At 41.2% G+C, this 68786-nt stretch overlaps 1 protein-coding gene across 1 annotated transcript; it reads left to right on the forward strand.

Annotated features, from left to right (window-relative positions):
• The first annotated feature begins 19442 nt into the window (after positions 1-19442).
• On the forward strand, positions 19443-59456 carry pcdh7a (protocadherin 7a). The gene is made up of 6 exons (XM_084931240.1): positions 19443-19860; positions 20019-21964; positions 23952-25128; positions 30083-30862; positions 53725-53926; positions 55462-59456. The coding sequence occupies exons 2-6, from the start codon at positions 20541-20543 to the stop codon at positions 55998-56000; spliced, it is 4122 nt and encodes a 1373-aa protein (XP_084787366.1). The 5' UTR covers positions 19443-19860; positions 20019-20540; the 3' UTR covers positions 56001-59456.
• The last annotated feature ends 9330 nt before the right edge of the window (positions 59457-68786 follow it).

Below are 68786 nucleotides of genomic sequence, written 5' to 3' on the forward strand. Positions count from 1 at the left end.
TTCTACAACAAAATTCCTACTTCAAGCTCTTATGTGCTGTGCTGAAACTTAACTGGGAACAAAAGAAAAAATCCTGTCATCTGATATCTGATTAAATGGCTATTTTCATCCCAGAAGAAAAGGAATCTAACACTTTTGCTTATGAAGGTATGACACATGTACGACAGAAGAAAGTACTATCAAAACAACTATACTGTGTATGTCTGTCATCTTTAATTTATACACATTACAGTATATTTGAGATATGTCTACCTCTATCTCTTTGTCAACCAAACAATGAAAGATTTTTACCAAATTTACACGTGCTAGTTCGGTTTAAATAGCATACTTACCCAGAAATACTGCAGTACCAGGGTAAATGTTTAAGCACCACTCTCTATGACATCTATGATGTTTTTTTTTTTTCTCTCTCTCACTTTTGAGTGAGATGAGATACTGAAACAGTCTATCTCAGCATTTTAGCCCAGAACTCTGTCTGGCAGAGGCACAAGCTTAGAGTGGGAACATGATCTATAATTTATATCTACTCATGAGGAGACTGTCTGTCAGGATGTGTTGTGTGTCTTTGTGGTGAAATCAGGTGCATGTCCATGTTAAGGATTTTACCATAAACAGTCTAAAAGTGAAATTTTAAATCACTATCATTACGCTCTGTCCTCAAAAAATCTTGAACAAGGTTCTTTTTTTTTCTTTCTTTTTTTTTTGTGTTTTTTTCTTAACTTTACTTTTCCAATATGTAATCTGTTGCCAGTAGTTTTAAGGTGGTCATGGCAACATTGTTACCATGGCTTTTGTAGACGAAGGAAGACAGAACTGAAACTGAAGATATGAGCCATATTCCTCTGGAACAGTGCTTTTCAGTGAAATATTGTTTAGTGTTCAGAGGATTGTCCCTAGGATTGACTTTCTTATTATAAGATCTAGGTGTGTTTGCTCTTGCAAAAGCATAGGAATTAAAGACAGACAAAGTTTTGCTCATAAAGTTCCCAAGACATAAAAACCCAGGTAAAAGTTTCTAACACCAATATTACTGTTCTTCAGAAAGTATAAAAAGAGTACTGTGACTTTAAACTCTGTCTACTCTGTCCTTTCATATACATTTGGTTTTATGATTAATGAACAAATGAGTAATCAAACTTGAACAAGAAGACATCCTTGAAAGACTGATAAACCTAATTTGAATCAAGTAAGGTTTTGGGGTTTCGTGAGCACAGTCCGAGACAACTTTTTTTTTAAATTTATTTATTTATTTTTGTGCTGTCCTTGGCCTGTTTCTTTTTTTAATTTACATAAAAACCTTGCAAGGTTTGAAAAATGGTCTTTTTCCAAGTTTATCGTGAAGCCCACCCCTTCTTGGAGCACAGCAGCATTTCCAGAGTTAGTCTACTTTCGACAGAGCGCTGCAAGATCAGCAGCAAAATGAGAAGCTGTGTATGGGCTGTATTTTTTGCACCGAGGATTTTCAGCTGTCAATGTTGACCTTCACTTGTAGAGAACTTGTAGACAAAATAGATTATAAGAGTGCAAAGAATGCTGCCTATAGACAAAGATCCTTATAGAGCACTCAGAGCACTTTTTACACTGAAGGCCAAGCTCTTTATCTGTTACTGAGACACTGGGGAAAATTTGAATTCAAGAAAATTTGGGATTCAGTATATTGTCTAAGTGGACATTAACATGCAGACTGGAATAGCCAGGGATCAAACAACTCACCCTCTGATTAGTGGTTGACCCGCTTTTGAGGCAGGCCTGTTTTTGAATGCATCTTGTGCGCATTTACTTGATCTCTGTGCTATAAGTAGCAGAGACAGATGAGTGAGAAAGAGGAAAAACCTCTTTAAAATATAAGAATTCACAAGCTATTGATTATCATTTGTAGATTAACATGTCCAGAGGGTCCAAAGAATGAGTCTTGATAAGGCTGCACTCCACACGCTGTGATAAACAAGCCCACACAACTGAAAATAATTTTAACATGTTTTAATGAATAATTTATTCATTTGTTTATAATATTAGGAGTTGAATAAAAAGCAGGAATAGATACAATCACAAAATATTTAAGGTTTGTCGGATTTTTTGTAACACTGATTTTTCAGTCTTTTGCTGAAAAATGTTTTCTCTATATTTTATTTGACTAGGTCACAATCTTTATGACACACACAGCCATGCATTCATGCATGCAGACATACACACATGAATACAAAAACATTAAAACACAGGTAGAAATCCATGTGTACACCCCACCCATCGCACACACACACACACACACACACACAAAATCACAAGTGTCCACAAGAAATAGCATGCACTTGCCACCAATAGCTATCAAACCTAATCTAACACACACACACACATGCCCACCCACATACAGAGTTAATGCTCTGCCACCCACACTTAGGTTGTTGTGGCCAGGAGATTCTGTCATAACTCAAAGGCTGACCTTTCATAAGCCACTGCTCCAGACAGATGAATAGCCCTATAGCACTGTGTCTATGTGTTGTTGCTTGTATTTGTGTACTGTGTATGTTTGATAAATGTGCCCCTGTGTGTGTGTGTGTGTGTGTGTGTGTGTGTGTGTGTGTGTGTGTGTGTGTGTGTGTGTTTGAGAAAGAGAGAGAGAGAGAGAAAAGGGGCAGACCTATAATGAGTGTATGGCTCTGTCACAGGGCAGGAAAGGTGAAGAAGGAAGAAAATGAGCACCGTGCTGGAGAAGTGGGTCTACAGAAACTGTTTACCTCAAACTGCATGATAGAAAGGGACAGCTTAAAAGAAAGACAAATAGAGTAGAGGGCTAAGGAATTTAATATGAGACAGAGAGAGGCAGCTTATGAGGGGCAAAGCTGTGGTAAATTGGAAGAAGAGAGATGGACAGAGGTCAGTAGGGTGAGAGAAAGCCAGATGATAGCCAGGAGAGAGGAGAGACTGGACCGGGGAATGGGGCTAAATGAGTGATTATGAATTATCTAGTGTGTGTAAATACATGTATTTCAATCTGTGTGAGTGCTGATGCAAATCCATGCATGTAAGTGTGTGTGTGTGTGTGTGTGTGTGTGTGTGTCTTGGCAGCAGTGAAGGGGCAGATGCTGCCTGCGCTCCAGGCCCACTGCTTTACGGCCTTCTGCGGAAATGTCGCCGTGCCAACCTTAGCTCTCATCCACAGCCAATCACACGCCTGGGCCCACGGTGAAGCAGTTAATGCATACACCCAGACACACACATATACATACAGTGCAACAGCATAAACACACACACATCCACGGGTGAGCATGCATGGAAATTCGATAATGAGAGACGAGCGTAATAAATGGAAAATGTGTGTGTCAGTGGTAATTCTGTTCATTACGGTGCAGAGTGTGTGTGCCTATAACCAGCAGGAGGCTTTTGGTGCACACAAACAAGCCCTCTCTCTCTCTCTTACACACACACACACACACACACACACACAAACTTGAAGGGCTGCCTAAAGACACATTTGAGAATACTTTATGGCAAGCAAAAGAAATTCATTCCCACCTCTGAACTTTTCTGAGTTGTAGCAGTATTGTGCATATAACACTGATCATCAGAAAAATAAATAACCAACACCAAATAAATAAATAAATAAATAATTGTCCCCTTTCTTTTGCTGAAGAGGTCACACCATATCCTCCAACACCACCATCATCCTTGTTCAGTATGAGGTTTCTGCTTGGCTGCTGCAACTGCTTCTTAAAAACAGTTCAAGGCCTTTTTCATTCATTCATCATCGTTTCTCAACTACTTCCAACTTGTTTTCACAAACTCAAGTAAAAACCGCCATTCAAAAAAAAGAAGAAAATCAAGGAAGTATTTTAGAAAAAAAAAATAGCTGAAAGGTGAAAATAACCAGAGCCAGGCAGATTGAACGTAATGCAAGATAAAAATTAAAAAAAAATTGGGGTCGTAGTAGCTCAGAGGGAGGGATGAAAAGGATGTTAAGATAGGCAACAAGATGCTGCAGGAGAAAAAAAATAGAAATGCAATGGAGAAGAAAAGACCCAGAGAGCAACAGAGGAATGTAGAATGAAAGAGAAACAACTCTGAAGAAGGCGAGAAAGAGAGTGAAACAGAAGGAGAGGTTGAAGGTTGAGAGGTAGACAGACAGATCACAACCAGGCCGAGACTGGCCGACAGCTGTGAGAGCAGAATTTGATACTGCAGTACAAACACACAAACACGCACGTATGCAGGCGTAGACACACACACACACGTGTGTACGTACACGCACGCGCACCACCACGGGCTCAAAGGGGCACATACACATGCTCACACTATCCAAAAGAGCCACATTACACATGAAATATTAATGGTGCAAAGCAATCGGCAAAAATGGAGATGGGTAGACAGAAGGAAGACGCAAGGGGAAGACAGTGGGGGTAAAATAAGAAAGAGAGATGGATGAAAGCAATATGTCTTTATTGCCAGTGCTAGTGTGACATTTGGACTATCAGCAAAAGGATATACATGGAATCATCACTTTTAGCATGAGCATGTTCAGCCTGTACAAACTACTTATTTCCTTCACTGGTGTTTTATTTATTCCATCGAGATACAAAGGAAGGTCATCCAGAGTGCTAAAATGCCCTAATGCAGATTGAAAGTGGCACAATAAATATTTAAAAAATGCATATATATATATATATGTGTGTGTGTGAGTGTGCATGTGTTTATCTGTACTTAATGCTGTGTTAGAAATGCAAAGCTTAATTCAGCTTCTCGAGCATGGGTGGCTTGTGTGAGTCTCAATAAATCATTAATGAATAATTTTCACAGGTGAAAGAGTGTGTGCAAAACAAAACAAAAAATAAAGCTGAAAACAAATTTTGGTGAGAGCATACTTGCAAACGTCTTCACGTCGAAGATGTGTGTATCACTGCGTGTATCTGACTGTGCTGTGCATATCTGAGTGTTAATTTCTTATGATAAAGCACAATAGTCAGATGTGTTTGTTCTCTTAAGCACCTCTCTGCCCCTTAAAAGTTTCAGGTAATAACACCATCCATCACCGGCGTGTGTGAACATGCGCGCATGTGATGTGCGAGCGTGCGCGCAGGTTCGACAGAAAGGTCAAAAACAGGAGGAGTTTTCAGAGACAACAGGAGGTATCGCTTCACAGCAGGAGTTTAATCAGAGGGGGGAAAAAAATGAAAATATGCCAGCATGTCCACACACATATGCAGACACTGAGCTACACACACGCACACACACAAACAGACACAAACACCCAGGACATGAACATCAGCCGAGTACATGCATTAGCGCGCAGCAGTAGCTCCTCACTAATGAAGAGGGGAAACATTGTGGAACGGCGTGTCTAGGCAGGTGTGGGGAGAAATAAACAAATAATGAGATCAACACTGCCCAGATTACAGCACATTCATTACATTACTTAATCTGTTCCCTTCAACCACCGACACTTCTCTTTACCTCTTTATCAGACGAGCTTTCTTTTTTCTTTTTCTAACACGTGACTCCCCGTCATGTTCCATCTTTAATTTCCTACAGTGTAAATCTGATGTTTGTTATTGTGCCTCTGAATGCAATGTCACACGTTATTCCTTTCGTTTTCCTGCCTGGGAAAAAAAAAAGCGGAAAAAAGGAGTCACTCACACTGGTTTATAGAATCTGACACCAAAGCCTACTTACTCAACAGCTACACTGAATTTCACTTACTGGTTGACAACCGTGCAGTTATTTATTTATTTTTTTTTTTTACAAGTACTTGTCAGAATGAAATCAAATCAAAAGCATTTTCAACCATCTCAAGGGCAAGTGTATGAACCGCTGCCATAAAAGAGAGCATGATTTTTCTCCATGATCTGCATTCTTAGACAACTCTGTTACTCCGTCGGCTTCTTCTTCTTCTTTGTGGAAACATTGTCCATGATTCATGTAGGCCGCTTGACAATCACACTCAGTTTAAGCTCCATGCGTGGCTGCACCCATGACACACACTTTGGTGTACAGAATGTCAAAATATAAGAGGGTAAACTGCAAGGATGTTTCATGACAGTGTATCATTGGGGTTTTTTTTGCTGCAAATGACATCTGCTATAAAAGACCTTGTGCCTTATGATTGTTCACTGATACATATCGACTTCTTTTATTTGCCTCACTTTACCGGTCACTCTGCAGCCATGCTCAATGGTCTGACTCAACAACATTCATGTGAGATTTTGCAAATCACACCATGACATCCACAGAGGAGAAAAACCTGTTATGACAAATAAAGGTGAAGTGTGGAGAGTAAAAATTTGTTCTGTTTCTGTCTTTTATTTGCCTACGCTCTGTAACTTTTTGACAGCTGGTGCTGTAGCAGTAAATTTCCAGTGGGGTAAGCCTATGCTGTCTGTGCCAGCATGCTTGTTATTCTGACGATGGAGGGAAAGGAGGAAAAGCTTCCTGATCTTCATTAAGAATGACTCAGCTGCTTTTTTGGCTTGTCAGCATTTCCAAAGCTGATGACGTTCCAGGGGTGCTGCCGGGAGAGCTATTCAACACAGGAATTGAGAGTTTAAGACTAAGGCTGCCACGGCTTGAATTAAATTATAATTGTCAAATTTGTGAGATAGTATACATGATGTGTGTGTGTGTGCATTAAGAAAGTCAAGGCAAAGTTAGAAACTTAATACTCATCACAAGCTCTTTATATTACTGTAACCTGATTAAAAAAGAAGAGTTGAGACGTGTGTAATCTCCTACAGCTTATTAAAATGTCAGTTTAATTATTCCTCGCACTGTAAGTCAAAAAGAGAAGCTACTGATTTTAATTTGCTTATTCATTTTTTTTAAAGTTAAACACATTTTGAAACAGCAAACTCAAAGTGTACACTTATGAGGCAATGTACGGGTGGAAATCAATTTAAAATGTGTTTTTTTAATTAAAAAAAACATAGAAAACTTTTGTGTGCTGATTGATTTTATTGTGCTTTAAACTTTATCTAAAATTTTAACTTTATTTGATTTTTTAATAATTGTTAATGGAGATTCTTTGTAGCTTTTCTTACTTTCAAAACCACATCCAAGTTGTAAAACTGATAATGTGCACAAGACACTAGCATAGCCTACTTTTTATGGGAATGCTGAGGAATGTTTTTCCCTCTGCATTATGTATGCCTCTTTTTGCTTTCCACTGCAACATAGCGAATTGCAATGCATTAACAATGCAAATGACCACTGAAGCAGATCAGCGAGGATTTGTTTTATACTTTTTTTTTTCAATGAGACACAAGGGTGTTAATGCTCGTAGTAGCAATTTATCTGCACTTATACCTTTCTTCTACACCTGACAGGTGGGGAGTAAAAAGCAGTAAGTGTGCATTAATATGCGCATGCATTTGTACATGTGAATGTTTGCATGTTCAGCTTAAGTTAACAAAGTGAAAGAAAGTGATAGCAAATAAGAATGTGAGCATGTGTGCAATTATGAGTGTCGTATCCCTCTTTAAAAGTACGTTTTCTTTTTGTGCATGACTCTGTGTGTGTAGGTGGGGGTGTGCGCGTATAAGCGCGCGCAGAGGTGAGAACGGCTTAGACTTTTCAGTTTAAGGTCACGTCTCTGATTTATTCTCTGCAATGTGACAGTCTGTGTCACAGGTTGAGTAAGCGGCATCAGAATGCCAATACACCTAAGCTGCAGTGAGTTAGAATCATAATATAGTTCTATAGCAATGAATATGCCTGATGTTTTTTTGTTTTGTTGGGGTTTTTTGGTATGTTTCTCAGAAGCCACGAGCCTCAAAGTAAAATTGTGAAGAAGGATATTTCTAAAGGATTACTTTCTGAAGAATTAAGGATTGAAAAGCAGAAAATTATTTCTCAGCAAACACAGAGGCAACGAGAAATTATTCAGCCCTTTGAAAACTAAATAAATATGATAAAGTTGTGTAGAACTGCAAATGAAAGCTGAGTAAAGTTGTTATTGTTTCTTAAATATTAAGATTTTTATTCTAATATTTTCCGACATTCTTTTCTACCTGTAATGGATCCAGTTTTTTATTCTAAAGGCATGCCTTTTTATATGCAAATAAATTAATGCAGAAGTTGCCACAATAATAGACAGGTTTACTGGAAGGAAGAGACATTTTTCTCACTTGACATTTGCATTATTTTTTTAAAATCACTGTTTAAACATTTTGTGGATGTTTGTAGTGGATAGCAGAGGGCTAATACAAAATCAAGGACTGCAAATGTGAATAAGAAGACCAAGTCCAACAGAAGTCCCCAGTTAAAAACAAACTAGACACACAGAACTTTTTGTTTGGCACCTCCGATTTTTTTTTTTCTTAATTAAAGTGAAATAAATATGTTCACATAATCAACATGTTTGACTCCTCCTATAAACAAGGTCTCAAACCGTGACTCTGCAGTCCCATCAGCTCTGCAGAGCTTCATAGCGGATTTCAGGTCACTGTTTGCGACTTGACTGTTCCAGTTTTCTCTAATAGCTTTATTTAAGCTGCAGCAAACAGCTGCCTACAACAGAAAAGCACTGAAAGCCCACTATACACTGCCTACACAGCATCAAACATCATGCAGACTGCTGGCAGTGTTGGGAAGGTTACTTTTAAAATGTATTCCATTACAGATTACAAAATACATGCCCCAAAATGTATTCTGTAACGTATTCCGTTACGTTACACGATGAGAGTAACGTATTCTGAATACTTTGGATTACTTAATATGTTATCATGCTTTTTACAACTACTTGAATGTACTATTGCTGTGATTTATTACTGTTACTGAAGGTCTGCGGCTCCGAACCCGTAGTAAAGGGACCTCTGACTAATACGCCGGGTTCCATGTCGGGCTCGTAGCCGAAAAATAGCTTTACTTTGTTGTGTGGGTCAACTTTGCTTGCGAGAGACAAAGAGAGGCGTTGAAAGGCTCCTCCAACGGAACACAGCGTACAGTCGAGTCTTAATAGCGTACTTACAACTGGGCTCGTCAGGCACTCTTCTTGGCTGCAGTGGTTATTATTATATTTACATGCTTCCAGCTCCCGTTTCTGCTCGATGACTGCTGGTACTTTTCCACTCGCCTTTTTCTCCCTCCTCGCGCTCGCAGACACATAACGAGTATGGCAGTCCATTCTCCCTGCAGCACGGACTACACTGCCCATGAGGCTACATTCTTTAGAGCTATGCCTGTAGCATTCTGCCTATTAGCTTAGCACAACAACAACAACAAAAAGGCGCTCTCTCACCCAGGAAACACGCAGAGAGAGCGAGCGTCACCCTGTAACCATGGCAACCCTAAAGCTGCCGCCTGGAACAGCAGAACACAGCTGTCAAACAAAACCCAAACAGTCCTGACCCGCCACAATATGAAACAGGAAAGTACCGCCGTGTAATCCATTTATTTCAACAAAGTAACTGTATTCTAAATACCACCTTTTTAAACGGTAACTGTAACGGAATACAGTTACTCATATTTTGTATTTTAAATACGTAATGGCGGTACATGTATTCCGTTACTCCCCAACACTGACTGCTGGTACCAGTTAGCTGACAGATATGAGTGTTGGAGGCAAACTTAAAGGAGAGTGAATATTGAACTTACATGCACCCAAGGATATGACTTCAAAAGTATGAAATGACTGCAGAGTGATAGACAGTTCAATAAGTGTTTATTGACAAGCACTTGGAGTATCTTGCAGAATGCATTGGGGAAATCTGAAGTAACCCCATTTTTCGATATGTGGAGAAGCACAAAGCTCTAACCAGTAAAATAATGGCTGCTAAGCTTCTAGTTGGGCATATACAGTCCATTATGATGTGTTTACACAAATAGTTTTAATGCATCTATCATGTTTCCTGAAACTAGTTTATCTACACAAAAACAAAGCAAACAATGGTTTGGGTCTGCTGATTGGTTTTGTGACAGTATCTAATCACTACATGCTCCATTTTAAGTGCTTCTATGTGCAAATAGTGCAAAAACTAAATATCATAGACTCTGCTAAAGTACTGGATACACAAAAGCAATTATAACCTAATTCCTAACCCATCACTAATCTTCATTTGTAAATATAGGATGTGTAAATAAGCTGCGGTTTGCTAACAGAGGTTATTGTATGATCTGAAAGCAGTCTAATGTTTCAAGATCTTACTGCTCTGGAATGCGCTACAGTGGTTAAAGCCTTATTTTTTGCAGCCACAACCGAATGTTTCTATTGTTAACAAGAAACCGTCTTTCATAAAGATTAAAACAGCAGCTTCACAGAAAAATTCTTCAATTAACAGTACACCTAACTGCAATTAAACTTTCACCTTTAATTAAGGTACAAACACAACATCCTTGTTTTTTTCAAAGAGCAGTGTCAGACATCAATCATGTAAATGATAAAAATAATTACCTCGCCTCTCCTGCTTAGCAGTGGTATAAAGATACACACTGTTTGGTCAAAACAAGGTGTTAAACAACAGACTGCACTGCCGAGTGTAAATGTCAGCGATGCTCATAACATCTCAGGCATTATAAATAAATGTTGCTGAAAAGCTGCAATGCCTTTAATAAAGAACTTCCCGATGGGTCTCATCTCAGCCCTATTCATTTATTACAGAGCATCTTCGATATCAATTACAAGCTGAGGCTTATAAAAGGCTTCCTAATGCTGAGTGAATATGTATCTGACACACTAGTTTAACAGCTGTACCCTTCTAGATCTGACAGGCATATTTTTTACAAGCTTCTTAACCAGATTACTAGAGGTCTGTGTATTTAATTAATAATATGAAATGGTTCAATTGTTGACATGCTTGTATCTACATTTATTTGTACATGAGTGTCATGGTCCTGTATGTATTTGGACTTTTTGATTCTGGCTTATTTAATATTGTAACGTTTAGTTTATTTTCAGGGTTTGTGTAGTAGTTGTATATTCTGGTCTTAGTTTTGTCATCTAGTCTTTAGGTCTTTCTTTCCATGCCTCCCCTGTTTTCCATCTTCCATGTTTAGTCACCCTTGTCTTCATGTTTGCTTATCTCTTGTCCTGGTGTTTTATGTTCCCTTCTGTCTCCCCGGACTGTTGTTTTCCCCTTGTCGGGTTATTTCCAGTTCTAGTGTCAAGTTCACATGTCTTAGTATGGGCCTCGGTGTTAGTTCCTGTTTTACATTGATAGTTCCTGTCTTGTGTGTATTAAGTTCAGGTTTGCTTCATCTGTCTCATCAATCTGATTAGTGTCAGCTGTGTTCCCACCTGTGTCCTGTTCCCTTGTTATCCTCTCTGTGTATATATTGGTCGTGTCTAAATTCATGGGCTGCATCCTCCTGAGGACCCGGCCTTCGCGGTCTACGTGGGCCGGGTCCTCAGAAGGTCGGGTAGGCCGGAAGTAAACAGCTGGGGAAATTGGACGGTCTAGCCTTCTGATTAGCGTCACCGCTGTCTCGGTGGAGTTTAATAAACTCAGCCGTCTGCTCCTTGCTATCTAAAATATAACAGGACACTGACGTAAATTCTCGACCGTCTCATACTTCTGTTTAATCAGTTTTCTGTTTGACGTTTAGTCAGCTGTGTAAAAACCAAGGAGGAACCCACCCGGGGGATTAATGAAGTTTTATTTTATCTAATCTAATCTAATAACTTTAATCTCAGCCAAACCGATTGACTCACGAACAAACAAAACACTGAAAAAAGCCCAACAATAACATTTTTAGGTTGTCTAAGTGACTTATATATTACGTTTAACCCGAGTAACGAAAGTCCGCGATGATCTGAAAATGATGTGCCAGGAGTTGTGCTGTTCTCGGCGGCTTCAGTGACCCTCGAGCTCCCGGCTAGCTATCGAGCTGGTGGGTAGCAGACGCCTCCGAAAACATCGAAGCACTTTTGCAAATATGCGATATCTTGATAAACCGAGCAGATATTTGATGTTTACACAGCTACTTTCTCACCTGAAAATATTTTAAAGGTTTATTTTGTGACCCAGAAAGATTAGTATGAGTAATTTTAAAATTTAGTAGCGGCCGCCATTGTTGGAAACTGGAGTTTAGCTCGGCCGCGCTATGAATTCTGGGATATGGTGGGCCACGAAGGACACACCCGACCCATCCTTCAAATTCGGGGAAAAGGAGGATGCATTTGTCGGCTGCATTCGGAGGAGTCTACGAATTTGGACAGCCTTCGGCGTGCCGCTGTGACGTAATCGGTCTACAAATGCGGCCTCAGGAGGATGCAGCCCATGAATTTGGACATGATCATTGTCTGCGTTCCCGTCTGTACTCTGTCGTGTTTTGCTTCATTGTAGGTAGTGGTTCTGTCTGTCTGTTTTCCTTCCTGTCAGTGAGTCAGTTTATTTTATGTTTTGTGACTCTTTAGTTGGCCCTTTTCCTCGTGTTTTTTGTTGCCTTTTCCAGCATTAAAGCTATGAATTTTAGTTCAGTTCTACGTTTTTGGGTCTGCCTGCCACACACCTACGCGTGCAGTTATGATACATGAGTGTTACAGATTGATGCTTCCTTTGCTGAATAGGTACTCCAGAACAAAACCACTGACATGTAAGCTTGATTTTGACCTGCCATTGGGTTATTGTAGAATTAGTGTAACCTTCCACCAGTTCCATTTTGTCATTTTGTGACAATCAGCAGGGCTTTGCTCTCTGAATGTTATGTACACTGATCTTTTCTAATCATAAAAAAAAGAAATAACACTAAGCGGCTTAGCGAATTTTGCCATCCCGGGTGTCAGAACAGTCACTCACCGCAGAACAGTCACTCACCGACGTGCAACTAGTTTTTCATTTACACACTGTAATTTCCACTGTCACATGCAGTCAAACGCTTGTAGTGTAGAGTCCACATGTCATTAAAAAGAGCAATATAGCAACCCAAGAGATGGACAGTACATATTTCAACAAAGAGATGTTTTTTTTTGTCTGCTCTGTAGTAGCTGGATTCTACTTTAAATATTTGAAACTGTTAAATGTCTCAAATCCCAGTTGTATCATGAGTCTATCCCAGCTGCCAACTGGCAAGAGGCGAGGTACACCCTGTTCGCCAGTCTGTCACAGGGCTAAGACAGAGAGGCGGACAACCTATTGTAGTTGTGTGCATGCCTGTTGCCACTATTGTTACTACTATTTGCCATTTAAAGATTGCCCTCATGCACTCATTCAGTTTTATGAAATCAACCTTTCCCAACATTTTAGTAGTCACAGATTGCTTTGTTTCTTTTTCAGTAATTTCGGTATTTATTTTCAAATCTTTGTTCAAATACACAATTTATGTCATAACTTAAGCTATAACAAACGCAACAGACTGAATCCTTGTGAGCTACGCAAAGCATTTATAATCATTTTGTTAAAAATAATACGCTAACACAGTTAAAATTGGAGCAAAGGGGTCGCACAACATCATGGCAGAATACATATATTATTCTGTTGGTAAACATAAAAAATAAATGCAGAAATGTTGCTTAATATTTAATGGTTTTAATATGTTTATCATTTTTGTATTTTATTTTTAGTAACCCGGGTTGGAAATCAGTCCTAACATTAGTGTTTTCTCAGAAAAGAAGATGCTAGAAGTAGAATGTAATGAACTGTGAAAGTCAAGGATAAATGTAGATGTTAAAATAAAGGAAATATTGCATTGGTTAGAGTCACACTCTAAATCTAATCAGAAAATATTAGAACAATATGGAGGACTGACCTTTGATCTACCCATGGTGTAAGTACACGACTCGATCGTGTCACTTCTTCTTTGTGTCATCTCACTGTGATCCTGATTCTGGTAAATGGACTTATATAGCACTTTTCTATTCTACTTGAGCTCTCAAAGCGTTTTGTGCTACATGCCTCGTTCACTCATTCACACAAGCACATTTTCTACATCTAAGTGCTTTCCATCTAACATTCACATGCTGATGAATGCATCAGTAGCAGCTTCAATATCTTGCCCAAGGATACTTTGGTATGCAGGCTGGAAGAGCCAGGGATTGAACCACTAACTGTCCAATCAGTAGAGTACCTGATCTACCTCCAGAACCACAAATTATGAGGGACATACCTAAAAAGGTAGATTTTTATATATATTTTATTGAATATGTTTTTATATTATATGGCATTTGCTAGTAGACAAGAAAACCAGATCACTCCCTATTAGTAATGCCAACTTCTGACTGTCTTTTACAGGTGATTAAGGTTGGTTCCTTCAGAATCAGTTCCTTCTCTGAGAGTTCATAGCAATTTCATTGAATTTGCTGACTCAGGTTTAGCACTGCATCTAGCAAGTCCAACTCTATGAAGAAGCTAATTTAGCACTGGCACCTTAGCTGGGAAGCCTTAAAACATTAAAATTAAAATTGTGGCAAATGCTTCTCACAGTCACAACTCCTAAACCTTTCTTTCCAATATTGTTTGAGTGCTTTTTATCATCCTAGTGGAGAAGACCAGCTACCCCAAACACACCACCACGTCTCTCTCTGTTTTCCTATTCACACTCAGCACAGAACTTAAAGCAGACTACATGCTGCATTTAATGTCTGCAATAAATTATATGCACTAGGTGTAAACAGCTGTTCAAAAACATCTATGACTACCAACTATAAAAATGGAAAATAAAGAAAGTACCCTGGGGATAATAAAAACAACCCAGGGGAATTTGAACTTTGGAGCCAAGTATGCCTGTGTACACAGCACTAGCAGGGGCATAGGAATAATAACAGAGATACAGCTGCATATAAGGAGAAGCCCAGAGATGCTGAGCTACCTAGAGGTCAGTACCATCAAAGCTGAATCAGATGTGAAAATTCAATTGATTCATATATTAGAAATAATGTTGAATAAAACATGATATCGTAGTGCAGATAGTGGTCAAAATATGATGTGATTCAGTACAAAAGCTGACATTATCCAGAAGCTAGCTCTTAAATGCTGATGTAAAAGAAAAAAAACAATGCAGTATAGATCACTGGGATTCTATTCTTAAGTGGTTTTCAACCTTTCAATGAGAAAGAGTCACTTTTCAGGTGACACACAAGTTCACTGTAAATTAGACATGAAATTACTGCATGTTTTTAGTTTGATCACAAGTTTCTCACATAACACTGACTGAGACAGAGAGCAAAGGACGAACAGACAGCGGCAGGGGTTTTATTTCTAGGAGCTTTATTAGTTTATTAGAACATTAGTAGTTCCCAGCATGTAGAACATGATTTATAGTTCACAGCTCTGGGAAGCAAGTACACAAACCAGCATAAACTTCAGATAGATGCTTGTCACTGAAATTATTTTACAACGAGTTAAAATAGGACAAATGTGCATTTGTTGGAATTATAACTGCAAGTTTTAGGAACATTTGCAAAATGTGGAGTTAGATCATCCCCCACCTTGTAATTGCTGTTCTTCTTTGTCAGACTCCTTACCCTGGACTTATTCAATATTAAAATAGTTCTTTGACTGACACTCTCATAGTTAGAATGTGAATGATTGGGCCTCTTTAGAGGTCTGTTACTGCAGCTGTTTCAAGCTGCTTTGAAAAGACATCAAACCGTTGATTACCAGACCTTGCTAACAAAAGCTACTAATTGGCATTTCATCTAATATAGCCCACCAGTACCAGTGTTTTCAAATGTGATTAAGTTATTCCAGAGTCCAGTTTAATAAAGCATATTCCTTGTATCTAGAGATTTGTAACTGTGATAACATATTAACAAACAGAAACATTTTATTCTAGGCATCATCCAATGCACACGTGGGCATGTGAACTGAACTGTAATATTCCTTGCATCCAGAGATTTGTAACTATGACAACATATTAACAAACAGAAACCTTTTATTCTAGAAATAGTCTAATGCACACATGGGTGTGTGAACTGAGCTGTAATTTCATATTAAAGGACACCTGTGCTCTTTGTTCCTTTATTAAATGTCTTTTACACATTAAATATCAGGTGTATAAAAATTAAACATTATACATACACAACATAACAGCAAAGTATACTGTCCACACAAAGCCATGAGGGCTGATCCATGGTAGAAGTCAGAGAATGGTGACAGAGGCTAAAGTCCCACATCAGTGCTGATGGTGCTTGGTTTATTGGCTCTTTCACCATGATAAAGAGGATGAAGGTCATGCAAGATTGAGTCAGTCCTTGTACTCATCCCACTCTCACTGACTACCTCTAGACAATATGGGCTCATCCTACAACACAGCTTGCTTTCTTGACTGGCTTATTGAGCTATTTAGCTTTACCAATCTTGATGCTCCCTCTCCAGGACATCATAAAAAAGAGTGCACAAGCTCCTCAATGTCCTGTGTTATGGTATTGTACACAGTGAAGGACAGAGTCAGCCTCCTGCCTCCTCTGTATCTCTGCTTTTCACATGCTGTGGAGAATTAGATATTGGCACAGTCAAATGTACAAACAGATATCAGTTTCACTGTATAAGAATATATATGTTTGTAGGGGAATTAGATCGGTGTGGGGGAAGTGACAGTGATTTGAATTATTAAGCACCATGAATGACAAAAATATTATGTATGTTGAGAAATTCTGAAAACCGAGTTAACAAAGAAGAGGGTTTCTTCCCTGCTTGTTTCTAAGGTGAATGCTAAGATGTGGTGAGACACGATCTTAAGGGAAGCAATTAAAGTTGTGGTTGCAGTTATTAGAACTGATTATGACTTGTTCTTTTTTCAACTGTTGATATTTTTCTTGATTTTCTGCATTCCTCTTCTAACATTCTTTACCTGTAATGCTTTTTTTCACGTTTTTTTTATTGAACAAATCATTCCATTTTGTTAAGGTTGCCAGAGCTGTTCACCTTAACATTATGCAAACTCATCTAACGCTTGCATTACATACAAACCCAAGAAGTTTGAAAAGGATTAAAAAGATTCTGATGTGTTTAACTGGAGAAGAGCAACAGAAAGTACACACATCTAAGGAGTGATGGAATATTCTGCAGCTTCATTTGCGCTCCCCTACCAGGAAGCTGCCGATCCTTTAACACGTGGAAGCAGGTGATTCAGGAGAGATTCGTGTGAAGCAGTTAATGGATCAAATCGCAAACGCTGAGCTGAAGTCCACCACCAGGAAGAATCAATAAATGTATTCTTGGGCTTGCAGCTTGTGTTCTGTGTAGGAGGTGGACTGCAGGATGTCAAGTAGGTGGTCTGTGAAGATGATTCAGGTTTTAAAGGGCTTTATGACCACTGAGGTTAGCGTGATGAATTTTGTAGTCACTCAGCCTTTTTTTGCTGCAGTTCTGGATGGGAACACTGGGGTATAAATATACGCTCAAACAACCTAATGTGTCACAGATAGTTGGCAACTGGTGTTCGTCTTTGTGCTTCTACCAAAACATAAAAGAGACAGCAATCAATAAACAATTAATAAATCTCATTTATGATGCAGTTTGAGTAGAAAAAATGAATAGACGGAGAGGGGAAAATACAAATGTCAAAGAAATGGCATATAATGGCTTTGGATATAACGCACCTTGAAAGTTTCTGATTGACTGAATGTCTGTAGTTAAAGCTCCATGATGTCAATGTAACATCACATATACATAAATTTGAATGAAATTGATTATAAGGTCGCATTCTCTTAAAAGGGATGGTGCTGGAACAATTATCATTTGCCTGGATGACATCGAGCAAACATGATTCATGATACTTCACATGAATAACTTTTTATGATCAATGCTGTGGAATGGTTTTTCCCTTATTCCCTTATTTCTCTGTGTAGTTATTACAATATGATGTAAAGGCTGTTGACTGCTGCTGCGGTGGCACAAACAGCAGATTAAGCCTTTAGGCTAAAAAGCTTGTCAGCGCAGAGACAAAAAAGACATCCTGTGTTTAACTAGACCACACACACACACGCACGCACACACCACGGGTCACTTTTCATTCAATATGCAAATTGAAAGTGCAGTTCATTTGCTGATGAAAGAGGATTCGTGCTCAATTATATCTTAATGGGTTGGATATAACAGCATGTTCGGGTCAGCATATTTTTATTAGATGATTTTTTATTAGGTCAAATGAGACCAAAATTTCTTAAATCAGCTGAAGCAAAAATGAACTAACCTGACCGGAGGAGCCAAACAATACACACAAGCAGGCGCGCACGTGCACTTCATTTTCTAATTGCCCGTTTGTTTCTTTCTCTCGTTTCTTCCCAGAAATGAATGTGCGCGCTCATGCCCGCGCGCACAAAACACGAGGCGAATTCCAGGATTCATTTCGAGGGAAACAAACGCGCACGTGGGGCAGACAATAGAGGGCGTGAGTGCGCTTGAAGCGGGCGAGTGTCGGTGCCTCTGAATGTTAAGCACATTGGCCCATAAGCGCTTTACACACCCACAGCTCCTGGTGCAGCTGGGAGGGGGGAGAAAGGGGAGTGGGGGGTGGGAGAGAGGGTAGAAACGGCAACATGTCACCCGTCTATGCAGTTTGTCAGTCTTTGTTTACTCTCCGTCAGCAATAAACTGTTCACTAATGGCTGGTGCACAGGGCTCACTCCGTCAATAATGTTATGTGTTATGGGGGAACTCCCTGCTTTCAGGCCGGGAGACAAACGGTGCTAGTGGCTCTATAACAAACGGCCTGACTAGCTTGGAAATTAGAAATGCAAAGGTGATGTAGTAGAGCAGCAACGTGGAAATCCCGGTAGTGTTCAGTAAGCAGCGGACCGATGCTGCATTGCGCTTCTCACCGAGCAGGTCCCTCCGCTGAGAGACAACAACTCCACACCAGTGTGTGCACGTGTGTGAGTAGACTATGTAAGAGGCAGTGAAATCCAAGAAACAACCGAAACACCTCTGAACGTTAAAAAAATAAAATAAAATCAGAAAAAGTGGTAGATAGCATGCTTACCACTTTTAATTCATCCGTGGAATTTATTTCTGTATTTATTTACAATAGAGCATTGGTTGCAGTGGTGCTTTGTGGAAGGTATACTATAGGTTACAGTTTACGCATGCCGTGCAACTATACCCGTCACAGGATTGTAAATATTACAACAATTTCCCATTACGTGAGAGCGCAAAGGCTGTGTCAATTTCTGCCTCTTTCAGAAAAGAATGAATGAAGCCCTCTACACTTGCCTCTGCAAAAGAGCTGCACCAGCAGAAATATGACTGAGCGCTGGGCTGACTTGTATTAGAGCCAGATCACTCTCTTTTCTATCCGTCTCTCTTGTCCTTTGTATGAATACGTGAATAAAGATATTTCCCCACCAGGAGCTGTCAGCAGCCCAGACACCAAGCCATTTAATCTTCCTATATGACAGGAAGGGGGGTGAGGTCTGTCCCCAGTAACCGACATACACACACAGCGACCCAACACCGCCTCTGCTGCCTCTCCCGTTACAGCTCAGCGATCGAGTTACGCGAATGGGGAAAAATGTTGCAGTAGCGAAGAGAGAGAGACACACACACAGAGAGAGAGAGGCAGAGAGAGAGAGAGAGAGAGGCAGAGAGAGAGAGAGAGGGAGAGAGAGAGACTGCAGCATTGCTGGAGACCGGAGGCAGCAGCAGCAGTCCCGAGCAGTGCAGGTGAGAGGGAAAAAAACCAGAGGAGGAGGCGCGTGTGGAGGAGTGAGAGAGAATGCGGGACTCTTGGAAAAAGACGCATCTACACTCGGTCCATCACCGAGACATCCATCCCGAACACGGGCTGCACAGGATTATGCTAAATTGATGCTGCACTCGGGATACCCCCCTTTTAGTCCACAAAGAGTGGCTCTGGTTTTTCTATTTTATGAGAAAATACATGATCAGAAAGTCGGCTTGCAAAACACTCCTCTCTCCAGATAACTTGCGTGAAGGAATCCGACTGCTTGGCACGTTGCTCCACTGCGGGAAAAAGAGGAAAACGCAGCTGGATCTGAAGGTAAGAAAAGATCCAGTCTAGCAGGATCCCAGAGACTTGTTTCAAACAGATTTTCATTCTTTTTCTGAGATTCGAGTAAATTTTGACCATCCGGAGAGCTGAGAGGCTGTTTTCTCTTTCTTCCTCTCTCTCTCTCTCTCTTTCTTTCTTTCCTCTAGTGGTGCTGCATTGCAGTTTCTAACTGTGAAAAACGCGAGAAAAGCCTCTGTCCCAAATGTGACTGGAATAAAAAGAAGTTACAAATAGCATTATGAACTGATAAGCGCCCTTGTCCGGATAGCTCTCCGGTTTACGGAGGGAAGAGAAAGAAGTGAGGAAGTGGATTAATCCAATTCTGATAAATTAGTTTTATTTTTCGCAGCAGGATGGATTTTTTTATATCTCCGAGGCTTAAACAGCCCAGCAAGATAAGAGCACTGCTGCTATAGAAGTTTGAAAATAAAAATCACTGGGTATAGGAGGAGAACAGAAGAAAGGAGCCTGTGCCACTGAAGTGAACTACAGTCAGAAAGCTTTTCTCCGGACCTCAGGCAGCAGTCCACAGAGAGTGGTAGAGAAAGGGTAAGAAAGGATAAACCAAACACCCACGCCGTGAGGTACACCAGAACATAAATAAAGAAGAGACGAGCCGCAGCTACGAGGCAGACAGAGCGGAAAGGAGAGAAGCGAGAGAAAGAGCCATGCAGAGGCTTGGTGCAGTGCACTCCTCCGCGGCGCAGGTTCTCAGCCTCGTGGTCTTAGTGCTGCAGCTGCTGACTCAGCTACCGGGTGCCGACTCAGCTCTCCGGTACCGGGTGGCGGAGGAGGGTCCACCTGACGTCAAGATTGGCAACGTAGCCGCAGACCTTGGCCTCACAGCAGGTACAGGCAGTGGGGATGTCACCTTCGCCCTGGAGAGCGGCTCAGAGTACTTCAAGATTGACAATGTGACAGGTGAGCTGACAACCGGCCCACGGCGCATCGACAGAGAGAAACTCCCCCAGTGCCAGATGATATTTGATGAAAATGAGTGTTTCTTGGACTTTGAAGTGTCAGTGATCGGGCCACTGCAGAGCTGGGTAGACCTGTTTGAAGGCCGTGTTGTCATCACAGACATCAATGACAATACACCTTCCTTCCCCTCACCTGTGCTGCAGCTCTCAGTTGAAGAAAATCGGCCCATTGGAACCCTTTACCTGCTTCCCACTGCCACAGACAGAGATTTTGGGCGAAATGGCATTGACCGTTATGAGCTCATTCAGGACGGTGGGGCTGGGTCAACTTCATCAAGACGCACAGCAGGAGGAAACCCCATTACTAGAGTAGATGGGCTTGGGGACCGGAGGGGTAGAAGTGGAGATAATGGGGGAGGAGCTAGAAGCAGTGTGTTTGAACTGCAAGTGGCAGATATACCAGATGGTGAAAAACAGCCACAGCTCATTGTGAAAGGCACCTTAGACCGTGAGCAAAAAGATTCATATGAGCTTGTCCTGAGGGTTCGAGATGGAGGGAACCCACCACGTTCCTCCCAAGCTCTGCTTCGTGTTTCTATCTCTGACGTGAATGACAACAGCCCACAATTTGAGAGGTCTACATATGAAGCAGAAATGGCAGAAAATGCCCCTCCAGGTACACCTGTCCTCCAGGTTAGAGCGTCAGACCGTGATATTGGAGTCAATGGGCAAGTGGAGTACGTCTTTGGAGCTGCAACTGAGTCTGTCAGGCGACTCCTAAGGCTGGATGAAGCAACTGGATGGCTGAGTGTTCTCCATAGGATTGATAGAGAAGAAGTGGCACAACTGAGGTTCACAGTAATGGCCAGGGACCGCGGCCAACCTCCCCGCACTGATCGAACCACGGTAGTTTTGGCTGTTCGGGATGAAAATGACAACGTTCCTGTTGTAGAGATCCGAAAAATTGGCCGGATCCCTGTACGAGACGGAGCCTCTTTAGTGCCAGAGAATGTCTTGGTGGACACACCAGTAGCTCTGGTCCAGGTGTCAGACCGGGACCAGGGAGAGAATGGAGCTGTGACTTGCACAGTAGTAGGAGATGTCCCATTCACACTCAAGCCAGCTGGGGAAACAGTGCTCCCACCCTTACCTGCAGATGACGCCTTTGACAGGTAAGATGAACCAAAACATTTAACAGTGATAACTTACACAAAATCCTGAAAAGTTAAAAGTAAACGTGCCAGGATAAGTGTTTATCATTAAGCATTTGCTGAACAACACTGAATCAAAGACTAGATAATAAGTTACTTGGGCACACACTGTCAGATAATGAACCTCTATCCTAATAATAATTCCTTGCCAAAGCACGGTGGAAATTTTTTAAGGAGCACAACACAGTAAGTTATCTTTGGTAATTATGAAGTAATGAGGCATTTCAAATAAAAGTTCAATATGATACACAACTTTACTTGAGCGGGGGACAAAACATTAGCAAACAGGCAGAATATTAGTAAAATAACATGCGTCTATGTATCATTAAGCACCTGAATCAAAATGACAGAGTTGAAAAACAACAGCGAGGTCATTGTTTATTAAAAAAAGGGTCATATACATCAAACAATACAACTTTAAAATTCCATCAAAAACAAGTAATTTATAGCTATTTATTAACACTTATGTACAGTGATTAATTCAGTTATCAAAGAACCACAGATGTGTGAAAAATCAGAGGGAAACTTGAACCCTTGATCCTTATACGGAGAGATTCTGTGGGCTCTGTCATGCTATGGAGGTCAAGTTCCTGGAACAGTTTGTTCCCTTAGAGGCAAGGGTCTCTAAAAATCAATACAAAGGTGTCCTGAGTGCTCACCTTTATTGCTTGATGAAATATTTCTGTACTGATGGCCTTAATCCATAGGGCACAAGGGGTCACTAAATGGTTTATGAGTATAAAAATGATATGAATCATATGGTCTTTGTAGTAACCCCATCTCAACCCAGCACAACACCTATGGGAGATTTTGAACCATATACAAAGACCTGACTCTCTACCATTGTTATCAAAACATCAAATGTGGGAATATATATTTTTTAATAACAATATTTAATCCCCCCCATTAGCGTTTCACACACTTGTAGAATCAGTGATGAATGGTGAATAAAAGTTGTTCTAGAAGGAGCCTATTAGCTTAGTGAGATGCTTTTCTTCTTCTTTTGTAATTTGTCAACCCCCATTTTCCATAAACTGCACACTAATGTGAAGCTACTTCTTGGCTCACCATACATACCATACAAACCTTGAACTGTGTGTAAACTTAAGGCATAAATATTCATTATAGTCAAGGGCTTTGCACTTTTAAATAATATTATTCCAGCAGTGATGACTACAGATGTCAGTGCACTTCAGTCAGTTATAAGAATGTTCCCTTAAGGCATTGAATGGCAGGAGTGAGAAAAAAAAGACAAAGCCTCTTAGGATATTATTGTTAGTACCAGACACCTGTACAATGAGGTTAGTGGTTTTATTGAATGTAAGGCTATTGTCGACTAAAGAAATTTGTCAAAGTGGTAACGATAAGAGGTCTTCACCACATCGATACATGGTTTTAATTAAAATGTCACAATCACAGTTTCTCCAGTGTTAGTGTCCCTTCACAGATTATTGCAGTCACCTTGGAAGATGTTTTTAAATCCAATGATTATTAAAGTAGCAAATATTAGAGCTGATTGAAAGAAAAGTCAAATTATTCGACAGATGTTAATTTTCAGGCAAAAAAAAGAACAAGGTATTCTCTGGTCCTTTCTTTTTAATTGAGTGCTTGTCTTTTTTTTGTTTCTAATCACTGTGAGCTACGTGATGGTGATCTCTATGCTTTTTTTCCTGTTGGAGAGACAACACAAGACTTTTGAAGATGTCACCTTGGGCTTTCTGAAATCAAAAGAAGTGACATTTTGTATGATATGATAATAGAACATTTCCCATAAAAATACCAAGACAATAGCCACTTAACTTTCTGCAACACCTGGTGTCTCAGTGCCGGTGCAGTTTAATAAGAAACATCATTATTTGTCTCCACCGGAGATCAGACGTATATCATTTCCCTGTAAAATGTCTATTGCATTCATGTTTCTTTTTTTTTCTTTTTTCTTTTTTTACAGGAACAAGAAAAAGTACTTCTTACACACTTCTGCCTTGCTGGACTACGAGGCCACAAAAGAGTACAGTGTAACAATTGTGGCAGTAGATTCTGGCAGCCCCAGTCTCTCTAGTAACAGCTCATTGATGGTGCGAGTTGTAGATATCAATGATCATGCTCCAACCTTTGCCCAGAGTGTTGTGGAGGTCCACTTTGCAGAGAACAACTCGCCTGGCGAAAGGGTAGTCACTGTTGTCGCTACAGATGCAGACAGTGGCAAGAATGCTGAAATTGCCTACTCACTCGACCCTGCTGCTAATGGACCATTTTACATAGATGCAGACAATGGAGACATTCGTGCCACTGGGGTTTTGGACCGTGAGCAGCGAGAGCGATATGAACTACGGGTTTTTGCAAAGGACAAAGGCACCCCGTCTTTACAAGGCTCTGCCAGCGTTGTTGTTCAGGTGACCGATCGCAATGACAACGCTCCAAAGTTTGTTCAGGAAATCTTCACATTTTATGTAAAGGAGAATCTGCTAGCCAACAGTCCAGTCGGCATGGTCACTGTGACTGATGCTGACGAAGGTCAGAATGCAGAACTAAGTCTTTTTGTAGAGATGGATGGAGTTGATGAGAAGATGACAGGAGAAAAATCAGAGGGCGAAGATGGTAAAAAAGAGAATGAAGAGTTGTTCTCCATTGAGAACAACACTGGAACCATCTTCTCTTCTGCATCATTTGACCGTGAAAAGCTTTCCACCTACACTTTCCGTGTCCGGGCAGTGGATGGAGGTGAGCCTCGCAAAACTGCTACTGCCACCGTCTCGCTCTTTGTGACGGACGAAAATGACAACGCCCCCGCAATTACTTCTCCAGCCAACGAGTCCTACACCCTCCTACCGCCTGCTAGCAGCGCCCGCACCATTGTCAAAACTGTAACAGCCATAGACTCAGACACAGGCCCAAATGCTGATCTTCACTACTCTCTAGTAGGAGGAAATCCCTTCCGACTGTTTGAGATTGGCCACACCAATGGAGTGATCACCCTGGCAGAGCCTCTGGAGCGGCGCCACAGAGGTCTACATCGTTTAGTGGTCCGAGTGAATGACAGTGGCATCCCCTCTCTCTGTGCCACTGCGCTGGTTCATGTCTTCATTAATGAGAGCTTGGCTAATGCTTCACTAGTGGATGCACAGGTAACTTCATGTATTAATACAGTCTTTTGCTAACTGATTTCTCCCACAGAGTACATTAAGTTAAATAACTCAAAGTAAAAGATTTAATGAAACCTACTGTCCCTTTTTGGTAAATGTGAACCACAATTCCACACTGTTGGTAATGATAACAAATATTGACAGCGATGGTATTGCCCCGGGGCCTACTTAAACGGCCACAATGTCTACACATTACAGTGCAGGAGACTGATTGTAGCTGTGGCTGCAGAATGAATAAATGCAGAGATTCTGCAGCCTGCATGGTGTAATTTTCAGACAGTTTTTTGGGGGAAAATGTGCCTACATTTGCCCCAGATAAAGAAGCCCATTTCTCATTTGAAGGCTACTGGCAATGCCAGCTTCTTTGTAGTTTGGAGCCTACTGGAGTGTGTTCTTTGTCCAGCATGCATTGTTATAATGCGTGTGTGGTTAAAATAACTGTTATTACTGAAGTGGTTCTCCTTTTATGGTACATTGAACTCAAAGCTGAAAGCATTAGGTGTGTGTGTGTGTGTGTGTGTGTGTGTGTGATAGGGAGAGGGAGAGGGAGAGGGAGAGAGAGAGAGGAGAGGAAAAGAGTGTGTTTGAGAGAGAGAGAGCATTAGAGGTAAGTATGTTAGAGAGCCAGCGAGAGAGAGATCGCCCTGTCCCAGTTTTGGCCCTCTGATACAGAATAGGTTGAAGTATGTTCGTACATTTGAATAGAAGTTATTCCAGAGCCGTGTCTCTTAACTATAGACTTGAATATTAATGCAGTATAGAGTTTGCATTGTGTTTTGAAGCACACTGTGAAGAGAAGAGACACGGGCAGAGATTAGATAAAGTAAACCATTTCAAATTGTAAAGGAGTAATGCTTACTGGGAGAATAAAGAGAATCTTTAATATATAATGCATCTGCTATTACTGAATAAATCTGTGTGGCTTTCTGAAACAGAAGTCTTCAGAGCAAGATCAGAGTTGGCTTGAAAGAGCCACACGGAGGTGCAGAGGTAATTGACTAGACTCAAAGACATTACCGAGATACCAAAAATAACTACAACAGTATGAGTTTAAATTTAGCTTATGCTATGCTGGTGGGAATCTTTCTTTCTCCTCTGCCTCTATATTAATCAAATGAACTTCCCATTACACTTTAAAAATGTTCAATTAAGTTATAAATGCTGGCAGGTAATAATTACTGAAACTTTATCTCTGGTGTGGAAATTGGTACTGGCGCTTAATTAATTAAATTGGTTCAGTGGCTTTGTGGTTAGAGTGTTTGTGCTGAACTTGTGGTTTCAACTCCCACTTGAAACTTGGGCAGGAACTGATTCTTAGATTTTCTCTGAGGAAAAGGTCTTCAGCTGTCCACTCTTTGCACGTATCATGATTTATATAAATATAAATATTATATAAATAGTAGTGAGGTAGTGAGGCGAACAGTAAGAGTAGTAAGAGGCACACATATAACAAGCAAAAAAAAGGTTTTGGTCAATATGGACAACATAAAAAGTTCCACTGAACTCTGCCTAACCTATGCAAAATGTTAGCTGAATCTGTAAGAGCACACTTTATAATGCAGATGCACCTCTTGCAGACTCTACCTCGATCTATGCTTGTTGTAGTGTATTGCTTCCCTGGGTGGGAAGATGATTAAAAATGAGTCAGTTGGAGAATATATATGATTGCCAGCTGAGAAATGTAAACTTTAACTAATTTCTCATTTTCTGTTATGTTAGTATAGCTATTTTAGACAGTTGCATAGCAACTACAGTAAAACTGTGCTAAACATGCCCTCTGAGTAATCTAAATCCTTGTATTGAACCACACTTAAAGCTAAATGTTGTGTTTTAGCAAGGGAAAAACATCCTGTATTACCTCAGCTTGAAAGTTTTGACTCACCTCATGTGGAGACAATTTGGCATCCAGATATCTTTTCGAACAAAGTCAAACAAATGAGTGCAGACAGAGGGTGAATGACTTTATCACAAGGGAGTAAATAGAGCACCTTATGAATTTAACACTTAAAAATAAAAATATATATAAAAAAAAAAAACAACAACCAAGAAATCAAAGAGATGAGAATTTTAAAAGATCACGAGGTAAGTGATGAAACAATACCAGGGCAGGAAAAATTAGCTGCAGTATGCCTAAATGACCATGCCACTGAATCAAACAATAGGGTGTAATATATCCAAGCTGATATAAAAGCTGTCTGTGATTACAATGTGAATAGTTTAGTGTGACTGTAAGGAGGAACTTGAAGGAGTAATTGAGTAGAAGTCATTGAAGAGAGAATACCTCCATCTCATAATGAAGTCAAACTGAGTGGTGGATGGATGCCAGATGCAATTAGGGAACGAAAACGGCTGCTGCTGCAGTAGCACCGCGGCAGAAAATTACCCCAGTCTTTTCTATCCAACATTACTGGGAGAGCCACATGTTGGATAATTATCTGGAATATCATTCTGCAGAGTTTGAGGTAGAAGAAGAAAGAATTTAGTTGTGAGATTTTAGACATTGCTGTGAAGTGTGATCTACTATGAAGTTCACTTTCACATTTTGACCAATTGTATTTTATCTTAGTTCATATATATATATATATATATATATATTTTTTTTTTTTTTTTTTTTCATCTTAAAAATGTAAGATTTTTAAAAGTGTTGCTATTCTGTGGTGTGAATTTATTGAGCCCCCAGCCGGGAATGAGTACTTTTCAAGTATCGGCTAGTTGTGTGGACTCCTTGTCTGGATGCATCAGTATCTGCAGTGACATGCTGATAACTGAATCCTTGGAGAGTAGAACAGATAGATGCTAATGTTAGCTCCAGCTAGAATAAAGCTCATGCAGCAGAATGGAAGATTCCTCTGGGATTTTGGGATGCGTCACAAGGTTGAATTCAAATGTAGGGGTAGAGTTGGCAGCTTATACCGCTCAACACTTGGGGCATCTAATGTTGTTGTGCAGGTATGCTGTACCCATACCTGCATACAGCATGCCTATCTACACTTGGATGACAATACATGGGCTGTCTCATCTTCTCACATGCACACTCACACACACACAGAGGAGATGATTCACAAGCATACACCTTGCACCATTTCGTGTTTTTTGGCCGTCACATGTGCCTGTGTGCTCACTCAAACACACACAGACTCGGCGGCTGCACCATCACATAGTGGTATCTGTACATATGACACACCATCGCAATGTTCTCTTTGTTCTGCACACACAATACAGCAGACAGTGCAGGGGATGCGCTATGCCAGAGACGCCCAGTAGAATGAGAATGGAAAGGAATACTGCAGGCAAAAGAACAGTGGGGCTGATGGGAGAGCGGAGCCTGGCAGAGAGGCCCTCTGCAGTGGAAGCAGAATAATGGAATAGAACCAACACAACTCAGTGAAAAACAATGAAACTTAACCCTGATAGATGGGGATAAAACAACGAACTACAACACTGCCAGGCTTATTCTCAGCTCATGGATAACAAAAAGAATGCCTCTGTATAAGTAAGCCTCATATGCCTTTTGTAGTATAATGAGCAAGTTACACAGTGCAGCTGTATGAGCAGAATTTTCTGCAGTATTACTTACACTGCAGGTTATACCATTTTTTTTTATTGAGCCATCTGAAGCCATGAGGGCTCATATTTAACTTCTCTTTCTCCCATTCATCCTTGCATACTTTATTATCTAACATTCTTAAGCAGCAGGCGGCAGGAATTACATGAGTCAGTAGTTTTTTGTCAAGATGGGTCAAAGAAATTGTCGTATGAGCTCTGTGACAAGGTGTCGGGATTGCTAAATGAGTTGTCTCGCTAACAGCTTATACTCTCTGCGGGCATGTGTAGGTGCATGAATAGATATCACTGTGCTCATATCTGTCTAAACTTGTAGTGCATCTAAATAATGATTCTGACTACAAAGCTGGTTTGTATTGATTAGTCGTATTTAAATTCATGAGTCTACCCCATATTATCAGCAGGGCTGTGCAGACCAGAACACCACAGCCTCATTGTCTCCTGTCGAGCAAGGCTCCATATCCACTAATGGCTGTGTTTGTGTTTCAGCATAACCCACTTTCTTATAATGAACCTTTTATTAGTGTACAAGCTCAGAGCATGTCTGGGCTTCAATCCTGTATATGTGTTCATAAAGGAAGATAATTGTTAGATCTATCTTAAGCCCAGAGACAAAATATGTGCAATATGCTGTATATTGAAATGGATTAGCGTGGATTTACCTTGTAACAAAACCATTATGCTAAACAGAACAAACTTGAGACCTTAAAATGTGGGGGAAAAAATGGCTCTAAAGACAATTCCACAGAGCTCACATATTTACAGTAGCCTCCTTATTTGTCTAACTGTCCAATTCGCAGTGCAAAAATTGTGATACCAAATCCTTAACAAATCGATGCCTACGCTTTCATTTACAATAGGGACATTGTTCATTGATGAGACAGTAGATGAGTTTGCATTCAGAGGGTGTATTCATAATGTGTCTCTTGGATTTATTTTCACATTTACTGACTGTTTCTCCTACTTTTCCCATTCCTAACTGCCCATGAGCTCAATGTCTAAAGTTTCATTTGATTCTTTTAATCAGCTTTAAACAGTATAATCCCAGATTTTTTCTCTACTACTGCAGAAGATGCGAGATCACAAGTGAAGAATTGCAGGCACAATTTGAAATGCTGCAACTGGGAAGCAAGAGCAATTATATATTTAGTGACACCCTATGTGTCTGGGAATAATGGAGAGCTCTCACACTAAAACACAGTGTAATTAAGATGACGATGCTGTTTGATGTTTCTCTGTGGCTCACCCCCACTGTGTCATCTTTTTACAGTTGCTGCTCTAAACTTTTTATTGATGGTTTGTCTCTGCATTCCTTTTCCTTCTTTACTCTGCATTTGCATCTTATCTTTCCCCCTATTCCCTTTCTCCCTAGGTGGCCCGAAGCCTGATGGCTCCGCTGTCACTAGACATTGCAGGGGACCCAGACAGCGAGCGTGCGTTAGGCAAGCAGCGCCTCAGTGTAGCAATTGGTGTCCTGGCAGGAGCCGCAGCAGTCATCTTGGTTATTCTTCTGGTAGTCACAGCTCGGCAGTGTGGTGCTCAGGGTAAGAATGGCTATGAGGCCGGCAAGAAGGAGCCAGAGGAAGATTTCTTCGGTCCCACGGGGGCGCAGCCACAGGTTGGCCGTGGTGGGGGATCAGATCGTGGACGCAAGCCTCGGAGGGACAAGCGCAGTGGAAGCAGTGGGAATGGACCTGGAGGAGGAAAGTCAGACAGAGCCCTCTACAGTGGTATAGTCACAGTCAACGGACTGCGTCGCCATGCCAATGATGATGATGAAGAGGATCTGAGCAGTGCTAGTGAGCGCCTGGCAGCTCGTTACTGTGCTGTGGATGGTGACCCTGGAAGCCCGCGGATGGGCGGTGGTAGGAGGCATCAGTCAAGCCCAGATCTGGCCCGGCACTACAAATCCAGCTCGCCCCTCCCCGCAGTGAATCTTCAGCCTCACTCACCTCCAGCAGAGGGAAAGAAGCACCAGGCAGTCCAGGAGCTGCCTCCCTCTAACACCTTTGTAGGCAGTGGTGGGTGTGTGGGAAGTGCTGGTTCCAGCAGCAGCAGTAGTGGAGGCAGTGGCAATGCAGATGCCATGTCCCTGGGATCTGACCAGTGCTCAGAGTACGGCTGCCAGACTGGAAACAAGTACAGCAAACAGGTAGGCGCTCTGGATGTTGAATATTCTTTTGACTGGTCCCTCTTTATAACTCTGTCTTAAAAAACTCAGTCAGCTCTTTCTGTCTCTTTGTCTTTTTGTCCGCTGTGTGGCTCCTGATCTCCTCCTTTTCATCCCAGGCTTCATGTCTTCTTATTCACACATCTGCTGACATACTGTACTGCAAACCCTGTCGCTGATGTCTAAACACCATTTTATCTCCACAAAATAGCTGTCAGTGTGTGTGTGTGTATGCTTACGCACTTTTTTGTGTCTGTGTCAGCATACCAAGCCTGTGAGCAGTGTGGCGGTAGCCTGCTGTCAGACGCGTGCGCTCCATGTCAAACATCAGCCCTCTGTTTAGCAAGATCTACTACAGGGCACATACATCAAGCTCACACTGTAGCCAAAGAGTACGTGAATGTGCATGATTGTGTGTATATGTGCGCGCGCACACGTGTGTGTATGTGACACCGTGTGTATGAACCCCTGAGGAGATCAGTCGGAGTGAAAACAGAGAGGGGTGTGGGTGAATAGTTGCTTCCAGCAGGGTAATTGGTCATTTTGTGTTTCTGTTTCCCTTGTCAAGCTGTTATCTTTCTTCCATTTAGCATATGTGTTTATCCCATAAACAATATCAGTCATATAGTTAATGGATGCAATGGCTTTGGTGTTCAATCCAGGCGCTGCAGTTAAAAGCTGAATTCCTGCTGATAAATAAATGCACCATAGAGATGGTCACTCACCCCTCCACCTACACATGTATACACATTCACAAATACACAGACACAGTCACTATCTATCATCACGGGCACACTGACACAGCAGGGTCTCCGGACTCTGTAGGGAGTGCGCCCACGAGTGATATTTGAATGACAGCTAACCCTTCTTAAAGAGGCGGGCTTCTCATTTCCTTGACAGACAAGTCTACATTTATCCTCCACGTGGTGAGAAAAGTGCTGATGTGGTCATTAAAAGGGAAGGAGAGCAGCTTCTTAGGCTAATCAGTTCATACATGGGCTCTCTGATCCCGCTCAGTGCGCGCGCACACACACACACACAGGAACACTCACACATATGCATACGCACACAAACTGCAGAGGTTAATCCATTACGGATTCAATCCTCTTAATCTGCCATTCCCAGGGAAAGAAAATGCTTACTGGGAGAGTTTGGTGTTCATGCTTATGTGCACTCAAAACATGCCAGAGCACAGAGAGACTCACCCAGACACACAAACTGACAGAGTAATGAATTATTGATCAGATGTGGTAATTAACTCCCATGCTGCAGTGAGGTTTGCCCCCTCCCCACCCAAGCCGACCCCCAAAATATCCAACACCCAGTGGTTTCATACACAGTGTGTGTGTGTGTGCTGGCTAAGATTTTGGGAGCTCATGCGTGACTTGGTTTCGCTTACATGTCAAAATTTGTTAACTCAAACAGTTTAGCGACATGAGCAGGTTTTTGTTTGTGGGTGCCTGTCACTTTGCTTGCGGTACTGCTTATTCCATGAAGGCATATGCATTTTATACATGAGTGCAAGTGAGAGATAGACTCCGGGAGTAATAGGTGGTGTGCATGTGCCAGATGTAGGATTTGCGATGCCAACAGAAATTGGAATAGAATTAGATCAGGAGTGGGTGAGAATTACAGAAGGTTAGGAGGGGGAAGAAGATGGAGTAAACGAGATGGGGCAGAATTTCTGCATTTTAAAGCTACTTTACTGGGTCAGTGAAAATATTAAAAGCTGTTCATTTGAAGTCAGCACATCATCAGACCAACTCGGATGCTCATGAATAAAGTGCAAGATTGCATCAAAGAGGAAACAAGATCACAAGACAGCTCAGTTAATAGTGTTGGTTGTTTTTATGTAAATTGTCCACTGAGGAGTAGGGAGAGAGAGAGTGGGAAAGATATCTGTATACGAATGGAAATGGTGAGGGACAAAATGGTGAAAAAAACAGAAATGTGGTCTAAATGACTAGATATTTAACTAAATTCCACAAAAAGTGTGTGTGTCTGTGTGTGTTTGTGTTGGGGGTTGGGGGTGTGTGTCTCTAACAGTAATAGACAAATTATAGAGGTTCAATACCAAACTTCTTCTTCTTGCTCACCACAGTTGATCAACTGCCTCCATCTCACCCTGTCTCTAACATCCTCCTCTGTCATGCCGACCCCCTTAATTTCCTTGTCCACTATATCCATGAATCTTGTCTGTCTTTTTCCTCTTTTCCTTCTGCTCAGGAGCTCCATTTTCAACATCCTTTCCCCGACATACCTCCTATCCCTCCTCTGCACATGTCGACAACATCTCAGCCTCAGACTTTGTCTGTAAATTGATCAACCCGTGCTATCCCCCTGATATACTCATTTCTAACCTTGTCCATCCTGGTCACAACTTAACATCTTCAACTCTGCCACCTCCAGCTTGGCCTCCTGTCGTTTCGTCAGTCTCCAAACCATATATCATAGCAGCTCTCACTAACACCTTCCCTTTTCACTCTTGCTACTATCTTTCAATCACAAATCATCCCTGACACTTATCTCCACCCACTCCACCCTGTCTGCACTCTCCCCTTCACCTCTCTTACGTGCTGTCCAGTGCTTTGGAGGTTGGTTGAGCCCAGGTATTTAGATTTGTTTACCCTCACCACCTCTACTCCTTGCAACTTCACTTTTACACCTGCAGTGGACAAATTGTAAGAAAGACGATAGGAGTATGTTTCTCCAAGAAAAGAGAGGCATGGAAAGCGGGGAGTAAAGATAGAAGACAAGAGAGCGAGAGAAAGAGAGAGGTCTGGTTTGGGTGGCAGCCAGAGACTGAGAGTGGACTGCTGAGATGTGGGTCATCAGGATACCCGTTGGCATCAGGACACATTAATGATCACAGCAGTCACATGGCACTGCAGTCAATATGGGCAAAGTGGCCTTGTTCCACCCTTTAACTCCACCACACACACACAAAATGCACAATTCATCACAACAAGGTTCCTTCTGTCTGTTGTCCTCAGTCACCCACAATTAAAGCTTATCAAACTTAACAGTTATGTTCCAGTTATCTTTGGTTTTCATCCTTTTTTCAGAGTGTAACTTAATCTGAACGAGAGCTTTGAACTTTTCACTTGTTCACTTTTCTCCCCTTTTAACTCTCACTCCCTCTTGCTTTCCGTCAGTCTCCAACTTTCTTTGCCATATGCCAGGCTATAAATCTAAACACCCCGTCGCTGGTACCCTTGCATCTTCCATGCGCCACACTGACCTCCGAGAATAAATCGACTCAGCATTTTCACTAGTGCGACTTCTTTTACTGTAGTGTGCACTTTCTCTCTTGCTGAACCCAGCGGGTGTGCGGGGGCGGGTGAGCGCTCGGTGCCACAAAGGCTGAATCGAACCAGTCACACATCATCTTAAACCCATGCACACACATTCAGTCCAAGTCCAATCAATGTCCTGTTAACAAGGCCAAGACTGCAGTGGAAACAGGTGGGTCGACGGTGCAGTTTTTTGCGCACTGCACATTTCTGCAACACTTGGTGAAGGTCACTGCTGGACTCTCACAACACGGGGCACTTGTTTTGGCACAGCAAGGGCAGGCACTGGAGGTGAGTTTGTGGTGAACAGGACTCATCCGGCCAGTCTTGTCCATCTAATTGGACTGTATGGACGGGTGCGGGTGGAGAGATTAGGTCTACTGGATTATAAAATTGAAAAGCAGCTTTTCATTTCAGCAAAATCCCTCCAGGATTAAATATGATGAGCCTCTGTCACAGACTCAGATTCATGCATGCCACATGAATGCATCCGCACATACGCCCCCTGTGATAACATGCGGCGTGCATTTGGGTCGTAGAGGTGAAGGTACTGTCATCCAGAAACAAACAGAAACACACACACACACTGTCCCCTCCCTGTCGCTTTGTTACACACACGAATGCGCACACTGTAACCATCCCGTGACCCTTGTCATGATGATACCAGCACACTGAGGTATTTATTAAAGTCACGACGAGTTCAGGCCACTCAGCCAGCCATATGCTCAAGGGGCGAGTAGATGGGGAGATGAGGAGGTGGAGGTAAGTGGGAGGTGAGAAGGACAAGGTAACCAAAGTGGGGATCACCCATTGAGCCAGACTGAAACTGATCTGCTGACCTGGCAGCAAAGCACGAGGGGAGGGGAGGTGCTGGGGTTAGAGGCAGTGGACTTGAGAGAGGAAACATGAGCCAGACTGGATGAAATGAGACAGAGTGAGAGAGGTTTAAATGATGGAAGGAGACTAAGAAAGGGTTGACCATGGCACTATCCCCTCTTAGGTGCTTGGCTGTAGATTTAGAACACTTGCTTACCCTGTAAACATTGATTTTCCGCTTGATCGAGATTGTACGAACATAAATAGTCTGCGTCTGAAAGTGCACTGAAGGTCCACTATTAAAACTCACAAACAAACTGACATTTGTAAACATCGAGAAACACGAATTTCCCTTTTATTGACAGTTTTGTCGACCTGCCATTCAGCAGTACTTTGTGGGCTCTTGGCATGAAGAGCCACAGTTGAATGGAAGTGCAAAAGCATCTTCATCGCACCTTCGATTTAAGATTTAGAAGCATCAGCTGAAACTGAAAGAATAATAGTTTGTTTGTTATATATATAAATATAAATAATTTCATTCAACATTTATATTTTAAATATAGGCAACCTTAACAAGGAGATCAGATTTATAAATGACTCATAAATGTTTTTGTCATGTTTTTTAAGGTCACTGGACAAAATAATCCTTTACTTTTTTATTCATGTTTTTATTTATTTATTTCCATGTTTACAGTGTAGTACTGTACATAGTATAGACATATCTACAATCACAGGTTTTGAGCTATCCATCTGTTTGAACTCCTCTGTTGTTAGAACAGCTACATTGATATAAATTTAACTGAAAGAAACTAAGCTCATTTTTAACTGAATCTGATCAAACAAATCTTCAGCTGTATTGCACACACTTCCACAGATATAACTTTGTAATACAGGGGAAAAGCCTTAGCTTGAGGACCAGATTTGGTTTGAAATTCCTGAAAAATGGTAAATGTGAAAGCACTGCAGGCTGCATCTGCACAAGAACTGTTTTGGTCTCATTTCGAAGCTGCCATTTCACACCTGTTTTTCTGCTATTTTCTCCGGGACTATGTAGAGTGTATTGGGCCGTGACTGCTGCCGAAACTTTTCAGATTGCACAGCGGCGCTCCAACTGAACACAAAATGATTGAGAACTGCAGCTGCTACTGCTGCTGGGCTGGCATGCTGCTTTCACAATGTAGCCAGCGTAGACAAGGTGCAGTCCAAATGTCCTCAGTGGGATGAAGATGAGGTTTTTAAAGTGATGTTTTGGTCACCAATACTCTTTAAAATGCTTTGACTCAAGATAAGAATGTGAACGTAAAAAGTAAAGGGCAACAGGCGATGCTAAAGGTTGAGATTATTTTTAGGATTCATTGAATTAAAGCCACAAAGACAGCATGTGCACTTCCATGTGTGGCAGCCTAAGTGCAGCCAGAGAAAGACAAAGGAAGGAGAGAATCAGAGGGAGGGAGGTTGCAGGAGGCAAAAGGAGACAAATTGTCTGTTTCCTTACACATCAAGGTCAACCAGAGCTGGAATGTGATTAGAAGTCCCTTGTCTGTCTCAGCTGTTTACCACACAAGATAATACAGACAGGCTGTTCAGCTGATAATGTTACCGTGTTAACAACTCCTCCCTTCAGCTTTTGTTTCAACTTCTCTGTGGAAATGGCAAGAATGTGGGAATGTCTTTCCAGCAGATACATGCACTCACGCAGGCAAGCTGAAGCAGGGATACATGTGGCAGGCACTGTCAAAATTATGATTTTAACACACACAGACGTGCCCACCGAAACACTTTTGTGTGTACATAATAGCACATAATTACACACCCTCCCAGATCCTTATGCATACACACTTTTTCACTGCAAGCAAATGAAGTCTGATAAGAATATGATGACACACAAGTGGATAGGAAAGTTTTCCATCTCTTACATCAGTTTCTTCTTCCATTCCCTCTGGATCGGAATCACATTCACAAGCCCGGCACACTCTGCCTCCTAGAATCACACACATCCGCGGAGGCTCACAAACACTCTCTCTTAACTCCCTGATACAGACACACATTTGAGCACACACAAAGACCTACATAGCAAGCCCCTCACTGCGATGCTTCCTTTTATTTGCTTCTTGAAGACTCTGCTCTGCATTGTACAGCTCGGCATTCAGCTCATCTGCCTTCCAGCATTACCTTAATGGCTGTCTGTGGGTTGAGCAATTTTACCCAATATTGCTAAACAAAAGCACTCTTTCTCACACTAGACAGGGATTCGAGACAGCTTAGTAGCCCTATGACTGGTTTTATCCACCTACACAAAAGAATCTTCAGTGGATTAAGTGGTATTGAGTTGAGCTGAATTAAATTGGCTTGAATGGATTTTGAATTGAACTGGACTGGACTGCGCACAGCGCAGCTAAATTGAATAATTCATATTGTGTGGAATCAAGTCGGATTGGATAAACTCAAACTGAATCAATCTAGGGTGAGTCAACTTGATTAAAATTGGTTTATCTTTGCCAGTCGATGTTCCAGGTGACAGCTTGGTGGACTGACTGATTTTATTATGTAGAATGGACTGACACAATATCAGCGTGCTTTTGTTAAAAAATGCTGAAACTGCGTTTTGAACTCATGACATCTATAGAGGAAACAACTTACGAATCATCAAACACCTATCCAATGACAGGTCGGCAAACACACATAAAGAAAAAGCGCTTTTATTCTTAAATCACAATCAGGCTTAAAGCAAAGGAGGTGAATGCTCTGAGTTAAAGTATTGGAATATAAAGATATATGTCTAATTATGAGTCTTAAAAAAAGACAGTACATACTCTCAAAAGTGATGGTAACAGATAACAAATCTACTCACTGGAATGTGCTTATAAACACTTATTATTTTATTGTACAGAGCAGGCGCCTGAGATATTTGCTTTAGAACTCAGCGCTGTGTAAGTCGTCCAATTAAAAAAAGTGTCTCTTTCCAATCTTCCATCCCCAATGTCTGACTTTACCCCCCGCCCCCTCCACACACACACACACACACACACACACACACACACACACTCACACACCCACACACGCACAATTACATCTTCCTCCGTCTGTCTTTCTCTTGATTGATCTCTTTGTTCTCCCTAAGTGGTTTCATCTCTTTTATCACTCTCCATCTGGATCCATCTTTTTTAAAACGTGTTTTTAATGGTTCCAAACTTTCTTTTTTTTATAACACTTAATAGTTTCTTTAAATTTTACAAATGACTCTTAACAACCCTCTCCATTTCCTGCTCCCTCTTTTTCGTCTGTTTTTAGACCGTAGTTAAAATCAGCTTTAATCTTTGCTTTTCATTTTTGGGGGGGTTGGATAAAATTAAGCATGCTACCAAGGAACAAGCCTAAGGTGTGAATATCTGCACTGTGCAATATGGTTTATGCATTTTTGCCACTGGCGAATCAGAGCACATTTCTCGCTGGATATCAGCTTATTAGATCTTGCGTGAGTGCAAAAGACTGGCCCTGGTAGCGCTGTAGTCCAAAGCCAATGTTTTTGCTCCAGGCTACGTGTAGCCATCTGTTTAGAATTGTTGGTGGAAGATAGATAAATCGGAAGATCGAGATGAAGACTGCAGAAGAGGAGGAGAATAAATGAAAGAGTAGAAAAGAAATTCCTGGTTAGTACCACTAACTTGGGGGGGGGGGGGGGGGGGGGGGGGGGGGGGTTATAGTGGTGGCAGTGTGGGGTGGTTGTAGGAGATTTGGGTAGGTGGATGAAGAGAAATAAGGTGAGTGGGAGAACAGGCAATGCTTCAGTGAGTGGTGGAGGGAGATGTGAAGCTACAAAATGAAAATGCATTCTTAGGTATTGCCTAGGGGTGGAAAGCTGATGGGGGGAGTACAGGGAAGGAGGAGATGGACTGAAAAAGATAGAAATGAGGTATATGGGTCTAGGGTTAGAAGTAGAAGAAGAGAGGAGGGAAGGAGGTTCACTTTGAGAGGAAAGCCAGCTCAGACTCTCCAGGCTATTTTGGTGTGAGTGTGTGTGTGTGTGTGTGTGTGTGTCAGAGAGAGAGGGAGAGACAGGGAGAGGGAAAGAGATGAGAGCTTTCTACCTGCCCTAATGAAAAAGTTACATAAATCTGAGTGGGCATGCCTCTGCCTGCAGCATTTCTCCATATTATACCACTGACCCAAACCTCTCCCAGTGCATGTGTGAGCGTATACGCTATGTGTGCGTGTTCGATCCTTGTAGAGTCCCACTTGCCTGTTCATGTCAGAAATAAACCAGAAGAGAGACACCCACGTAAATGTGCAGACACACTTACACTTACACACAGACCAAAAGATCTAGCTGACCCAAGCCCTAAGAAATAGCCAGTGTCTTCAAACAGAGATGTTAAAACAGGTTGACCTGTTTGACAGACACACATTTTCACACAGGCTGTGTAATCACACACTCTTGTTCCCTTGGACTTTGGAAAGGAAGAACTCCATACGCATAAACTAACATGATTTATGTTCACATACAGACACTTAGAGCCAAAACGCAGTGAACGTGATGAATCAAACTACACTTAAAGTCAAAGACTTTCTCCTGATATAGCACAGTAATAGCAAGGCATTACCATAAAGCTCGTTCTTAATGGGTCAACAGTGCACAGGTACAAATCAGACATAGATTATTTAAGAGGTTCTCCTCTTGTTTCACAAATACAGCACTAATATGAAGATGGCAACTAACAGCACTTGAGGAAAAAGGGGGTAAAAGCAAAAAAAAACCATCACTTTTATTGAACATTACTCACATCCGCATATGCACACAGAAGCTTTAAAACAAGCGCACTAAGAAACTGAAATCAAAGTCATGCAAATACGTCTTCCAATTAGGCCCCAAACAGGTTTCCATGGGATGAAATGGCAACCTCTAATTGGCTGGATAAAAGAATGCTCACATCCGAGCCGACAACTTGAGACAGCTTGGAAAATATACACATCCCTACCTGCATCCATACAAACACGCACACAGGTGTACACTTTGTAAGCGCGGATCACAGACAATTTATTCATGGTTAGGGGAGTCACACACGGTATCACCGGTAAGATGAGAAGCAAGGGTAGAGTGTGTTGACACAGATATGGTGTATTGTCAGGTGCAGGCACACACACATGCTTGGGTCAGTCTCTTTTTAAAAGCGTGAATAAAGCTTTGGTCGTGGTGTCGTGTTAACATAAAAGCTTTCACGGCTGTTAAAAAGACCAGGCTTTGATTAGAATTTGATGTGTGAGAGTGTTGTCTAATGCCGGCCTTTGCTGACAGCGGCCCTTTTAAATCCTGCAGAGCCTTTGCAGGGAGTCTTCTGTCAAAAATATGTTGAATCAACGATTTCACCTTAACATGCTCTGAAGGGGTTTTTTTTGTTGTTACTCTTTTTCTTTTCCCCCCTTTTTTTCTCTGAATTCTCTAAAAGACAGATGTTAAGCGTGCTCACCATGTTTGCAGTAGATCTTTAGTAGATCTCAACCAAAAGGCAGCAGCAGTAACGGTGTAGTTGTGGATGCTCAAACATTGAATTTAAAATTGTTAACTAACTGAATATCAAAAAATTGGTTTTTTTAATCTGATTAATAAGTCGCTCCTGCAAGAAAGTGTCTCTGTGTGACTTTTACAAAGTGGTGTTACTCTTACATGGCATGATCATTATGAATGGTTAAATAATTCATTTCTTATTCCCGTATGGGGATTTGTGTAGAATATGAGATCTGGACTGTGAGGAATCCAAATTGCGCATATCATGTCTGAACCCATGTAGAGATCAGTGAATGTATTTGCATCTACAAAGTGCTCCACTTAAGCTCAAAGTTTTCAATATAAATAGTGCTTAAGTCGCTGAAATATTGTGTACATTAGAGGTCTCGTTGCTGTCTTGTGAAAATTAGTTTTCAGATAAAGTAAGGGGATTAAATCCCCCTAATGGGCTGAAAAATACATTTCTTCCTTGAATAAGCCTTAAAGAGTAATTGGATTGTTGTCTCGTGGCTTAAAAGAAAGCTTGAAAGATCAATGCTTTCTAAAAACACATAACTTCCTCTGCAGATGGACACCATGCAAGAGCTGTAGACTGCAACAGTTTCAGTATTTAAAAATTTATGTAACTTTTAGGCATGAAAACAGGTTGAATTTCAGAATCTTCTATGCCAGCATACTGAATATGTAGTCTGGACTCTTGGTTGGTTACAAATGGCAATTTCTGGCAGCCTATTGGGCTAATGAGACTAAATTATTAATGAGTTGTGAAAATAATCCACAGTTAAGCCCTGAAGCCTGAAAACAGAAGCACTGAATCAGAACATAAAGAAAAATGTGACAGATGTTATATAGATGGTTATATTTTAATATACCATACACAAATCCTCATACACCCAAAATGAACCCAAATGAGGTTCCTTACTGACACCTTAAAAGTGCAATCTATACCTGTAGTTTTATGCTGCAGACAAACAGCATCTAAACTATTTTTACTGCATTAGCTGCGGAATAATTTGCACTTTTAAACATTTTTTAATGCCAAGAGTCGCATAATAATCAGGCAGACTTCTGAGTAAAAGGCTCTGCTGAATCTGACTTCACGGGAGCCATTTCTTAACCCTAATGCCGAACTATAATTTTCAAAGGGGATTGCAAAAGCCAATGCACATATATACGCTTGAAGTGTGGTGTGAGGTTATCGATAGGGACGCTTTGGAGTCTCCCCTGCTTTCTAATTAACTCTCCTTCTTCCTTCTCCGACCGTTCAATGGCCCAACTTTGCACTTGGTCTCTGGTGTATCGAGCACACACACGCGCGCGCACGTGCACGCGCAGACTCACATACGTTATCACACACTCGCATGCAAGAAGTCTGTTTGCATACCAAAAGCATACTTCATAGCTGAAAGAAAATGAAAGCCGTATTAATTATACAGTCTGCGTTTGTACACGCACGCACACACACACACAAAGAAAAAAAGAGGAGAGAGTGAGGGAGCAGTTATTTTGTTTCTCCTATGCGTCAAAGGAGACAGAGTGCGAGAATGATTGAGTCTCTCTGCGTCAGGGAGAGAGGGAATGAGAAATAGTGCAGAGGGAGAGAAAGAGTTCACTGTCTTCTCTCTTTAATGTGCGTGTGTGTACGTGTGTGTGTGCCTGTACATCTTCGTGCGTGTCGTCTACCCAGTATAACGCCACCTCTGTGTCCCCGAGCCACTCTCTGTCACTCACACACACTGAGACTATTGTCAAGACATTGGGCGAGGCACCCCAAGACATTTCTGTGGCACTGTGTCTGTCACGGGGGTGATAGGGCTGTAAAGGGGTTTGCACATGCACATACACCCACACAGAGTTGTTTAAATCATTTTAGAGGACATTAAATTGACTTAATTTCTTTATCTGAAGGCTTCTCCTGAAACTAACCATAGCTGCTATTTGCTTAACTGCTTCCCTTCCCTAAACTTAAACTAAACCTGCTCACAAACCATGTCTTCACCTCCGAATTGTGCCCTAGTTATTATTGGGACTTGTTTATGGTTCCCAAATGGGAAGTTGGTCCCCACAATATGATGGTGTAAATACATTTATGTCCCCACAAAGTATAAACACACAATCTATGAGATCCACAACTAATGTACAAATATGCCATTTTATATGTAGGCAGGTGAATTAATGTGGCAGTCGCCTGGAGTGCAGAGCACGCATGTGTGAGTGTGTGTTTGTACTTGTACGTGCCAGAGTTATAGCATACGCATATGTGGGTTGTGATTATGTGTGGCAAGGCCTATGTGGTGTACGTGCTTGTTTGTATCTGACAGCACATTAGGCAAAGCTATCTTTAACCTTGTAAAATGAGTGACACTGATTCTAAACTGACAGGATGGATTTCAGTTTGCCATGGCGCTCCATCGTGTCAGCCTCTGTCAGCTCAGCCCGTCCGCCCATTTCACAAAAGACAGGAGCGTCACAAAGGAGACAAAGTATATGTGAGGGGGAGGTAGAGAAACAACGAGAAACAAGAAGAAAATGAGAGGTTTATGGAGAAAGCTGGGAAAGATATGACAAATGAAATAGTTTGGAAAGTCGGGGAGGAAGAGCGGTCTTGTTTGACAGAGAAAGAATGCCGCACCAAAAGAGCTGAAAGTGTAAACGAGGCAAAAGAGTGTGAAGGAGAAAAAAAAATGGGAGTGTGAATTGAGGTAGAGGTGGTGGAGGGAGCAGGGGGAAAGAGACCTTGCTCTTGTAGTCGGACGTCTCTGAGGTCCTTTATTGACTCTATCTATTGTTCACAGCAGCACTCCTAATCACTCTCAACAGGGAGGTTGTGTTTGTGTGTGCCCGCGCGTGGATGTGTGATCTTGTTTGCGTGATCTTGTTTGCCAGCCTTTTACAGAAAGTACATATCTTTAGCCTCATCCTCACTTTTACTCTTTCATACACTGGCCCCCACAGAGAAGCTATTGTTCACTCTTCATCTGGTCAACCTTAATGGACAATAGCAGTGGGTGGGAAAAGCCTGTTCCTAACACGCATACTATTAGTCTAATGGTACAAATTCTCACACACACACACACACACACACACACACACGAAGACAGAATGGGCAGTAAATACCATCTAAATAGCAGGCATACATATGTATGGTCTCTCTTACTCACGCAGGCACACAGAAGGCCAGTTGTACGCGGCCATCCTGTTTGCATCTTTCTTAACAATGACTGCTGTCATGGATATTATAAGAGATGACTGTTTTAAGGACTAGCACTGGAAAGTGATGAACACCACCAGCACACACACACCAACAAAGGAGCTAATCTGAATCATGGGCATTTGTCCGGTAAGCCTCGTTTCACATCTCACACTATGAGCCTTTGTTTCTGTTTTGTTTTTTCCCCTATAGACAGCCACGGCTGCACAAAAGGATAAACATTTCAAAGGGCCGATGCTGTGAATAGAGTCAATGATTTTCAATGTGTATCTGCAGGGTGGAGAGCCCAGATGGAGACAGGGAGAAGGGAGAAAGCACAATGCCAGAGTGGACAGATTGATGGTAATAAAGCTGTGGTGGATGGCGAAGCAGTCGATCCACATGCAGCGAAACAGTCTCTCTGCCTGTCTGCCTCTGCACAAACAGTCATCCACAAAATACCTGCAAACATCCACACACTTTAAATAACTAGTTAGGGCTAAAATGGTGCACAACTGACTCACGGTTTTATTTCTAAATAGAGCCAATAAGAGAAAGTGATTGAAGTTCACAAAGCTTCAACAAATCACAAACGTGGCTCGCACAAAGCAAAAACTGTTAAGCGGGACAGGCGTGTCAGAAATCAGCAAGGCTCGTAGTTCCAGTGTTTGCCACCGGAGGGCTTGCAGCAGACTGCAGCATTCTGAAGAGGAGTGTGGAGAGAGGGAGCGAATGGGTCCGCATAGTGCCGATCAGATGACCTCGCTGCTGCAGTTAATGTTCTCTGGCGCTCAGACACAAGGCTAAGGCTCTCCCTCATACCGCGGGGCTGTTGTACAACAAGCTGTTGTGGTGGTAGGGGTGGTGTTGTTTGAGGAGTGCGAGTGTGGTTGTGTGTAAGTGTGTATGCAGGAGGGGAAAAGATTAGGGGAGTGGAACAAGAGAAGGTGCTCCTGTGAGGGGAAAGAGGGAGCGTGACACCAAGAAGGTAACATGTTTCTAAAGCACTCCTCAATTTCTGTAATCCGGTCTTTCTTTCTTCTATACCCTTCTCCCCATATTTCTCCTTTTTCTTTGCCTCCTTTCTCTTTGTCCCGCTCTCTTGCCCTCTGCGTCTCCACCCCCCCACGCACTTTAATTTGCCCCCTCATTTCTACTGCCGCACTTGCCCCCCTTTTTCTCTACCTCATACCCCCTATCCCTCCCTCTTCTCCCTTTCTCTCGCTCTCTCTCTCTCTCTCTCTCTCTTCTTTTTCTCTCTGCAGTGCAGCACAGTGATTATCATTCCTCTCACAGAGTCAGGCCTGATAGTCAGATACTGCTGAGCACCCTTCTACATCACCTGCTTCTAGAGGGAGCAATGGAGAGCGAGAGACTGAGACAGAGGAAAGAAGAGAAAGGAAGAGGGGAGGGAAAGAGGGAGAGAAGATCGGTGAACTGCAGAATGAGGGGAATGAAAGAAGAAAGAGGAAATGAAAGGGGAGAAAGTGGGGGGTGAGGGAACAAAGGGTGAAGGAGAGCAGAGAAACATGGGAAGGGAGGGAAAAAGCAGAAGCATGGATAAGGGAGGATTGCTGTTACTGCAGAGGTGGCCCCACTGCAACATACATGCTGCATAGTTATAGATGTGTTGTCAGTGTGTGTTAAAGTGCACACCTGCAAGTGTGAGTGTGAGCAAGCGTGGCTGAAGTGCGCATTTACGGCATCAGCGTGGAAGCTATGAATGTCTGTGCGAGTGCGTGAGTGTGCGCTGTGATAATAAGGCGCCTTGACTCATCAACATCACTGGGCCAGACAGCTGAAGAAATGCCACTCATATTGCTTCATCCCTCCCTGAGCTGAGTTTCAACCTGCTCCAAACCATTTTGTGCATTCTGCAAATGCCACAACAGTCCGCGTCTCTCCCTCTGAACGACATTCTTCATCTCTTCTTCACTTCTACTTCAGACAGTCTGTGGTCATGCCGAGTCTTTTCCTTTTATTATTTTATATTTACTTCGCTACAAATGCTGATTAACAGACATTTTTTTTCCTCATCCCACCTTTGATCAGTTGTTCCATCCATCATCTGTCACTCCCTTCCACGTAGTCTCTTGACACATGCCTGTACCTGTCTGCTTGACCCAGCGGTGACACTGCGTAAGCAGGATGTCTGCTCTTTTCAACATAGCCTTAAGAAACTGCATTATGGCACTGGAAACGTCACTCCATTACACCACTAAGGGCTTGAACAAAGTTGCAGATCATTTCTATATTTAAATAACCAGTTTAAATATATCATCGTCAAATAAATTGTTAACCCGTCTGTCCTGTTTGCGCAGTAACTGAAAGATGCTTTCTGTCAGTGTGCTTCACTGTTTCCTCTCGTCACTGGCTTTGATGCATAACTTAACAGTTGACAGCAAAAGATTTCAGTTTTTCTCATAAACTCTTGGAGATTTTATTAGGATCACACGAATTTTACCAATTAACTCATTTTCCAGCTAAACTTTAGTTTCATTAATTTTATTGGACTCTTTGACATGATGAGAAAAGACAGAAGAAAAGAAATAGCAAAAAGTGTTGGAGTAGAACTGAACTTTGTTTGTGCAATTAGATGAAAAAAAACAACAAAGATATTCATGTGTTGTTGTTTTTTTCACCAACAAATTTCACACCTAAGGTGCTTGTAAAAAGAAAAAAATCCCTTACAGTTATGAAACAAGACATCTGGAGCCAGAGAATCTAAATGGCAATTAAAATGGTAGAAAACAATATTAAAGAAAGGCAAGGAAAAGCAAGCTTTGAAGTTAAATGCAAGTCATGCAACATGTCATCTGTAGAGCCACGTTGTGTAAATCCGCAGTGAAGAAGTGTCTCTGCATAAACGCCTTTTTCATGGCAGTTTAATCATGCAAAGTGTAAGGATGCCCGCTTTAAAGTAGTCAATGCAAGCTCATTATTTTTCAATAATATTTGCATTGTAATCTGGTCGCTGTTATTGAGTTCACTTATTCATTCCAGTATTCACTCTACTCTTGAAGTATGACCACATGCACGCTGGCTGTCTGCATTAGCACAACATGATTTCTAAACGGCAGCAAAACAAAAGAGCAGAAACAAAGGTCATTTTGACTGATCAGCATTCCGGATATGAAGTCTGGACTATACCCATGTGGTGTCAACAGGAGCATATTAGTTTTCAGTGTGTGCTCTGGTAGTATAGTGCAATATCACCTTACGTATTCCACACAGTTATAGCTGTAATAAGCATTAGGCTGACATTTTATCAGGTCTGGTATTTTTTTTAGATAGTAAATAAACTTCCAGATTATAAGAATCGGGATAAAGTGATATTATCTGTTAATAAAAAATAGCTATGTTGAATGATCTGCACTTTTAAGGCATTTTTAATCCTTTATCGTGCAACACTAGTCACTGTAGAGCTGGCGTATGAAGCTCACCACCCATCAGGAGCAACTTAGGCTTGACCGTCCTGCCCAAGGTGGAGGGGCCAGGGACTGAACTGCCAACCCTGTGATTTATTTAATTATTTTTTGACAGCTTTGTACAGAACCAAAGAATAGATCGCTATTTACTTAGTCATTTGTATATTAAAGGCTTTTTAGAGCAATGTACTCGTTTAATCACTAATTTATTTTTTTTAAACTGATTATTAATTCATTACTCATATTATGCTTAAATGCCAGGGTTATTCTAATCATTCAAGAGGTCATCCTGCCCACTAGAGCTGCTAAGCCTCTTAAAGAATTCCATAAATCTGGTCTTTAATTAAGACTTTCAGTATCCCACATCAGTCACACGATCCAATTTGTGGCCTAAAAATATCTTATTTTATAAATATTGATGCACGCCATCAAACGTAACGTGTTCTAAGGATTAAATCACGATTCAATGATCACTGCCAGGGAAATTACACCGCGGCACCCCTCAGTCAACGTAAGGAAAATTTCAGGTGTCTGGAGGGAGCGATTACAAACAGGATGTTTGTTGTCTGCTTGATTGACGTTGGACTCAGTGAATAAACCGACTTTGGCCTGTTTCAAAAGAACTATATTAACAACACGGGAAAAACACTTTTTCTTTTAACATCCAGTTTTTTATTTTTAGCAAACAGCAACAAATACAAACATGCAGCAATATGTTGGGCAAAGACAGATGAAAGTATAATCCATCACAACACTTTTGATGCCGGGCGGTAGGACCGGCTAACGTCATTATGAATTATAAAGATAAAAATTAATCATCATCAACACTAGCATTTCCAGTTCTCAGTCGATAAATTTAATATTTGTTCTGTCACAGCCTGTTACATTTTACACTTCTTTTCATAGTTTTGTTTTCTTGAATAAAAGAAAGAAGCCACAAAGAAAAAAACCAATTATTATGGTCATTAAGTATGTTTAGCCGAAACCTAATTACACTGACTTTTATCAATTGTCAGTTCAGAAGTTAAAAGCTATCATGAACTCTTTTAATGGATAATGATTTTATATTATGTTTCAGCATTTAAAAAGTCATATCAGTCAATCCGTCAAATGAATTATTTTACATTTTTTGGTCTGTATTTACTGAATGTGTCTCACTCTGCCTCCATGCAACATGATTTGAATAAATCTGTGCTCATGATGGGAATTTGTCTATGCACTGTTACAACCCAGTACACTTGGTTTCTAAAGATTAGCCGCAGTGGCTCTTCACCTATACGAAGATGATGTCAAACATCAAGGAGAACGAGCAGAGAGTAAAAGGGAACTGTGGCTCCAGTCCTACAACCATATTTGTAGTTTTGGTTTATGCATAAGCCGCATCCTGTCAGTTCATTATGCAGACCAGAGTGTACCAGGGCATAAACAAACACAAACACGGTCTCACATCCAAATGCTCTCTCTCTCACACACAGACACACACACACACAGACCAAGAATCAGATGTGCAGATACACACATGTGTTGAATATGCAGACACATGTAACAAGAAGAGAGGGAGACTGTTAATTAACTAGAGCTCGTTAATTCTCTTTGAACCGACAGCAAGGAGGTTTACACACTAATTACCTTGATGACTGAGCCAACCTGTGCACGCGCGCACACACACATTCTACGAACACAGACGCACACGCAGGTGCGACTACTCTCACGGGCTGACATAACACATCTTGCAGGTTTTGAAAGTCTCACACTCGTACACGGCTATCAAACACAAACATAAATGTGAGAAGTCTCACTCATATGCATATACACACACTCACACACACAGTCTGCAACACGGTTTTTGCCCTGAAATGAAAGCTATATTAGGAACTCTTTTTTTTTTTTCTCTTCAGAGCTGCAAGATACAGATGGTTAAGTTTATTCTTAGTTCAGACCCATCATGCTTCCTTTTGATTCACTCTTTCGATCTGCCAGAAATAACTTCAGACCAACTTCCAGGATGGTCATATGTTTGTACAATATAGTTGCATTACATCCACACACACATATGAAAACATAATCGATCAAACGCGGACACTCACACTCGCTCACTTTGCTGCGCAGATGAGCGAAGCTCCCATGTCAGTATTGGACTGTAATGGCCCGTGTCAGATTAGGGGGAAGGATTTTTTTTTATGTCCTCCGTCAGACTCAATTAATACTCCATCAGGCATGAATTCATAGGCCACACTGGACCTTAGCCAGTTCATCCATGCGTGTGTTTTGAAACTAATAAATGTGTTTTCACATTCAGTTGATATTTGAGTATAGCACTATGTTACTTATTATAATAATGAGACTTTTTTGAAGTTCCTCCTCCAAATTAGAGAAAGTGCACATGCACACACAAAAGTGCTTTTGTCAGTCAGGTTGGAAAACATCAAGGAGGTTTTTCAGTGCAAAGGTAGAAGCTGGCAAAGAGGCAAGGAGAGAGTAGGAGACACTTCACAGGTATAAGCAAAGAAGGCGGAGATGTGAAAAGCTTTTTAAGAAATCCATATTCACAAAAAAAAAGATGTTCAAATGGTTACTGGGTAGCAGAGGGTGAGTGAGAGCGAAAAGGAAAAAGTGAGACGACAATGTGAAGTAGCAAGAGGAGCTGAGGCAGAATGTGTAGAGTGTGGAGTCATAGAATGTAATGACTAGAAGATGCCAAAATATGGGATTTGGAAAAAGAAAAGAAGCGAGGTTTGTCAATGAGGCTAAGGCAGAGGATGTGAGAAGACACTGGAAAAGGGGATTTGGGGAGTGCAGAGAAGTTATGGGTCAATAAAGCCCGCTGTGGGGAAGCAGAGAGGGACTCATAACGAGGTCAAGGACACATCATCGATCACCACATCATAACGCTGACTGGCAAGGAGAAGAAAGGATTGAGGAGGAGATGGAGGAAGTGAACAGGAGTCACGGAGGACAGAGGGAGAGCTATGCTACAGCTGTGGAGAGGGGGTGACTGCAGAATTGGCCGAAGCGAAAAAGGGGGAGAAGCGGGAGAGAAGTAGAAAATAAAAAATAACAAGGATGAAGGAATGAAAGGGGGCAAGTCTGGCCAGAAACAAGGTTAGAGGGAAATTGAATTAGACGGAATCGTGGCTGAACAGATCAGATCTGTAATAAAACACACAGAGGAGCAACCCGCACCAGTTTTGCAATAAGCTGCTGTAAATCAAGGCGTGCTCTGTGTTGCAAGCTGGATTTCTACACTTACACAGTAATCCTACCCCCTGTCATGTAGCTGACATGTTACATTTAAGCCACAGAGCTAAGAATCTCATATTCAGAAGTACAGCTCTAAGAAAAAGTTTGTTAAGCCTTTGGAAAGACCACGATCTCTACATCGATTGCCCATAAAATGTTATCTGATCTTCATGTGACAATTATAGACAACCGCAGTCTGACTAGACTAGCAACACGCAAACAGCTGTGCTTTTCACGTCTTTATTGAGCACACTAAGTAATTGCTCAATAACCACATGAAGAGGACATGAAGAGTTTGTGTGCTGAATCAGATCTTTCAACACAGCAGCCTCAGCTTTATACTTTATACTTACTGCTCAATTAGCAAAGGTTGCTCACACGCTAACTTTCTTAGCATAGTAGCTAATGTAAAATATATTGGCAGTGTTATTGTTACTTGTCATCTCAATATACCTCTGTTTACTGACAGCTTTGCCCTCCTGAAACAAAATACCTAGTTGCACAAAAGTACAATTATTACCTCTTTTCTTAAGTTGTGTATTTCCTCACTCAGGTAGATGTAACGGCACATCCTTGATGTTATTGAATACAATCAAAATAGAAGTGATTTTTATTTTATTCTGGACATTTTTCAGATTGAAAAGGGAGAAATGTCAACTGTGCAATTATACTGGTTAAAATATCTTCTATTGTGTAAGATAGAGAGCGTTTTTCTCAGCTGGGCAAGAAAAGAAATTAACGGATTCAGGAAAGAGCTTCTGAACAGCGGACTGTGTTTTTAAAGTTGCCCAGTCTTTTATTAGGGGGCAAGTTTGTTTTGTCAAAGCCATACATGAGAATATCTTTTTTTCTTTTTCCTGTTTTATATCCCTTGAACACAGGAAGGATTGCATGCCCCTCTTGTGGCCTTGTGATCAGAAATTATTATAATTTTTCATCATTATTTTCATGAAATAAATCTTTGATCATGAAAACACATCCTGCCATAATGTTGAGTTAATATTATTTTATGATCAGAAGTAGAAAAGTTTTGACAGCCTGTTAAGTGAATAGAGGATTTCTTTTTGTCAACACCTGTGATGTCGGAAAACACACTTATTATTACAAGTTCCCACATTTTCTTGGCAGCCAAACTATTTCTTACTGATGTTCTCGCTGACTCTTTACACCCAGCTTCTACTCATTTATCCACTGTTCCCTCTCTGAGCTGTTGCCCCCTGTTTGAATAAGTGGAAAAGAGGTTGAGCTGCTTCAACTAAGTGAACGCTCTAAAAATACATTGCTCCGTCTGTGGAGAGTTAAAATGAAGCCACCGAGGTTCCAAGAACTACTGGTTTTCCATTAGAGTCCAGTGTCTCTGCTCTTTCCTCACCCTTGCACGTGCCTCCCATCTCTGTTGTCTGAGTCACTTTTTCTCATCCCCATTTTATCTCAACGATGTTAAGAAGTGGCAGAAGAAACACATGCTCCATTAATTTCCCATTTCTCCTTAATTAATTTTGCTGTGTTCCCCTCTCATCTTGTCTTGTGCGTTCATTAGGTGAACTCGCTCAAATGTTTCTTTCTGCGCGCGCTTGTGTGCGTGTTTGAAAGAAAAGGAACATTTGGTACATTTACTTTTATTGCAGCCCTCCATCAGTTTTTCTCCCCGATTATCCTGAGGTGACTTTCTGAGCTGACGTTTTGTCCACCCTAATCTGCTTCCGTCCTCTGCTCAGTCACTTCCTCCCCATACGCTGCATGTTTCAAAGCAGATTTAGGTTGAAAGGGATGTAATTTTGTGACCAGATAAATGAGTATGAAAGGGGTTTGTGGGGGAAGGGGGGTTATATAGAAATGGGCTTCCTGGTGCAGAGTGATCCCTTCAGGCCAGACAGCGTCGTTTAACTTTCACTGATAGCCTCTCAGCGTGAACTTATAACAATCTTTATCCTCTCTGTCTCGCCCCAAAGTGAAAACCGCTCCGTTAACTAGACTGGGGTGATTTGAGCGTTAAAACTGGAGCAGGTGCGATGCTTAGTTTGCATGAATGATGTAATTCACTCCTGAAACCACTTACACTGTAAAACTAGATTATTTGTTATTGATGGGAGATGGTTCAGTGGTTTGTGTCGCAAGGATGCTTGCAGCCTATTTTTGAAAGTTGCAGTTCTTATTTATTTTTTGCTATTCAGATATTAATAAATTTCTACATTATGATGAGTTGGCTTACTTCTAAACTAAGATAAAATGAAGGATAACGCTTGTCAGATCTTTTGATATCTCATATCTCTGGAACTGGAGCCCAAAGAGTATGAGGATGTAAATTGTTGTGGATCACAAATGTGTAGTTTTACATTCTTATTTTTTGTATTAACCCTTTAATGTCTAGTGTATTATATTAAAATGCATTTTTTAGACTTCTACATCATCTGTCAACCCTCCCCACTCCCCCGAAAAACCTAAATAAATCTCACAATACATTTTAAGCAATAAATAACAAAAATAGAGGTAAAAAAAATGCCAGGTGTAGCAAATGTGACATAAATTAAAACTCAGGCTTTAAGGGGTTAAATAAATGCAGTGGATTTTAGTAAGTAAGCTAGTGCGAATTCTGGCTTGAGCTGAATGCACTGCCTGTCATTCATTTTGAAGGAACATGTCACCCTTTGCGCCAGAGGAGCTGTATGAGCCTTTGGATACACAGACAAGCCTTTTTAACTGGAAAGCACATGCACCACCGAGGCCTTTTTTGCAGTTTCAAAAGAGTTAACCACGCTCAGACTGAAATTTAATGGCCTCTTCCTTTGTGCATGTTCCACCATTCCAGCACATTTCCGAAAAATCTGACCTGCCAGTATTTGTATCTGAGAGACAGACAGAAAAACGGAAGGCCTTCACCCCGGCTTTTGCTTTAGTCAAAAGCATAAAATCTGTGCATGCCCGTTTTTTCTTGCTGTCAATGAGAAAGATGTAAAATGTCACCAGACTCATCATTTAACATCCTTCTCTTATTTCACCACAGTGCTGAATGTTGTTTGTGAGCTTGAACTTTATATTACCCAGCTGCTACTACTAGGCACCATTCCAGATTGAAAAGAAACTCTCTCTGGCCCGTCCAGAGGTTTGTAAACATCAACCATGTCCAGAAGCCTTAATCTAAACTGGGATTAAAGGCCAACTGAAAACTTTGAGGGAGTGCCATGATTGGTTGATAACTATTACCCTGCATTGTAGCAGCTAAGCCCATAATCAAGGCGAACATCCTCCGATAATCCCAATATGTCTTTGCAGACCCCTGCCCAACAGCCTAATCCTCAGATTTAGAACCTCAGATTAGGAATACTGGATGATTAATCTCATATTGTGCGTGTGTTTCTGTCTGTTTTCTGCAGGGGACCCTTCGCCGGGTGACCTTCTCGGTAGTGAGCCAACCACAGGACGGTGGTTGCTATGACAGTGGCCTGGAAGACTCGGAGACTCCGAGTAGCAAGAGTTCATCAGGGCCTCGGTTGGGAGCCCTGCCGCTTCCAGAGGAAGGCTATGAGCGAACCACACCTGAGGGCAGCGTAGGGGAGGAGGAGCATGTGGAGAATGGTACACACATGGCGCATTAGAGCTCAAAAAGGCCGAGCGATGCATTTACTTTTATATGTTTTACTTTGCTTGGACATGTTGATAGACACTATCTATGTCTCTCATTTTCTCTTTCCCTATTTCTCTCTCGCACCCCTTCACCTCCTCTTTCTATGCCATAAAAACACACAATAACACTTTCATTAAAACCTTGGCTTGCTGTCAAGGCCTCGGGAATCTTTTCAGTCTTTCACATGATGGAAATCTGTTTTATACAAAAAAGCATTTGTTCTGTGTGTGTCTGTGAGTCTCTGTGTGTGCATGCACTTGTCCCACATATACAGAGTGTTTCTGAGTAATATGTGAAGGTTTTTTTTAATAAAAGCTAATGTGTGTTAGTATGTTATGCCAGAGAACTATCCCTGGCCTTGTCCAAGCATCTGCTTCACCAATGAAATTGTGTTTTCACCTTTTTGTGCAAAGTCTTTGTCAAGGATGGCAAGTGACAAAAAAAGTTATTCTTTTGATCTTTTCACTCGTCTTTCCTCTGTATATGGTCATGCCAGGGCCGGAGCAACATCGGCAACAAGCCAGGGTCACTGTGACCTTGGTGAATAACTAGTTCTGTGGCTTTCAGTGAGTTTCCAGTTCAATGCTGCTTCTTGCCAGTGTGCGAAATCTTGAGGATTTTGTTGAGTTTAATAAGTTTTTGTCACGGTCAGATGGAGAGACGAATTGAACAGAGAATTCATTGTGTTGGCTTTAATTATACTGCACAAGTATGTTCTTGTTTGGTTTCACATGAAGTTACTGCTGCCGCTCTACATATTCAGTAAAACTTTGCTGGCAGATTACAGCAGAGATATCTAATTTCTTGCGGTAAATTCAAGTGAAGCCAAAGTTAGAAGCTTTAACAGGAAATGAACACATTACAAGACATGACAAGACATGAAAAGACAAACGACTGGTTTTGCATACATAAGGCTACAATACATCAGCATTAAATCTCTGGTAGCCTCGCTAACCTTTGGAAAAAAGCACTGGAGGAATGTTACAAATACACATCCAATCAATTCCTTCCACATAAAGAAATTTAGTCTTGCCATTCAAATTCCTGATGATGAATTTCCTTTTCTTTTCAGTATTTTTTTCTTTTTCTTTTTTTTTGCTTTGACCTCACCTTTTACCTTTAATGTAATGCTGAACCGCACCTGATTTTTTTTATGCATTCTTTGGATGTCAGCAGTTTTACTTTTTGCTCCAGCAGCATTTTTCCTTTAATTCAACCCGCTCCTTTGCAACCTTTGTCTAAAACCATCTTTTTAAAGCTATTTTCTGTCTTCCTGTCTCATTGTTCAACTCTCCTTTCTCTCTGGTACTTTTTATTTCCTTGTCTCCTCATCATTTGGTGGTCTAGTGTGTGGCACCGTGAGTCAGTTCATTGTGACATTCCCCTTTCACTCTCTTTTCGCCAGTGTTTTCATTGTGATATATTACTTGTTAAATTAAGGCAGAGATGTCATTTAACTTCTTTTGTTTCTTTTTTCTGTATCCAGATGCTAGACAGCTGCCAGATGTAGCTTTGACAGGGAAGTGTACCAGGGAGTGTGATGAGTTTGGCCATTCTGACACTTGTTGGATGCCTGTCCGCTCTTCGGCACGGCCGCGTCAGCGCCACGGCAGCGACCCACCACGACTCTCGACCTTTGCCCCCGGAGATGACAACAATAATCTTCGCGGTAACGACCATGAGAGTGACAGTGAGAGTGCGGGAAGCGCGGGGAGCTCCGAACCCGGAGTGGTCGTCAGTGGAGAAGGTCAGAGATTACCTCTAGCCAATGGGGATCCGCTTGGCACCCTGGGTAGGGGAAACCACAACAGGAATATGGGTGATCACAACCGTAACCTTCTTAACCGCAAGATGACTTCTGCATCCTACGACACATTTAGCAGTGCTGGTTTTGGGAGACGCCAACAAGAGGAGGGAGGGGGAGAAGGCCAAAACCCACCTGAGGTCATACCACTGACGCGGACAGGAGGGGACTACAAGACCACATCCTGCCTGACCTTGTCACGCCGTGAAGTCTACCTGTGACATCCTTGCAGTCCTCACCACTACTCCCTTTTCCGTAACAAGAGGGAGGATTAAAACTTCACTGGCAAGTCATCAGCGTGAAAGGACTTGGAACCTGGGAAGATGTGAAACTGTCAGAAAAGATGTTTTCCAAAAATACTTTTTGATTCTGACTAATATTTATAGGCCCTTAAATGTAGAAAAAAAATTGGATAAACTCCTAGGAGAACCCTGAACAGAAAGAACACTTTCTAAAGCATTTTTCTAAATACTGGTGAAAGTTACCTACAGGCAAAGCTCCTCTTATGACAATGTGGAGGAGGACAATCTTCTCTTCTTTTTACCTGAATCTGATGCATGCCTGACCCTATCCCACAGAGGGAACTGTATGATGAAGAAGAAAGAGGTGGAGACGGTGTAAATTCTGATGCTATAAATTCCTGAGTGCGTATAAAAACTGAGTCTACAGCAGACCAGATTTGGACTCAACTGGTGAGCCATCTGCTGAAAAACCACAGAGGTTTCATCCAGTCAAAACAGATTAAAAAAGAAGTGACGGGTCTTTGATTGAGTTATTTGAATCTAATTCAAACCAATCAATTTTTCTAATGTCTAATCAACTGTATCATAACACAAGAGGGGGATATTAACCAATCAAACTGCTCATCTCTTGAGGATTTTCTGTCATAAATAGAGCGTAAAGTACCACCCGAGTGTGATTGCCGTAATGTTACACACTAGAAAAAAACGTCAGTTGTTTAAAACACATACGATTCAGAACAAACAGCAACAATGTGAAAACAGACTTTTCTTACAATCAAATGTAATTTTTCAGAATACAGTGTCCTCATAGTATGTCAGTAGTGCCACAGTATTCGAGTGTGTGTGAGAATATATGTTTATTATTTTACCTTTACACCCAGTCTGTATGTATATAGTGTATGTCAGTATTTGATAAAACAGCAGCGTTATCTCTCCGCTGCTGTCTTTCGTTGAGTAGACTGGGGTGCTTAGTTCATTGCACATCAACGGTATCCTAACGGTGTTCATGTATGATAAGTGCTCTCTCACGCACACGCGGACACATATGCACTCATACGCATGCAAGCGCTCATACACTGAGCATAGCATGTAAACACAAACATACAGTGCATTTACAGAATGTGGACGTGCATAAGGCCACCGTTTATGACACGAGTCAGTGGCTGTGTAACATAAAGTATGTAATAACCTGCATTAACTTTCATACAGAAAAAATTAAGAACAGGCAAACACAACACACACATACACACAGCATATTTAAACATAAGTCATATAAACGCAATGCGTAGTTCATGTGCACTATGTATGTATGTGCTTTTTTATCATAATTTTTTAACATTATCATTGAACTAGCTGTAGCATTTTGCCTGCTCCCCTCCATCCAGTATTTAAACATGAAATGTATTTAATAATTATTCATCTCTGACTGATGTGTGAGACTACATTAAAGGGAATTTCAGTGACATCTACTGTAAGTGACGATAGACAATGTGAAAACCGGAGCTATTCTGCTGTACGTAGGACTCATAGAAAAGACCAAACTTCTATAGCTTCTGTAAGAAAAAAAGGAAAGAAAAAAACTGCATGAAAGAAAGATTATGCTAACTTTTTTTTCCTCTCTTTTTTAAACCACATGCTTTTTTGAATACCACGCCTATTTGGATACATCTGTACTAAATGTGTGTGCTCGCGGGGAAATGGAGATAATGATTGCAGCAAGGGAGTTAGCTTCAGTGGATGAGATCGTTTCTTCTTTATCGTGGAGAGAGTTTGAAGTAACCTTGGGCCCTTTCGCTCACTTTCGCACAAAGGATGCCAGAGGCTATATATATATAAATTAAAAAAAGAACATAGTGAATTGGGAACGTAAGACTTGTGCTGTGACCCGTTTCACCGCGCAGTGCTGACCTGAACACGCCCATACTGCTGTGCTGAACTGCACAGATAACAGACTCCTTCACATTTTGTCCTTCCCATCAGCTACTGCACGACTTCGACACACTCTGCTGCATTGGGCTAAAGAGTGGGTGTGGATTGAGGCCAACACATCTTAATTCCCATCATCAGTGTGTGGCTCAGTGGTGTGATAGGGATAATAGGGTTAGGTCGTCCCCGTGGTCTTAATGAGTTTCTTTTCTCCTCTCTTCTCCTCCCTTGATCTGTTCTGATCTCATTAATGTCTGGATAGAGGAATGTAACACTGCTGGAAAATTGCCAGTGTGTCTCTTAATTTTTCTGGTTGTTTTCGGAACATAAGAGTGAACTAAGACATTTTAAAAAAAAAAATGTGTAGTAAGGTTCAGCTTACTCACAGAGTCGCGGCTTGACTGTCACCTCACTGAAAGGTAACTGGACTGGAAATGAAGCAGGAATCATTGTGACACCTCCTTAGATTTTACAAGGATAAGAACAGCTCCGTGTGTGTGGATACACTTTGTATACCTGTATATATCTTTAACTTTCCAACTCTGTAAAAAACACTCTTTAGCTTCAGGTCCACTGATGTATTTACTCCCAAAGCCTTCATTACTCCCATATACCCCAATATGGCTGTTTACTGAGCTCTGTTTTTTGATGGACTGTGCTGAGGATGTAACAAAATTCAAAGCCTAACATTTGGGATTTTTCGCTTCTTGGAGACTTCATGGGGATTGAAAACAATCATAATATCCTGCATGGTATGTTCTGAGAGACAAAAGGACACATGCTCATTCTCTGGGAGAATGAGTTGAGATAAATGGTTTTCAGACCCTTAAAGGGCATCAAGAACCCGTGGAGAAACCAGTTTGTGAGTTTTGCAAAGAGACTCCTGAGACAGCCCTGCCTTTTAAAAGTGGCAAATATTTCTTCAAACTGCTGTTTTATGGCAGTTCCATGATGGCACCTTTCAAACACTTAAGAGTGGATTTAAGGGAACTTTATGTAAATGAATCTGTGTGGGTGTGTCTCTTTTTTTTATACTGCACGTTTAAACATGAAGATGTTTCAGTCTACTGCGAAAATGAAGAGGGGAGAGAGACAGAGAAAGGCATCATGTCTGAGATCTGCCACCTACTAATCAAGACACTTTTGAGAAGAGACACTTCAGTGGACGCCATGTACCTGTCATCCCCCTTGTGCTGTTACCCTAGCCATGTACAAATAAAGTACACTGTAGAACAGACAACCGGAAACCATAACAAACGATGGCATGCTTAAGGTTCAAATCTGCACTTGATAAAAAAAGAAAAAAAAAATGTTATTTTTGTTTTCCTCTTCTTTGTTTTCTTTACCTTTAGGAATTGGCTCTGTTTCTTTGCCAATTCCCCCCTGTAATTACATAATGAACTAATTGCATTTGCTATGATGTGGAAGAAGAAGAGCTCTTGACGAATGGTTTGGTATGAAGATTAATCATGTAAAAGTTTGACTTTGACATTAAAAACTTCAGACATACCCATTGGCTGTTAGCACTTTCGCTCTGTTCTCAGATTATTTCGCACAGTAACAATGAGAGCAACAGCAGGTGTGACACTTGTAATGACACCAAGCAAAATAACTTGCAATATTTTTTTTTTTTATCAAGAACTGAGGCAAATGTTGGCAAATTTATTCATAACTACATTTATGACTGCAGATTTTTGTTTTTTATTCATAGCAGTGAACTGATTACTGGTTGGTAATGGCCATCAATAAAGTCATTACTTACAGCGAATGGAAGCCTTCCTTGAAAGTGGTACAAAACTGGAGACAAGGCAATCTTTATTCAAGGTCAGCTTGGTCCAAATTCTCAGTTTCATAACAGCAAGCTGCAGTTAAACACTTCAGAACAATTTTCTAAGCAGGCTGAAGTGTGGAGGTCATTCTCTCATTTACATCTTCCAAAGTCAAGAACGCCCAGTGAAGTTTAGCTTTCGTCTGCTTTCCTGTTGAACCAACAGCAGCACTGTCATGCAATTATATGTCATTTTTGCAGCTGGCTGATATCTGAAAATTAGATTATCACAAAAAAAATAAGTTTATCACTAAAAGGTGGAACAATCTATCAACTTTGAAATATTCTGCACTGGACCTTGTTACTAGAAAAGTTTAAAATGTAGAAGCAATTTGGATTTGGACTTATCTGAAAATGCTTCACAGGTGTTAACTGCTACAAAGATTAGCGTAAAGGACTTTAAAATGTCAAAACGAAAAAGAAAGGAAAAGAAAAATGAGAAATCTGTGTTTGGTTTGAGTATGCAACGCTGACACCAGATGGTCATGCGTGGTACGTCAGTTTCCTGGTAGCTTTTTCTCTGTGTCATAACCCCTTTAAACATGCAGAAGTGAAGTACAGTAATATTTTTAAGCAATTAAAGGCATTAACTTTACATTAAAAAACATGTCATTTTAATTCAAATGACTCTTTTCACTGAACCAAAAATATTTGCTAAAGATTTAGATGTAATAAAATATCAAAATATGATGTCCCTGAATCTTGGAAATGATCCTTTAAGAAAAGAAGGTTCTTCAAATTTATGTGATACACAATATATTTTACATGATAGCTGCGATAACTATTTAAACATTACTTTATTGTTCTTGAAAGGAATTGATCATTTCAGAAAACAAGCACATTTTAATATTTGAGTACCCATTATCAGGGGCATCGCAGCAACTGAAAGTCGAATCCTGCACTCTACTCTGTTTTCCATTGTCACAGAACAGCATGTTTTCTCCTGAACTTTGAGCTGGTTACAGCACTCAGAATTTAATGCGTTCCTGTTTCACAATTAGATTTTCAAACAATTCCAACTAATTATTCACGTCACAGGTTAAATTACTTTTGCTGTTTGAGAAACAGGCTGACAAAATTCAATTCAAATGCATCTTGTTTTATTTTTCCTCGGGTGATGGCTTATAATAATCTGACATTTGATTTAAGGTTCAGTGAAAAAAATGTCAGTTGATGGACTCTAAAGTCATATAATTGTGTGTCCTTATTATCATCAATTAGAATAATCGCTTGTATTACTATGCAAGTGTGTCACCCATTCAATAAAAGGCTGTTTTCACCTGGAAAAACATTATGAAGTGCTGACCTCAGTTTTAAGTTTTCAGGAAATAGCCACCTAGATGTATTTGCATTCCTCAGAGGACAAATTCTTATGTAGCTGGTAATAAAGTAATAAAAGCACACATTGATTAAATCATTTAAAAATATTAAAAACCTTCTTTGAAACATCAGAACCATCATATCAATCAACTTTTACTCATATAATAAGCACTAGCCATAAAAGGTTTTGTAAATGATAATTGGATAAGAAATTGTCTGTCATCCAGAAAAAGTGTTAAAGTTAAACTCTTCATTAAATTCAAGGGATACATCTGATGGATATTCATTTTATTGATTTTATAAAGATAGAAGAAAGTGTTGCGATTGTGCCCGGTGAAGTAAATCCCGGCATGTTAACCTCCTCGCACACTGCCCAGTAGTATATCAAGTGGTCTTTGGAGTTGTCAGGTGTTTTCAAGAGCTTAAGCTCACTCTTCTTCTGAGTGACAGAAAGCTAGAGTGAATTGCCTTTGAATTGGCTTTACATGCACAGAGAACCTTGGGCTCATTGCTTCAAAGTGAAAAGACATATTCGTGTAATGTGTTGAAATTCGCCTGTCTTATTCGTTTGTGCTTTCCGATGAGAGGGGTTTTTTTTTTTCAGATCCTATCAGAAGGTGTAAGAGTAGAAGATGTAAAGTATAGTAGAGTTCTGCAACTCATCCACACACACACACACACACACACACACACACACACACATACACACAACATTCAGGATTGGTAGAAGTGAAGATAAAGCATTAAGGATGCGATAAATTCTGTCAGTGCAATGTTCCTATGTTAAGGGGAGCCTTGCAGCAGAGCTGTAAACACTATTTCTCGCCAATATGCCAGACAGATGATGTGAGATTTGATCCTCCCCATCTTCCTCGATAGGCTGTCATTTATGTCTTTTCATCTTTTCATGGTCACACCAGCCTCAGCTCATCAAAGCTGTGCCATCAGCATTCTTGGTAGGAATAAGGAAGCAGGAAATAACATATATACAGCACATTTTTATATAAAAGCGCATCTTTTAGCATGATGGCATCTGCCTATACCTGCACGATAAAAGTTACTTTTCAGATGAAAAGTGGGTTATTCAAATGTTCCTAAATGTTTATGAAGCAGGATAAATATGCCAATTATATATTTCTATGAAATATATAATATATTTGACAGTCCTCTGCTGTGCTTAGCTTTGCACTTGCTGTAATGTATGAAGACTGCATGGTATGTTTTAAGGCTAATTTGCACAGTATCAATGTCAGTTTGGTTTCTGCTGTCAAAGTAAATCCAAACAAGTGAGAATAGTCATTACTGTAAAATGCATTAACGGCTTCTTCATGTTTTAGATGAAGGAGTTTCCATGCCGATGGAAGGCTGGAAGAACGGTCTTGAACAAAAAATAAAAATATATGCAGAAAATGAAGCGATCACATTGCAGAGCCATGCCGTACCAAATGTGCGATGTCACGATGGTCACTATACCAGGACTTGTTATGATGAATAGGTTTCAGCAGGGAAGAAAAATACGCAATGCAGTATTTGTGGCAAAGCGGAACAGGTGGAACAGTTTTTCATAAAGATAAAAGAGAAACAGCTAAAACAGCATTTAAATTCATTGGTATATGTTGTTAAGGTTTTGCAGTTATACATCCTGAATGAACACATTTATATTCTGTCCATTCTTTTTAAAGGACTTTTAAATTAAGGATTCATTTATACACACGTTTAAAAGTGAACTTAGGATTTCCTCACTGCATACTGATGAAATCTAACAGAACCTTTCACAGCCTCTGCTCTGCTTTTATGTAACAATCATGTGATTTTCAGAGAACTCACTTTGACACTCACAAAGTAACGTTATTTCCATACTTGCAGGACCGCACTGCTTAGATTGGTGTAATGGTCTCAAGGCGAGACCACTTTTCAGTGTTTTTAATTTACCCCATGGGTCTCCTCAAATGTGTTTACTTTGTTTGTGCCATTTCCTCACAGATAAGTCTGAGCTCATAATCCGTAGGAAGTCATAAAAACCCTCTGTGTGTATGTGTGTGCGTGGTTCTGTGTGTGTGTGTGTGTGTGTGTGTGTGTGTGTGTGTGTGTGTGTGTGTGTGTGTGTGTGTGTGTGTGTGTGGCTGATGACCTGCAGGTGGTGACATGTGGTCACTTGTGTAGCTAATTCAGAATCAAAGTTGTGACAGCAGCCCAGTGTCGAAATTTTACAACATGTGGTTAAGTTTGCATGTTAGTAAATAACTCCCCCACTCTCTGGTCTCTTGCACTGTGAGATAGGCTCCAGAGCCACCCTGTGAAAGCTTAAGTGGAATAAGCAGTGCCAAAGGAGTGACAGATAGATACGCCTTATATGTTATACACTTTGTTTCTATTTCCAGTAATTCGCTTTGACTGTTTTCATTTGGGGGATAAAAAAGTACTGTAAAAACTGCTGCCCTAAAGCTTTATTTAAAAAGTTCATCCATATAGCAAATGCAGTCTCGTATGTTACTCAAGTAAAGAGGACAGCAAACATTGTTGCTCAAGTTTAAATCAATCTACATCCATTTCAGATTTGGAATGTCTCGAGAGTCTGGACCATTTTCCCCAAAGTTCAGCATGGACAGCATCTTATTTAAAGAAACTTTGTCTTTCTCAGGCAGATGTGATTTATTGCTGTTAAAAGCATTTGATGATGACACATTTAACATGGGGATGTGTAATCATGTCAAGTGGTAATGCCATTAATAATCAAACTGCATCCCTCTACTTCCTCCTCAGAAGGCAATCATCATTTTTGTGGTCTTGATAATTTTGTTGTTGAAATTAGGACTATAGTTATGATCCATACTATCTCTGCAAAAATGTCTGTTTTAGAGCTACGAATAATGGACCATTCATTACCGCGTATTTTCTTTTGTTTTTGGATGTCACTCAAAATATCGTCACGTTCTAAAGAGAACTAGTAGACTTTTTTGCTTATTGCACGGATGCTGGATGCAGCTCAAATATGCACTGCAGGGGCCTATGGGACTATCAGTAGTAGGACGAAAGCACAGCTGGCTCAGTAATTTGCCTGGATGCAGTCAATCCTCTGTTATGCCCAAGAAGCAGTCTGTACTCTTTCAAGGGATGGGAAGTCGTTGTTATGGCACCTGTTCAGACTTGTGTAAACTCTACGTACACACAGCCACTGTTTTACATTTCTGTGATTTCATCGCCTGCAGCAGAAAATCGGAAGACATGCATAATTTCAGCCTCAGAAGCTCAATATTACATCCCTTTGGTTTACTCCCAGAGCAGATGGCAGCGGCAGCATGCAGGTCTCTGTTGGTCTCTGTGAAGGTGATGTTGTCTGGATTCAGTTCATCTGTACTAGAAGCCAGAAAATGTTCTTTTCAAATATATATATATAGTCTGCATGTTGTAAATTAAAAATCTCCAAGCAAATAAAGTTTTAGTGCGAAGATCAAATAAATGTCAAACTATGTGCTATTACTAGTCTGCTTTATTGCTTTTACAAAATACCCCTATCTGTTACATACGACATAAAATTAAAATCTTTGACATTTCAGATTGCATATGATGAACATCTTTCTGACCTTTACATTTTTTTTTATGATCATAGAAAGGGTAAGTGGCTCTACTGTTTCTAAAGCAAGCCCCAGCACTGCTCTCCCTGCAGCATTTAGAAACTGTTTATTAATTTTCATAATTATCAGTTTCACACCTGGTCTCCCTAAAACACAACATGGTGTTTTAGGACTTTAGGAAGCAAGCGCAAATAAACTCTGGGACACTATAAAGTATGCAACTGATGCACAGAGAGTGCAAAAGAAACCCCAATAAAGCAAACTCACTAAACAGCGCTTCCTTTGAGAAAACACTTGAGAACAAGTGATATCAGTCTCCAGATGAAACGTGGAAATTAAGTGAAGTAGAAGTAGCTGTTATTGTTGAGGACCGCAATAAAGGGAAATGAGCCTCCAAGGAAACACAGATGGGTGTAGATATTGTACAGATGTAGCATAATTAATCGTATGTAGCGTTTGGATGTACGTGGCTTTTTGTCGCGCTAGTTGATATGTTTTGCGTAGCATTTATTGCTTACTTTAAGATATCATGTGACATCTGTGAAAGTTCCCTGACTAATGCTGTGGGAAACTAACATGAGACAGTCTGAGGTCCATGCTGTTCCATGTTAATGGAGCAGGAGAAAACTACATAATGGCTGCTTACTGTGTAGTTCACTACACTCATGCATCGGGATAAGCGATGTTTAAAACAGGCTCACAGTGGATCACTGCCAGTCAATGCAAAGTTGTTCTGAGTGATAACCTTTATCCTGACATATCTATCTCAGTGTTGTCAACGGAGCTTGCAAAGAAAAGCGTCTGGACTTCTTTAAGTTACTTGAAGACGTTTCACCTCTCATCCGAGAAGCTTCTTCAGTTCTAAGGTCAAATGGTGGAGAGTCCCAGATATAAACCTAGTGGGAGTATCCCCCCACAGAGGGACAAAAGGACCCCCTGATGATCCTCTAATCGCCTGAGCCAAGGTGTGAAACTGGGTGTGGTTCCCAATCAGCCAGAGTTTCGGGTGTGTTCATTGTGAAACCTGGCCCCACCTTATCATGCGAATTCCTGAGGTCAGATGGCCCAGGATGTGAGTGGGCGTTAAGGCGTCTGGGAAGGGATCTCAAAACTGGATTATAGATGGCAGAGAGTTGGTGTCGTAAACCCCCGCCTCTGTTCAAAGATGGTCGCTCACAGTGGACATAGATGGCTTCTTTCACTCCTCTTTCAAACCATCTGTCCTCTCTGTCCAAAATGTGAACATTGGCATCCTCGAAAGAGTGTCCTTTATCCTTAAGATGCAGATGGACTGCTGAGTCTTGTCCTGTGGAGGTGGCTCTTCTGTGTTGTGCCATGCGCTTGTGAAGTGGCTGTTTGGTCTCTCCAATGTAGAGGTCTGGGCATTCCTCGCTGCACTGTACAGCATACACCACATTGTTAAGTCTGTGTTTTGGCGTTTTGTCTTTCGGGTGAACCAGTTTTTGTCTGAGCGTGTTGCTGGGTCTGAAATGCACCGGGATGTCATGCTTGGAGAAAACTCTCCTAAGTTTTTCTGATACACCGGCTACATAGGGGATGACAATGTTGTTGCGTCTGTCCTTCTTATCCTCCCTCGCTGGTGTCTGGTCTTTTTTTCTGTGCCTCTTTGCTGACTTTAAGAACGCCCATTTAGGATAGCCGCACGTTTTGAGTGCTTCCTTTACATGTGTGTGTTCCTTCTTTTTTCCTTCAGGCTTAGAGGGAACATGTTCTGCCCGGTGGTGTAGGGTCCTAATTACTCCAAGTTTGTGTTCCAAAGGGTGATGGGAGTCAAAGAGGAGGTACTGGTCCATGTGTGTGGGCTTCCGGTAAACTTCGATGTTGAGTTTGCCGTTCTCTTCAATGTGCACAGCGCAGTCCAGGAAAGGCAAACAGTTGTCCTTTGTGTCTTCCCTGGTGAACTTGATGTTTTTATCCACAGCGTTAATGTGCGCAGTGAAGGATTCCACTTCTTGTGTCTTGATTTTGACCCAGGTGTCGTCCACATATCTGTACCAGTGGCTGGGTACTCTTCCTTTGAAAGAGCCAAGAGCCTTCCTTTCCACTTCCTCCATGTAAAGGTTGGCTACAATAGGTGACACGGGGGAGCCCATGGCACAGCCATGTTTTTGTCTGTAAAAGCCTTCGTTGTATTTGAAATATGTAGTGGTGAGGCAGAGGTCTAACAGTGTGCAAATCTGATCGGGTGTGAAGTTGGTCCTGTCCTCCAAGGAGCTGTCTTCTTGTAGTCGTTTTCTGACAGTCTCCACGGCCTCCGTGGTGAGTATGCAAGTGAAGAGAGAGACTACATCAAAGGACACCATGGTTTCATCTGGATCCAGGGTAAGTTTCTGGACCTTGTCAGTGAAGTCGGTGGAGTTCTTGATGTGGTGTGGGGTGTTCCCCACAAGAGGAGCAAGGATGGTAGCAAGGTGTTTAGCAATGTTATAAGTGGCTGAGTTTATGCTACTGACTATGGGTCTGAGTGGGACAGATTCCTTGTGGATTTTAGGAAGTCTGTAGATGCAGGGTATGGCATCCCCTGGGTAAAGGCGGTGATATGTAAGGCGGTCAATAATTTTCCTCTCTGCCATCTATAATCCAGTTTTGAGATCCCTTCCCAGACGCCTTAACGCCCACTCACATCCTGGGCCATCTGACCTCAGGAATTCGCATGATAAGGTGGGGCCAGGTTTCACAATGAACACACCCGAAACTCTGGCTGATTGGGAACCACACCCAGTTTCACACCTTGGCTCAGGCGATTAGAGGATCATCAGGGGGTCCTTTTGTCCCTCTGTGGGGGGATACTCCCACTAGGTTTATATCTGGGACTCTCCACCATTTGACCTTAGAACTGAAGAAGCTTCTCGGATGAGAGGTGAAACGTCTTCAAGTAACTTAAAGAAGTCCAGACGCTTTTCTTTACAAGCTCCGTTGACTACGATGACCTGGATGACTGAGAACCTTCACAGACATATCTCAGTGTTAGTGCTCTTTTCCACGATCACACTGCTCCAATCCATGGTCCCCAAGGTGTAAAAAATATATTGTCAGTGATATGCTATCTCCTTCGCAGTCACCAGTCACTCTCCGCTCAAACCCCTGTTAGAGATTTTGGACCGCCTTGTTAGACAGCACTCTCCATCGCTATCATCAAAACACTAAATGAGGAAATATCTTCTGGTAAAACGGTGCTCTATCCCTCCAATGGAGTTTCAGACATTTTTATTGCCAGGGGCCCTCAAGTAGACTGGGAAACTGTCTGGGGTGTACTGCACTTGTCTCCTGATGAAAGCTGTCTCTACCACCCTGAAATGGGTAAGCTGTTAAGAAAATGGGTGGATGGATGTTATTGCCAGGGCACGTTCAGGCTGTTCTGGCATTGCGTGGTCACCCAACAACAAACTAAGGGACTTTATGCAGGCTTTTCTTTTCAATTGTGGCCCATCTATAGCCTCTCTTTCATGAGTATTTGTCACTGTTAAGAGCCTGCCAGCTATAATATAAAAGTTGTGAAGGAGCACACGCTGCCATCCAGATGAAGTCCTTTCCAGGGAAAGGCCTCGCTTATTGTGGTCTGGCAAAACAATGCTAAACCACATTCAGAATGAATAACACCAGCATGCATGGCACAATATTAAAGGAGTCCAGATGAAAATCCACCCTGCCTGAAGTCCAGACATGTCACCCTTTGAAAACATTTGGCACATTATGAAATGAAAAACAACAAATGAGGCCCCCAATCTGTTGAGCAGCTGAAATCCTAAACAGGCATTTGAAAAGATCGCCCTTCCAAAGCTAATTGCTCTATGTTCCCCAATACTAAGTGGGCACTTTTAAAAGAAGAGGTAACAGCGGATGCAATACAATGATAAAAATGTCGCCTGTCACAACTTTTTGAAATGTGATGCTGGGGTGAAATTTTAAATATAGCATTTATATGCTCTTTAGCCATCCCTTCTTTCATTTGAAATGCAGTGTGTGCTTAAAAAGTTTTAGGAAAATATTCAAGTTGAAGGTAAAAGAGGAAGTGTGCAGACCTAAATAACATCTAACATATCTGAAAGTTATGTCCTTAAGAAACAGGGGGACAGTTCCTGAAAGACCTGACAC

Source organism: Perissodus microlepis, chromosome 6 (assembly GCF_051167445.1).
Source record: "Perissodus microlepis isolate ML-2025 ecotype Zambia chromosome 6, ASM5116744v1, whole genome shotgun sequence".
In the NCBI taxonomy this organism is placed as follows: domain Eukaryota; kingdom Metazoa; phylum Chordata; class Actinopteri; order Cichliformes; family Cichlidae; genus Perissodus; species Perissodus microlepis.

Excerpts from the sequence above, each read along its gene's own strand:
- pcdh7a (XM_084931240.1), top strand. The coding sequence starts at position 20,541 with ATGCAGAGGCTTGGTGCAGTGCACTCCTCCGCGGCGCAGGTTCTCAGC. Across the intron at positions 30,863-53,724 it reads GAAACAAGTACAGCAAACAG|GGGACCCTTCGCCGGGTGAC; the intron begins GTAGGCGCTCTG and ends TGTTTTCTGCAG. Across the intron at positions 53,927-55,461 it reads GGAGGAGCATGTGGAGAATG|ATGCTAGACAGCTGCCAGAT; the intron begins GTACACACATGG and ends TTCTGTATCCAG.